The sequence below is a fragment of the Scardinius erythrophthalmus genome (genome assembly GCF_964197995.2).
Source record: "Scardinius erythrophthalmus genome assembly, chromosome: 25".
NCBI lineage: Eukaryota > Metazoa > Chordata > Actinopteri > Cypriniformes > Leuciscidae > Scardinius > Scardinius erythrophthalmus.
In genome coordinates, this window is record NC_138245.1 from 6,040,467 (window position 1) to 6,112,555 (window position 72,089).

General features: G+C 38.2%; 1 protein-coding gene across 2 annotated transcripts; it reads right to left on the bottom strand.

Moving 5' to 3' along the window:
- Window positions 1-11,379: 11,379 nt before the first annotated feature.
- Window positions 11,380-49,630, bottom strand: LOC308685856 (protein FAM107B). Of its 2 annotated transcripts, XM_081357913.1 has the most exons (5): window positions 49,223-49,630; window positions 33,117-33,174; window positions 23,939-24,170; window positions 13,732-13,888; window positions 11,380-13,568 (listed from the first exon to the last, which is right to left on the bottom strand). In XM_081357913.1, the coding sequence occupies exons 1-5, from the start codon at window positions 49,244-49,246 to the stop codon at window positions 13,452-13,454; spliced, it is 588 nt and encodes a 195-aa protein (XP_081214039.1). In that variant the 5' UTR covers window positions 49,247-49,630; the 3' UTR covers window positions 11,380-13,451. The 2 variants fall into 2 exon arrangements, with proteins under 2 accessions (XP_081214039.1, XP_081214040.1); XM_081357914.1 differs by lacking the exons at window positions 33,117-33,174; window positions 49,223-49,630 and adding an exon at window positions 31,090-31,307.
- Between the last annotated feature and the right edge of the window lie 22,459 nt (window positions 49,631-72,089).

Below are 72,089 nucleotides of genomic sequence, written 5' to 3' on the forward strand. Positions count from 1 at the left end.
CCTATGATGTCAAGGGACAGTCTGCTCACTATGTTTTGAGACAGCATCTTGAACTTTAAAGGAACATGTTGTGTAAGATGACCATCAGTGTTTTGACTGACTTTCTTGCATATTTAAATGAAATATTTGTGCTAAAAATGAAAAATTTAGCTTAAAGCCATAGGACAAAGAACAGTTTGTGGATAATCCACTGTTTACTCTTGTGTTAAAATGATAAAGTCCATCGTTTGTTCATGTTAAATCCAGTCTGTGCTGGCTTCAAAAGAGATTTAGATTCCTGAAGCTCAGATCTAACGCACAAAATAGACTCTCACACTGGACCAAGACACTGAGACTTTGATCAGCCAAACGGCTCCTTCATCGGATCTAGCTGCAGATATACACACTGCTGTGATGCTTTTATTTCTGGCTGAAGGCACAGTCTAATTCCAGGCTGGAGCGATCAATGTCATCTCACATTATGTGCACAAAATTTCAGCACATTTGTTTTCAGTTGCAAAGAGATCTAATTTAGAAAATGACTCATTGTAGGCTATCTACAGTGCACTACACAGTGTGAAATGATGTGTTTGTGTTTATCCTGAGCTTTACTGCCACCTGTAGGTGTGTCACCATTACACACACTTCTCTGAAATATCAAAGTGTAAATGAAGCAAACAATCGTGTAACACATGGTATATTTCATAAAAGCTTCTTTTTTTTTTTTTTTTTTACCAACTAAACGTCTGATTTATTAAATTGCATTTGTTCATCAAAATAGCATAGCTGCTGTGTTCGAACTGGAATTCTAGTATTCTGCGTACTTCATGCATACTGCACAATATACGGTTTACTAACTATTATTTAAGGAGGAAAGTTATTTGAAACATTATGCAACATGCCAAGATAAACATTTAAACGAGACCTATTCACTTTTACATGGTGTTTGAACATAAATGTGTGTCAGCAGTGTGTGTATGCAACCACCCTATAATGGTAAAAATCCACCCACTCGTCATGAGTGTTCATCAGAGGGGTCCAACTCCAAGATTCTAGGACTTTTCTTGCGCATAAACCACGAATACACAAAAAAATTGAATAGATTCGAGGAGTGTTGTGGTTGAAATTGAAAAAAGTAACAAATCCTTCCCTTGCGGGTCAATTTGACCCCCTTAGGAATGAATGGAATGCGAGGAATGCCTCAGTACACATAGAAAACCCACAAAATGCTCAAAATTCAAACTAAAAATGCTAAAACTTCACCCAAAAAATTTATTTTATAATGTCTTCATGTGTATCTGAATGCATTCTGAAGTAACTGACTTTAGGACCCAGGGGAACAGCTCATATGCTCCATATAGAGCTATAAGGCCATCTAGTGGCCAGAGTAATGAAATATCATGTTATATACAGTATTTTTTTCCGACAAGAGGTCAGCAAATAGCCTGGCAAGCCAGACCTCAAGATGTTGGGTCTGGCAACTCACCATAGACACGGCTCAATCCGAGGGGCGGGATAAACGGCTGTCTTTCAAAATCAGTCTGCACGCAATAGGACTGCGCTTCAACCAACCAGAGCGTTTTCCAAACAGTGCTAACGTTAGTTGATAGATTCAACTTTTGAATCTGGCCGGCAAAACTACGAACACATCTTCCTTTTTTAAGAATGACTTAAGTGCCGTTCTTTGTTCTTTTCTCAAAGAAAAACTCAACTCCAAGTCCTCCAGAGTCGCGGCCAAAGCCGATTCGAAAGACTGTTCGCCAGCAGCAGCATCCATTCTTTGTTTTCAAGTAGCAGGGAACCGTCGCAACTCTGTCGTCATTATGTTAAGCCCGCCCCGCCTACTCTAGAGCAAAAAAAATAAATTTTGCTGCCGCTAGGGTGCGTCTAGATTTCTAGACTAGTCGGCAAAGACACCCAATGTAAGATATTTTGAGCTGAATTAAAAGGGTTATGCATGAAATTTAGCCTAGAAATCTAGACGCACCCTAGCAGCAGCAAAATTTATTTTGCAGCCAGGGCAGTCTAGCAACTCTCCGTTGACTTTCGAGCTGTAAAAACCTAAATTGGGTCAGGCCAATCACATCGTGTAGAGTAGACGGGGCGGGCTTAACATAAAGACGACAGAGTTGCGACGGTTCCCTGCTACTTGAAAACAAAGAATGGCGGCTGCTGCTGGAGAACAGTCTTTCGAATCGGCTTTGGCCGCAACTCTGGAGGACTTGGAGTTGAGTTTTTCTTTGAGAAAAGAGCAAAGAACGACACTTAAGTCATTCTTAAAAAAGGAAGATGTGTTCGTAGTTTTGCCGGACAGATTCAAAATTTGAATCTATCAACTAACGTTAGCTCCGCTGTTGGGAAAACGCTCTGGTTGGTTGAAGCGCTGTCCTATTGCGTGCAGAGGGAATTTGAAAGACAGCCGTTTAAATAAAATAAAAAATTACAAAAAAAAAAAAAATGCATTAAAAAATATTATCAAAATTAAATAAAATAAGCTTACTGGACAAAAAAAAAAAAATATATATATATAATTTTAGGGCTTCGGGTCATTTTGTCCCGCGAGGGAAAGATGTGTTACAAAGTGCGAGGGAAGGATGAAGGTTAACCCCTGGAAATAATAAGCAGTGTCTCAGAACAAGCTGTTTGCTGATTGTAGCTTTTGTGACATCACAAATGCTTAGGCCCCGCCCACGACTGCTGACAGACTCCGCCCTATTAGCATAAACCCGCCCTAAGTGAGCAGTACAGTCTGTCATGTTTATCTTCTCGCCAGTGCATTTAACAGCAGCATTCAAATAAGAAATGTAGCCTATTCTTATTAAAGCTACTAGGTTATTCAATCAAGAGCAGTGAGTGATTTTTTTCTTTGTGTTTATGACATAACCTTGTGTGTATTTGATAGTCTAAGCTCAATAACACGTGAAAAATAACTTAGTTTAATACTCAGGGGATGCGCCGGCTGACATCCAGTTTTCTGTGAGCGTGCTTCGGATGTGTGCGCTCAGAAAACCACATATCAGAAGTTAAGACTGATATGGCTTTAAAACGCATGCAGACAATAAACTTTCATGATGATGCAGAACTGTAATTTCATGTGAGCGTGACCACAATAGAGATGATAATCCAAACCAAACAAATGTTTTGTTAGTTTTAGGCAGAGTATAGGAGGCAGTGTTGCCAGATTGGAAATGTCCAGTCCAAGTATCATACCAGAAGCCTAAAATTATAGTATTTGGAAGAAAATGATCGTACACAAGTCAAACGTACAGAATACAGCTATTTATCTAGACCAACAACTTTTTGACACGACCTGCAAACTACTTTATTGCTAAACTAGGATTGCTAAACTTGGAAACAACTGACCTTTAGATCAGTCATATCATAAACATGTAATTTCTGTATGATTTGCAGTGCTTATGAGCACTTCAAATCATACAGAAATTACATGTTTATGATATACAACTTTGTATACAATATACTAAAGGAACGTTAACTGCTCGTGAGAGTCATTCTCCACGATGATTGGCCAAGAACACATAACGTGAGTTGAGATGAGATGGAAGACATGCTTACCAAGTTCACTTTCTCCTCACAATCATGACGGTAGAGTAGAATCCACAGTTAGATCAATGAGCCCTATGATTACAACGACCATCATGTGAAGTGTCACAAAATTCTGAAATCATGGTAGATTATGGGATTTTTTTCATTATTGATCGTGCATCATACAGAGGTAAAAATTATCGTACAAATATGATAATTATCGCATGTCTGGCAACACTGATCGGAGGCATGAGCTATACAGGCTCCGCCCTCTTCTGGAAAGCGGGGCGGGGAGCAGCAGCTCATTTGCATTTAAAGAGACATGCACAGCATGTTTTTCCTTCCAATTAAAAAATGGGCAATAAAACAAATGATCTGTGGGGTATTTCCAGCTGAAACTTCACAGACACATTCCGGGGACATCTGAAACTTATATTACATCTTGTAAAAAGGAGCATAATAGGTCACCTTTCAAACAGTAGTGACTGCATTATTGTCTCATAACCTCACCTCATTGCATGTTTAATTTAGCAAGTGGTGTTATCGTTTCAAAAATGAATATGGTTGTTTCGTAATTGAAGTTTGTGTAAAATGTCTAAAATTTTACTGCATGTAGAATACCTTTTATATTTATAAGAGCAATTAACTAGATCAGGGACAAATGGTACAATGTGGTTGGTTGAAAAGAGAGTAGTGTAGAACTAGCCTGCTGGATTTACAAACATCTGTCAAGCATTTTAATATGTTTACAGCTATGTCTTGGAAAGCTATATTTTCATGGCACATTTACAGGAGCAAATCGCATCCAGGTGGATTATATTTTTATTTCGGCTTTTGCATTGTTTCTTATTTTAATGCTTATTTTAAAATGTCTGACTAATGCTTTTTTGTCTCATAAAACTACTCTTACAAACCATTTATATTTCTGTTTCTTCACATAAACCATGTGATGAATATATAACCATCTGTTATAGTAAATACTCGATTTCCCTTTTAGCCTGTCGCATTTCAGCATGTGTGTAATTTGGCAGAAGGCTAGTATACGGAATCTTCTCTGCAGAGTTTGTATTGCTCTTTTATTGTGGGGCGCCAGGGTGTTCCATTTCCTCCTGAAAGTTGTTCATATGGCCCCGGCTTGCCCTCCTGCCTTCTGGTTCCTCAAATCACTGAAGCATTCAGTCTCCCACGGTATAGCTGACACCTCACCATGTGTACATGTGTGGCATCGCCTAGCAACCTGCCACCAGGGACGCCACACACAGTCGCAAGAAGTGGTGTCAGGTGGGCTGAGGTTCTCTGGTGTTCCTGTGAAAAAAGCTTTACCTCTCAACATTCTTAAACATTCCTGCTCAGGTAGAAGAAAGTGTCCTTGTTTGTCCCATAGAGTAGGGTTAGATATCAAAACTGAAAGTATTGCTTTCCTCTACACGATTTTCTCTTTTTTCTCTGCATGTTGCACAACCTGTGGAATGCAAGTGGCACTCGCTGGATTTGCAGTGGTTCTGTGTGAATGACAGCCATGAGGTGGCAGCAGAAACACTTTAAAGACCATCTGAAGACAATCAAAACAGCCTAGCTGATGGTTAAAGCTACACTGTGTAGGATTTTCTCCCATCTAGCATCTAGGGCGTTTTAACTCCTACGGTGGCCGTATTATTTCAAATCTGCCAGCAGTCGCGAGTAATCTCCCCCTCGCATTCGTCACGGCGCCACTGAGTGTCAAAACGCGAAAGGCGAAGCTTGAATTTCCAGGTATGTCCCTCTTTGGCTAATGTATTTTCAAGATGGAGGCGCAACATGGCTGCCGCCATTCGAGCGACTCGCTCGTATGTATTCTAAATGGCAGATTCTATGCTTACGAGAATACTTGATTAGTTAGTAGAAGTAATTACACATTAATGAGCACATATCATTTTGAAAGAACAAAGTGTTTTTAGCTAAGAATCAACTTAACTTAACTCAACTTTAGTCTGCATAACCCATTTAACCATCTGAGGTCTGAGCTGTTTCTGGGCCTTGGAGGTGTTTTGACATGCCCTGACATTTGTGCTTATTTCTGTTTCTTATAACATATTAATGGATAGTCTGATTATGTATTCAGCATAAACTCTGCTGCAATAATATGCAAGCAATATGGATGTACATGTTTGCATTTTTTTTTTTTTTCATAAAATGAAGATTATGCATGGTTAGTAACTCTAGTTTATGTGGCCATAAAACACATACTGGATATTTGTTCACAAGACTTTTGAGAACTGGATCTTGCAGCCGAGGGTTTTTACTACAAAATGATGTGAAAATCACCCTGCCCACTCATTCAAATATATTGATTTTATATTGTTTTCTGAATGAAATGTTCCAGCAAGAATGCAGATAATGTCGTTTATTCATGTTAGAATGTCAGCAAGCTTTTGTAAGTTGCCAATATAGACATTAAAACCAGAATACAAAGCAGAAAAGGGAAATATGTAATATTTGTAAATCAGTTAGTCTAATAGCATTTGCACTGAGAAAAATCAATAGGATGCACTTTTAAGAAAAGACATTGGTAAAAATATAGTCAGCTCTGATGATGTTATGATCTACACTGTAAATGAAGTTACAGTATGGCTAATAATATAGATTGTATTGTATGTATTTTGACAAGTTGACATAAAAAGCAACACAGGCCTAAACATGATAGTGTTAGATGGCAATGCCCTGGTACTTTGACATATACCATGGTACTGAATGATTAGCATAATCATATACCATGGCATTTACATTTTATTGATATGCAGTCCAAAGAATTGGCCATTGGCCACCAAAAAAAAAAAAAAGTTGTAATCTAATATGTAACATGGTAACATTGAGTTTTTTTTAGTGTTAGATTAATTCATTATGTTTGTATAGTGTATAAATACTGTCCTCTAGAATGAATAATGTTAATTTAGCACCATGATATAGTGTAATAACAGGTTATACAGCAGCATTCTTTAAAAAGCACCAAAGTTGGCATCACCACATCTATGTTAGAATTACATGAGAAACGTATCCATCTCAGACTGAATCATTATATTCATGATTTTCTAACATCCAAAAACACTTTAGGAGTCTATTCTCATTTTTAAGACAATTCATTCTACGATATTATTATAGCATCTGACTTTGTTCCACATTGGAGCACCTGTGCTTGTATGGGATCATGAGTTTCCCCCGGTGAAGCCATGAGCCGCAGGGCTACATTCCTGATCCCTCTCCCTGTGGCTCACCGTCAGGCCTCTGAGAGAAAAGCAGGAGTTCAGAGAAGCCGCCAATGGATGGATTGAGTTACATTCCACTTTACATGTTAGTAAATGTCTATCTATCTCACTCTCTCTCTCTCTCTCTCTCTCTCTCTCTCTCTCTCTCTCTCTCTCTCTCTCTCTCTCTCTCTCTCTCTCTCTCTCTCTCTCTCTCCATCCATCCATCCATCCATCCATCCATCCATCCATCCATCCATCCATCCATCCATCCATCCATCCATCCATCCATCCATCCATCCATCCATCCATCCATCCATCCATCCATCCATCTATCCATCTTACCATGTGCACCCCTACTTGAGATCCACCATTGAAGAACATCTTTGAGTTGTCCTGCTCCTGATGAGTGAAAATAGATTAGCAGTTTTAATGAGGTACTTTTCAGTTTCAAAATCAACTAAACTGATCTTACATCACATAATGCATCTGTCAGTAAAACAGGGTTAAAACCTTTAAGATTGTCTCACTAAAACACCAATATTATACAAATAAAAGGTTTGGAATGGCCGATATTCATTGTGATATCTACATTTTAGTGGCTATAATGTAAAAAAAGAGCTGATGTTGGCTTCCATGCTTTTGTAGTCCACTCACGTAATCTGAGTTGGCCTCCAGTAGTTCTTCTGCCTCGCTGTCTTCAGAGCTACAGCCTCCATGTTGACATCTCACCGCACGCTTCTCTCTCCCAGACCTCAGAAAGTCCACCGCGGAAGACTTCCGGAGCAGTGCTGAAACAAACAACCCAATCACATCATCAGTTTATCGCAGGGAATCTTCCACACTGTACACATCTCTTTCATTTTCAAACCTTCCAAACGTTGAGATAACTTTTTAATTAAGTTTGTAAAAAAGAAGGTACTTTTGTTTTCATGTTGTATTTCAAAAGACATTTGCAGCTATTGAGCAGGGATACGGGTGAGGCTAGGGTCAGGTTTGGTGGTATTGGGAAGTTCAAGGATGGGTTAAGGGGCGAGTGAAGGGTCAACAGTGTAATTATAGATGTAAATAGAGAAATTAATTACAGCTGTAATCACATGCAGGGATTTTTCAAATATAAGTACATTGTAAAAACATGTATGTACACCATAATTGCACTGCATAAAATTATTAATTTAAATGTTAATACAAATATAAAAATACAATAGTATAAATAATAGTATAAAATATCATATATATATATATATATATATATATATATATATATATATATACCAGTCACAATTTTTGGATCGGTAAGATTTTTGATGTTTTTAAAATAAGTCTTTTCTGCTCACTAAGGCTGCATTTATTTAAAAAAATATATATATATTATTATTAATATTATTAATATTATTACAATTTTAAATAACAGTTTTCTATGTGAATATATTAAAATGTAATTTATTCCTGTGATCAAAGCTGAATTTTCAGCATCAATACTCCAGTCTTCAGTGTCACATGATCCTTCAGAAATCATTCTAATATGATGATTTGCTGCTCAAGAAATATTTCTCATTATTATCGATGTTGAAACCAGTTCTTTCAGGATTCTTTGATGAATAGAAAGTTCAAAAGAACAGCATTTATCTGAAATAGAAAGCTTTTGTTACATTAAACACTACCATTCAAAAGTTTGGAGTCAGTAAGAATATTTATTTAATTTTTGGGGGGAAATAAATGAAATAAATCAACACTTTTATTCATCAAGGATGAATTAACTTAAGCAAAAGTTACAGTAAAGACATTTATAATGTTACAAAAGATTCTATTTTTTTGTTGTTGTATTTAATCAAATAAATGCAGCCTTGGTGAGCAGAAGAGACTTCTTTTAAAAACATTACAAATATTACCAATCCAAAACTTTTGACTATATATATAAACTACCTTTATCAATGATAAAAACTGTAAATTCATTATCATAAAAAAGGAAGGAAAAGTTGGCACACCATAGCTCCAAAAATACAAATAAATCCATTTTTTTATTTCATGTTCTCACCACAGGTGACGTTTCAAGCCAAGTGGCTCTTCATCAGATAATGATAATTCACAAAAAAAAAAAAAAAGTTTCCCATACCTGCCTCACAGATGTAGGTCACAAGCATGAGGACGAGTAGCGTGGGTATGAGCTGTCCGTGTGGCTCCATGTCTCATCTCAGCTCTGAGTTCAGAATCCTGCTGCTTTTACCTCACCTGAGACTCAAGCCCATCCCACAGCAGAGGGGTGTGACCTTCAGCATCCGCCCGGACACATGGAACTGGCCCAAAACAGGAACGGACATTTGCATAAACCAGAGTGCAGTTTAGCCAACACTGGGCAAACTACTGCACATCTTCAGATGTTATCAGAACCTGTGTGAGGTAAACACTGGACACAGAGCAAGCCAGCTGCAAGAAACAGACAAGAAGCTGGAGTCTTCAGATGTGTCACTGAATGTCATGCTGCTTTCCGTCAATTTTAGATGTGGTTAATTGGGACACATATATATTATGATAACGTATCATATTTACTTAAATATAGGCTTAAAACGTCTCTGCCTGCTCGTTTTTAAATAGTCACATTTTTGTAATAGCCGCTGGGCAAAGTGATATTAAGGATTTTTTTTAATTAAATTGTGGGGTATGTCGTTATATGTGTTTTAGATGTTATAATTTTGTACAGTTCTTCAATTATTATATCCTTTGGTCAAAATGTGATTTTTGTATGCTAACTTTTAAATTTTCGGTGTTTCATAGATCATTTTGTGTTTCATAATTGTTGTATTGTGTATATTTTGCTGAAAAGTCTAATAAGCTGTTTAATAAAAGGATTCTTTATGACAACTTACTCCATATAGTGTGACTACACGCACCACTATATGTTCATTAAACTTTATCCTTTTCCTGGGCAATAATGTCATGGATTTTGGCTGTTTTTTACTGTTCACAGTCTATAAAACTATAATACAGATTTCAATTGTATAAAAAATTCAGAAAATTTGTGCTCACTGATTATTCTCCTGATAATTAAAATTGTATTTTTTCCATCCATACCGTTAATATAACAAATCATTAATACATCTATTGCAACCATCAGATTAAATTGCTGAATATTCTTTGAAAATGTACGTCAGTAAGATTATCTTTTTAGAAATTAATATTTTTATTCTGCAAGTGTGCATTAAATTGACCAAAAGTGACAGTAAAGACATTTATATGGTTACAAAAATATATATTTCAAATAAATGCTGTTCTTTTGAATTTTAAATTCATCAAATTCTAAAAAAAAAAAACACAGTTTTCAACATTGATAATAATAAATGTTTCTTGAGCATCAAATCATTATAGTAGAATGATTTCTGAAGGATCATGTGACACTGAAGACTGGAGTTATGAAGCTGAAAATTCAGTTTTGATCACAGGAATAAATGACATTTTAATATATATTAAAAACAGTTATTAGAAATTGTAATGATATTTACAGTATTCTTGCTCAAATAAATGCAGATTTGGAGCATAAGAGACTTTCAAAAGCATTCAAAAAATCTTACCAACCTCAAACTTTTGAATGGTAGTGTAACTTTAAGGTTTTGTGTGAACAAACTATCCTTCAAAATTAAAACTCTTTTAAAAGCTTCTGTCACTCCTTTTTTTACATTTAATGGCTAAATGTGCTTATCAATTGATTATCATTTCTGTAGCTTACATATTGGATTCAGATCAGTTATTAATTTGGTAGCAGATGCATTGTGTTGGTTTGCATTTGCACCTGTAGCGTCTCCCTAAAACACAGTGTCCATGTTCAGGCTGTTGTGTTGCATGTAGTTCAGGTGTGCCATCGTTCAGTTCAGGTTCACAACTGCCTCGCGTCAAACAATTTAGCCCTTGTTTACTAGAGCACAACAAATCGGATCCTGAAGATTCTTAGGGATTAAACAGATTAGAGGTGGATAGCGTGTTTTTGTGGACAAAGGGTCTTGTGATTCGGGATATAGTGTTACCTGTCCCTCTAATTAAGAAGCTATCGAGAAGCTGGATGGAGGGAAAGATGGAGAATTTCCATCAGTGAAAAAAAAAGAAAAGCTCCACCGAGGACCCATTAAAGTGAAACCGAGCATGATAACCCTGAACCGGGCCCTGTGACCTCCTGTAGCATCACTTCACTTTTAGAGCAGCTAGTTAAAATTCACAACACACACGCACACACACACACACTCTGGAAGCCTTGCCCTGTGGACAGGGAGCTGGCAGTGAACAGAGTTGAACTTGATAGCTTATTGTTAACTTGTTGGTGCATGTAGATGGTTTTCTTTGCAAGTGTGTGTTTTGCAAAAAGCTGATTTTTTGTTGTATTTGTTGGTATTTGTTTGAATAAAAGAATACCAACTAATTATTTAATGTCAGGAAATAAGGGGCACAAAATCAAAATGTACATTTATTATTACTATATATTTTTTTATTTTATTTATATGAAGCGTGTGTACCTTTTATTTGTCGTGTAAGTTCTCTTTTTATAACAATCAAAAGGTCATGGCTAAAGCTACAAAAAATATAGCCTACTCTTATATTTTCTTATGATTTTGACACAAGCAAATAAACACTGAATTGTACTCAAGGAACAAATTGATTGTTGTATTATCCAATGGCTTTAGGGGCCAGAAAAGGCAGCAATTACATATTATTTCAATTTTACTTTAAAACAATCTAATACAGAGAAAAAATGGAAACATGACTTATGTTAAAGCTGCAGTCCGTAGTTTTTCCTCTTTGTCGCCATCTCTGTTCGAAATCTGCAATTGCAGTTATTCGCGGAATTATCAACTTTACGTGGGTTGTGCCTCGGCGTGGCACAGCGCCGATGAATCCAGTGTTTTGAGGAGAATGTCAGTCACCGCGCCGGTGTGGATACTGTCATTCGGGATCACAGATTCTACTTTTTGGAAGTATGACCAACATAAGAATTTTCACCGGAAAATGTCGTCTGAACAAGTAGCATTCACTTTTGTTCTGACCAAGGGTAAAAAGCATTGTAAATCGCGCTGATTAAATCTAACGATTGCTTATCATATCACGCCAAACCGTGCAAATAATACTTTGTTCTCAAATTGTTAATGTTAACAACATCTATTGCGTGACTACATTTAATGCCCTTCCGATATTTATCCTTGTTTGCGCGTGGGCCCGGTTACAATGGGTGAATCTCCAGTTGTCACTGGTTATTGTCGTTTGAACCTATCTGGATCCGCCATCAAGTTAATAAGTTTAATTATATCGAGTGCTGTGAGAAAAGGCTATAAATCTCCACCTCCAACATCCTCACACGCAACATAGCCTACTAGCCGAGACAACTTCTTTATGTGTGCAGATGTGACGTAATGACGCAATACATACTCGAATTTCCTGGGGAAATCCACCAGTACCACTGGAATTAAAAACATTATTACAAGCTTACCGTTTTGCATCGCGCTAAGGCAAGCAGATAGTTTTGAACACTGGCTGGTTATGTACTTGCTCACAAATTTATTTGGGATAATTTTTAACGCAAAAAAGTTACGGACTGCAGCTTTAAATAAAAAGTCTGAGAGTGAACATATAGCACTTTTAACATGTTTCAGCCATTAATGCTTTGTGTTCTATTTTTCATTTGTAAATGTTTGTTTAAACAATGAAGCAGCAAATAATTTGAAAGAAACTTTACTTTTCCTGATACGCAGCCATATTATGGAACATTTCATAAAGATTCATAAAGACTATGAACAAAATTCTGTGCAACATACATTGAACCATGTCAGGCAGCCCATACTGTTGCATTACTTAAACAAAGGCACTGGAATAAGCACAAACCAGACAACTCTATTTTCACACAGGTTTAACTCTCTGACGTGTCAAATGAAATAGTTAGATTCTTGTAATGGTGCATCATCATTTTAGCCATCATTGTAGTAATGATCAATGTTATGTTCTTTTTATTTTTCATCTTAAAATCAAGGGTGATGAAGGCTGAAAACAATAGTAGTTGTTATATTTTCATTTAAAAGTGACAAGTGCTGATTGTTAAGTGTAAGAGACAATGTTTAAAATTAGGCAATGAACAAATATTTGGCGGTTTGGTAAGCAATAATTTGTCTATAATACTGATATGTTCGTCTAATTGTCGCCTTATAAATGTTCAGCCTTTCGGTTAGAGAGAAACAGAAATGTTTATTCACTCTGAAACTACTCCTTGTACCTTGTTTTCACTTTTTTTATCTAATGTGACAGAACTAGAACATAGTTGTCCATACACGCACGCACGCACGCACGCACACACACACACACACACACACACACACACACACACACACACACACACACACACACACACACACACACACACACACACACACACACACACACACAAGCAGCCTGGACAGTTAATCTTTAACCCATCGTGTCCAATCAAGAGCAGAAAGAACTACACACTCTTTCTCGTCGCAGTCTCTTTAAACCTCTTGAGCATCAAGCTCTTGATGAAGTGAAGATGTAGCAGAGGTTCTTTGGGTCCTGTCTTTATCTCGGTCCTCTCTGAACCTGCTCCAGAGAGCGCTGAAGGTGTTGTTGGTGTGAGACAGGCAGTAGAGAAGATCAGTGTTTAGGTCTCTATGTTACTGGCTGTGCACAAACACACACATCTGGATCCAGTCTGTGTCCCTACACCTCCTTCTCTCCAGAACTTGTAAAGGACGTTCGTCTCAGGTTCTCCTTAACTTTGATGAACTCCGGGGCGTTGCAGTTGCTGTCCTCCACACTTGCTTGCTCCTTCTCCAGCTAAAGCACAAAACACACACACAAATATATCTGTCAGATATTTAGCGCATATTTGGTTGGTGTTTTGCAGCTAAACAGGATACTCATCTGAAAGAGGGTTTAGTATGACAGATCTCTGATATACAAGAAGAGGATACTGAGCTTGAGATTGTGTGGTTTCTACCTCCTCTAGTTTCTGTTGTCTCTTGAGAAGCTCCTGTTCCAGTGGAGAGATTTTCCTCCTGGCTTCCTCCTCCTGCTTTCTCTGTTTTATCATCTGCTCTCTCTTCCTTTGCTCCAACACACGCTGCAGTTCTGGCTTGCTCTCCACACTAATACCTCTGAGGTGTATCAAATAAAATAGAAGAATACATTAGAAATCAGAGGAAATTAGATTAGATAAAATAAAATAATATTTAAAAATTAAAGTAAATCAAATTTAAAATAGAATAGAATAGAATTAGAAAATCTAAAGAATAGACAGTGCAATGTCAAAAACAAAGATTAGAATACAACAAACAGGAAAGGAATAGAATAGAATAGAATAGAATAGAATAGAATAGAATAGAATAGAATAGAATAGAAAACAATATGCCACATTAGAATGTAAAAAACAAAGATTAGAATACAACAGATAGAGGAAAGGAAAGGAAAGGAAAGGAAAGGAAAGGAAAGGAAAGGAAAGGAAAGGAAAGGAAAGGAAAGGAAAGGGATGGAATGGAATGGAATGGAATGGAATGGAATAGAATAGAATAGAATTGAAAGCAATAGACCACAGTAGAATGTAAAAAACAAAGATTAGAATACAACGAACAGGAAAGGAATAGAATAGAATAGAATAGAATAGAATAGAATAGAATAGAATAGAATAGAATAGAATAGAATAGAATAGAATAGAAAACAATATGCCACATTAGAATGTAAAAAACAAAGATTAGAATACAACAAATAGAAGAAAGGAAAGGAAAGGAAAGGAAAGGAAAGGAAAGGAAAGGAAAGGAAAGGAAAGGAAATGGATGGAATGGAATGGAATAGAATAGAATAGAATTGAAAGCAATAGACCACAGTAGAATGTAAAAAACAAAGATTAGAATACAACGAACAGGAAAGGAATAGAATAGAATAGAATAGAATAGAATAGAATAGAATAGAATAGAAAACAATATGCCACATTAGAATGTAAAAAACAGATTAGAATACAACAAATAGAAGAAAGGAAAGGAAAGGAAAGGAATGGAATGGAATGGAATGGAATGGAATGGAATGGAATAGAATAGAATAGAATTGAAATGAATAGACCACAGTAGAATGTAATAACAAAAATTTGTATACAACAAACAGGAAAGGAATAGAATAGAACAGAACAGAACAGAACAGAACAGAACAGAACAGAACAGAAAACAATATGCCACATTAGAATGTAAAAAAACAAAGATTATAATACAACAAATAGAGGAAAGGAAAGGAAAGGAAAGGAAAGGAAAGGAAAGGAAAGGAAAGGAAAGGAAAGGAAAGGAAAGGAAAGGAAAGGAAAGGAAAGGAAAGGAAAGGAATAGAATAGAATAGAATTGAAAGCAATAGACCACAGTAGAATGTAAAAACAAAGATTAGAATACAACAAACAGAGCAAAGGAAATGAAATGAATAGAATAGAAAGCAATAGACCACAGTAGAATGTAAATAAAGATTAGAATACAACGAACAGGAAAGGAAAGGAAAGGAAAGGAATAGAATAGAATAGAATAGAATAGAATAGAATAGAATAGAATAGAAAACAATATGCCACATCAGAATGTAAAAAACAAAGATTAGAATACAACAAATAGAGGAAAGGAAAGGAAAGGAAAGGAAAGGAAAGGAAAGGAAAGGAAAGGAAAGGAAAGGAAAGGAAAGGAAAGGAAAGGAATAGAATATAATAGAATTGAAAGCAATAGACCACAGTAGAATGTAAAAAACAAAGATTAGAATACAACGAACAGGAAAGGAATAGAATAGAATAGAATAGAATAGAATAGAATAGAATAGAATAGAATAGAAAACAATATGCCACATTAGAATGTAAAAAACAAAGATTAGAATACAACAAATAGAAGAAAGGAAAGGAAAGGAAAGGAAAGGAAAGGAAAGGAAAGGAAAGGAAATGGATGGAATGGAATGGAATAGAATAGAATAGAATTGAAAGCAATAGACCACAGTAGAATGTAAAAAACAAAGATTAGAATACAACGAACAGGAAAGGAATAGAATAGAATAGAATAGAATAGAATAGAATAGAATAGAAAACAATATGCCACATTAGAATGTAAAAAACAGATTAGAATACAACAAATAGAAGAAAGGAAAGGAAAGGAAAGGAAAGGAATGGAATGGAATGGAATGGAATGGAATGGAATAGAATAGAATAGAATTGAAATGAATAGACCACAGTAGAATGTAATAACAAAAATTTGTATACAACAAACAGGAAAGGAATAGAATAGAACAGAACAGAACAGAACAGAACAGAACAGAACAGAACAGAAAACAATATGCCACATTAGAATGTAAAAAAACAAAGATTAGAATACAACAAATAGAGGAAAGGAAAGGAAAGGAAAGGAAAGGAAAGGAAAGGAAAGGAAAGGAAAGGAAAGGAAAGGAAAGGAAAGGAAAGGAAAGGAATAGAATAGAATAGAATTGAAAGCAATAGACCACAGTAGAATGTAAAAACAAAGATTAGAATACAACAAACAGAGCAAAGGAAATGAAATGAATAGAATAGAAAGCAATAGACCACAGTAGAATGTAAATAAAGATTAGAATACAACGAACAGGAAAGGAAAGGAAAGGAAAGGAATAGAATAGAATAGAATAGAATAGAATAGAATAGAATAGAATAGAAAACAATATGCCACATCAGAATGTAAAAAACAAAGATTAGAATACAACAAATAGAGGAAAGGAAAGGAAAGGAAAGGAAAGGAAAGGAAAGGAAAGGAAAGGAAAGGAAAGGAAAGGAAAGGAAAGGAAAGGAAAGGAAAGGAAAGGAAAGGAATGGAATGGAATGGAATGGAATGGAATAGAATTGAATTGAAAGCAATAGACCACAGTAGAATGTAAATAACAAAGATTAGAATACAACAAATAGAGGAAAGGAAAGGAAAGGAATGGGATGGAATGGAATGGAATAGAATAGAATTGAATTGAAAGCAATAGACCACAGTAGAATGTAAATAACAAAGATTATAATACAACGAACAGAGCAAAAGAAAGGAAAGTAAATAAATAGAATAGAAAACAGCAACTAAAAATAAGAATTAAATATCACAATACAAACATAGCAAATACATGGTAAAAACAACAACAAAGAATAAAATAACAAACAGAATAAAGAAGAATAGAAAATAATGAAAAAATGAAAATAAATGAGAATGGAATAGAATAGAATAGAATCATCATCAGCTGATGCAGTCCATAAGTTCTCCAGCAGGTGTCAGTATTGTCATGTTAGTGTCACTAATCAGATATGTGTGCTTTGTAAAACTTGTTCGCTTTTTTTTTTATAACAGAAAAGGTGTGAATGTACAAAAATGTATTATGAAAATCTGTTATATTGTAGCCTGTGAAAATATGTAGAGCTGTTTGACTGTAAACGTGTCAGAATATCCATTAGTTTCCTGTTGTTTTTACCCTTCATGTTGCCAGTGTTGTGACTTTCCATCTTAGTCACAGTCAAGGCTAATACCATTTACAATGGGCTCACTTTGACAGACCCGACATCAGAATTGTGTGCTCGTTTGTAAGTGCAGCTTGGCTGAATATATATGAATCTTCCATCAATTCTGACCAATGCTGCGTAAGCTCTCACAAGCGTTTCTTCAAGGTGCCAAGCTGCTGTTAACACACGTGATAATTAATAACTTTAGTGCCAGGATAGACATATGCACACCCACACTCACACATACAGACATACTGATAATTAAATTAGCTTGTTCTCTCCACAGGGAGGTGGCGCCACAGGTGCTGAGAGGAGGGGAAGGAAGTGTGTGTGTGTGTGTGTGTGTGTGTGTGTGCGCGTGGGGAGTTCAGCAGATGTGGGAGTTCCAATAAGCATCCCTGTTAATTTAGATGGTGTCCTTCAAGCTGAAGAGACAGCCAGACAACAACAAATAAACACAAGGGACATTTAATGAAGATAACAAGAGAGACGTCAGGCCCCCGGACGGCTCCTGAAAGCTCCTCATAATAATAACACGCTGCTCTTTAGCCCTATCTCAGCTCTCGGCTATGAATACTCGCTTGCTGAACCTTTGCTCGGATCGTTGGCATCGACCTGTTCCTGAAATGATCCATAGATGGTGTCTTTTTTCCTATCATGGCTAACAGTGACATACGAGCCAAATGTGTCTCTCCCCTTTTAGTGCCTCCTTTTAGCATCACTTCTCCTGACTGATTTCTTTCAGTGTTTAGTTAAACTTATCGTAAAGAGCTCTGCTACATCACTGCCAAATAAAAAGGCTTATCTAGAGAAGGCTTGAGAAAAGAGGCGCTTTCCTCTGCCACCCTGTGCCACCTTTGATGCCCACTGTTATCTGTGTGGATGTGAGATCCCCATCCCTTTCTCTCTCTCTTTTAATGTCCTCTAGACTGTCTTCTGCAGGGTCTCTCAGCACCAAAGAGGCAAAAGTGCCAACAGTAACTAAAAGATACTTGCTTAATGGCCGACATGGCACTGTGCCAGAAAGCTCTCTGTGGTTTAAAGTGTTTGGTAGTGGAACAGAGTGCACACACTAATGAATGTACCCACACAAACAGTGACTTTTTCTCTGTAATGAAAGCCTCTAATAAATCGGCCCTCCATTCATGCTGTCTGCAACTCCATCGGTTCCTATTAGTCTCAGCACACGAGATAGCTGGATTAGTACTGGTGCTACATGTTGGTCAAAGTCACCGGTGTCCAATCCTGCTCCCAGAGGTCCACCTTCCTGAGAATTTTAGCTCCGGCAATTATTAAAGTGTTGGGGAAGCTATTTTAAAACGATAGCCTGAAAAGCTATGATTGAAAATAGCTTGATTAAACCTGCTGGACAGACTATGACTCTGAATGATATCAATCCACAATCTGACTTGGGATGAGGTTTGGAATCATAAATCACGCTGTGTTAATTTCATTTAATTTATTTCCAGATTCAATCATAGGCTCATTCTTACATACTAGAGCTCATGCGCACTCTTCAAAAACAATGCTTTAAATCTCTTAACAAACTAAAAGACCTAAATGACACTTGTATGTATTCGAAATAAAAGATATAGATTGTACTGAATGTCAGCTTGCTTATTTTGCCCAAGATAAGTATTTATTAAGTCCAGATGTCATGTAAAAAATGAATTATGCTTTTTGACTGTTTGACTGTAAACGTGTCAGAATATCCATTAGTTTCCTGTTGTTTTTACCCTTCATGTTGCCAGTGTTGTGACTTTCCATCTTAGTCACAATCAAGGCTAATACCATTTACAGTGGGCTCACTTTGACAGACCCGACATCAGAATTGTGTGCTCGTTTGTCTAGAGCTGTCGACAGGTCGAGAGCTGTCGTTCCAACCACACAACTTTGCGATGCTGTTTGCGAATGTTCGTTGGAACCACTGTATGGTTTCGGGAAACACAGACTCGTTGAACTATGCTGATAATGGCGGAACTTGCGACCATAGTTGGCTTACAATGCTTTCGGTAAACGCACCCCTGGATGATGCATAGGAACTCCCACCGACCACTGGTGAAGATGAGACAGAGGCTCTGTCCCAAATGGCACACTTCATGTGCACTTGCATCCTTGCATACAATGGCTGCAACATGTGTGTTAAGTCCACAAGACCGTAGGACAGGGCTAGAGGGCCATGACCTGGAGGGTTTAGTTTCAACACTAATTAAACACATCAGAAACAGCAAATCAACGTCTTCATTACAGTCAAGTGTATCTGGATTGAACTCTGCAGGCCGTGGCCCTTTAGAAACGGAACTGGAAAGCCCTGAAACCCCCCAGTTACCATTGTAGGTTTCAGAAGGGTGTTCACGAGTGTCCCCTTTGCAGTTGCTATCTGCCCTTAATCCATACGAGCTCCGCAGCAGACTTCTTCCCTACAGTCAAAGCAGCTTTATGTCACAAAAGTATAGACTCAGAAGAAGACCATGAGAGCTTAGGGTGCTGTTTGGGACAGGAACACTGTGATTTAGCTAATCTATGTGCATGGAAATGATTAGGAAGCCATGATGGATAGACCAGCACATTTTACCAGGAAGCAGATCAAAAAACAACCTACAAATTGACAGGATCCTGGTTTAAGCCAAAGGACAGTGCATTTTTTCCCGGTTTCACAGACAAGGCTTAAATCTAGTCATAGAACTAAAATGTATCAGTAATGCTTTTTTTAAGGCACATTTATAAAAGCTACTTAAATGTCCTAATTTATCTAAGGCCTAATCCTGGCTTAATTTAAACCCTGTCTGTGAAACCAGGCCATAGTACCCCCTTCACTACGAGGTCTCCCATCCATGAAATGACCAGGATGAATCCTGCTTAGCTTCAGTTGGAAACCAGCTGAGAACTGCATGAGGATACGCCACATTCAAGCCAACCTGGAAAGTTCTTACATATGATTTTTATAACTATGACATGGCAGGCATTCAGGTGATTTTGGTCAATTGATAAAATGGATTTGCTGGAGAATTTTATTTTCATATTTACTTCCTGACGTAAATAAGAACAAAAATATGGTTTTACTTTATTTTGATGGTCCCTTTAACACATTTTGTTGACTATAAGTAACGTTATATGTCTACTAACTCTCAGTAGAGTGTTAGTAGAGTATTAGTAGACTGGTAGGGTTAGAATGAGTTGACATGTAGTTACATGTATGTCTGTTAGGGACCATCACAATAATGAGTTAGCAGATATTAAGCAGACAGTCTGTTAATACTCTAAGATAGTTAGTTGGCATGTAGCAAAGTTAAGTAGCAAAATAAAGTGTAACCAAAAAGATTCATTAGATGTTTAATTAATGCGTTATATCTGTATTTTATCATTTTTGTGTTGTCATGGAGAATGATGGGAAATTTAATTCACTCAAATTTGTTTCCTCATAAACCAGCTGAATGAGCTCTTGCTAGCTATAACTGAGCTACAAACAAAATGGTCACATCAACATTATAATTAGAATACATTATGATAAGTCAAACAAATTGCTATTCATTGTTTGTTTTCATTGTTATCAACTTGCAAACGCAAACACTCTAACACGATTTGAATGCACCAATAGCAGCAAGCAAAAAAGTATTTAGCTACACTACAAGAATGCTAAAATGAATCAGAATGCCCATTTGCCCAATTCGGAATGTCATGTTTTATCGCAGTACAAATTAGCGATGCTACTTTTAGGCCACATACTGCCATGCACTTAACACTTGCATGGATAACCAAAATCTGTGTACAGAACAAGATTATGAAGAGAAGTGACAACAGTATGTAGCCACAATATGTACATGGACTTATTTAATTACTCTCCAACATTGTTGTGCACTACAGACCTGTTTCTGTCTAAAATCTCACAGCTGAAAATGACAACGCACTCAAGAGCACTCTAAGTTCTTGGGTTTGCTGTGTCACAGGATCTGCGGCATAAACAGCAAAGCTCTATCTTTGGCCACTTTAGATAAGTGCTCATTTCCCCTGTGTGAAAACACAATGCAGGAGCCGCGTGGGATCTGAACACTATGGGCCCTATCTTGCACCCAGCGCAATTGACTTTGTACACCGACGCATGTATCATTCCTATTTTGCACCTGCGCAAAGCGGACTTTTCCCTCCATAGAAGCACGTCGGTAAGTTAGGAAATACACTTGCGCTCCCCAGGGCGGTTCAGCGCAAAGAGGAGGCGTGTTCCAGCGCAAACGTTCCTTCATGCTATTTTGCAGGTTTAGAAAACAATTGCGCCACTAACCAGGAAAAAATTGTTTAAAGTCAGTGGCGCGTTGCGAATGTTATTCATATGCTATTTTAAGGGTGAATGCTTGGCCATAATCAATGTAGCGTGTGCACAACGTGCACTTTGATTCTCTCATCTACACAGAAGCAGCAGTTTTCATTTTTGCAAATCATACATTATTACAATAGATAGATAGATAGATAGATACATAGATACATAGATAGATAGATGCATAGATAGATAGATAGATAGATAGATAGATAGATAGATAGATAGATAGATAGATAGATAGATAGATAGATAGATAGATAGATAGATAGATAGATAGATAGATAGATAGATAGATAGATAGATAGATAGATAGATAGATAGACAGACAATCTAGCTTACACATTTACCCAAATTATCATACGCCTGTTTAACCGAAGTTAATTTGGGTGTGTTTCTCCATTTCAATGTAACTTCTCTCTTTTACGGCCGTGACGAGAGCGTTGCTCTCCTCGGCTGTGAACCGCTCCTGGCGCGGTTCAAAAATAGCAATAGCGCCCAAGACCTGCCCACAAAGTTACTTGCGCTTTGCGCTTGACACTTGCGTTTCAGATCGTTAAAATAGGGCCCTATATCTCTAATTGGCTGAGCCTTGCGTTCTTTAAATCTTAAACCTCCTAAAGTGTCTAGGAAAGAGAGGAATGGAAAAAGGGGGAAGGATAAAAGGGTTCTGTTGCCACTCCTCAGGGCTTTAGACCCCTCTGCTAAGACAGAGGGAGTGTGTTCACCTTTACCACATTTACTGGTATTATAGAAGTGGGGGGTGACATTACTAAGCAACTGTGCAATGCTAATCAAAGTGCTAGCACAGACAGCATGGAATCTGAGGGGAAAAAACTGAAGGCCCTCTGTTTCAGAACTTGGAGAATTTGGTTTATTTTTTGCTTACTGATTTATTGTTGCTGAAAACAACAAAAAGTAATGAAATGATTAAGTCGGTTTCACTTTATTTTGATGGTCCCTTTTACACATTTTGTTGACTATAAGTAACATTGCACCTACATGTCTACTAACTCTCATTAGTTGAGTATTAGTGGACTGGTAGGGTCAGGGTTAGAATAAGTTGACGTGTAGTTGCAAAGTTACTTATAGTCTTGTACTTATAGAATTGGGGGACCATCACAATAAAGAGTTAGCAAATATTAAGCAGACAGTCTATTAATACTCTAATGAGAGTTAGTTGACATGTAGTTGCAAAGTTATAGTCAACAGAATGTTTGAAAGGGACCATCAAAATAAAGTGTTACCATTAAGTCATATGCTCCATTGCAGAAAAAAAAATGATTTAGTAAGTTTAAAATTATACATTAAAGTTGTAAAAAAAATCATAAAAAAAAAAATCAAAATATCAACCAAAACCTGTCCAGATGTGCTGAGAAAGTAAGTAGCCAACTAGTGACCATCATTCCAGTACGTTTGTCCTGTCCAAAAACACAGTCCTAAGCATATCCTTAACTGCAAATTAACAAGCTGTAAAATCAGAGGGGAAAAAAGTTGATACTACTGTTGTTTAAACCCTATAGCATCTCTAAACCTAAACCTTAACCCTAAACTCTATGTCCTGATTGGTTGTTCCAGTATCAACATCTACTAATCTCCAACTCTGGTTGAACTTATGCGTTTACCTGTAAGTAGTCAATTAGCAGACACCTTTATCCAAAGCGACTTACAAAACATGAGACTGCCACCTAGAGTTAAATATATTGCTCAGGAGCTCAGAGATGATAGCTCATGTCTCGCATTTGGTTGAGATCAAACTAACAAACTTTAATCTCTGAGGGAGAGCGGGGCACAACTAATGGGGCTAGTTGTCACCAACATGGTTTAATAAAAGATTCCACACATGCTAGCGTGAAGTAACTTGTTTATTCACTTATTTACGTATTTACTAGTTGCCATATCAACACTAGAGTGAAAAAAAGAAAAGGAATTTTTGTAAGAGCACTGAACATTTATTTTACCATAGCAAAAGTACATTTCTTTCTGAAGTAAATTTGTCATCTTAGTTTTTAGTGTTAATTTAAAATGAGACAAATCTAAAATAAATCTCAAATTTTTGGATAATTGATTAGCCAGGTTTAAATCCTAGTTGTGCAGGTTCTGGATAAACACTACCTTACAACACGGCGCTATTAAAACTATGCCATTCCACGAATTAGCAATGTAACATGTAAGTCGTCGATGAGGGGCTGCCGCCTTACTTTCGTTTTGTTGTTATGTTGAATGATTATTAGTTTTTTACTTTTTTACATGGTAACGCAGACAGCAACATAGTGTCGGCCCAGATCCGGGCCACATCTGGTACACGTGGATTTAATGTGAGTACTACATGTCATTTAGCAGATGAGTGTGCATGTACTGTGCACTTGTGTATCCTCATACCGTTTTTGGTTCATAAGCAACTCCCGATGAAGCTCCTGATGGCTTTTAGAGGCTTTCACAGGATTAATCAGCTTTTTGGGCTTGATGAGATCATCATCCGCTGTCATGTAATCAGGCTGAGGAGCGTAACTGGCCAATGGGGGGATCTCGCGATGAGGGTAACCAAATGGATCCCTGTCCGGGGTTCTCGGCTGATGAGGCTGTTCCCATTGAATATCGGCATACGCTGAGGCTGAGAACAGAGAGAAAACAATGTGAGAGGAAGGATTTTATTGAAAGGAAGTAACGTTTCCCTTCCTGACTTCTTTTAACTGCGAGAAGAAAGGCAGAGATTGACGCAAAAGAAGAACATAATAAACAGCAGTAAGTGGGATGGTGGAGCATAAACAAGCCACATCAGAGAGCAAGCATCTACATACACTACAACATACACTACTTGTCTCTGCTCCAGTTTAAATGATTCCATGTGAGCCGAAGCAGGTTTCCTGAAAGTAGCAGGTGGACATTCAGAGTGTTTACGTTCCTCTGAGTTTGGGAGGAAATTCCTTACCTTCATTTCCTCCAACTTGGAGAATTTTTACACCACCAGACCTCTAACACACCATCACACACAGACGATGCACTGATGTGAATTATCTTTTCTGACCCCAAAGATAGTAAAACATTTTTGTTCTTGTTCCACTGAAATTGAATAAATACCACACTCTGGCATATTTCACCCTAAAAATCAAAAGAGAGAAAGAAATATTTTTCTTAAAGAAAATTCAGGGTAGTCCGTATGTTTAGAAAAGTAGGAGGTTATTAAATAGTATAGTATACTGGTTCAGACAAGTTTGTAATTCATCTCCACTAAAGAACAAACTTGTATCCAGATCCATAATGCAAGCCATGCAGCTGGACTGCATAAAGACACTCCTCTGAGGATAGGACAGATTAAAAGTGCAGTGATCCATGCTAAAGTGACAGCAGATCAGGTGTCATATGCATTGAAGCTTGCTCAGAACAATGCTATGCTTGGAGGAGGAACCAGAGACAGTCTCCACCATTCAATATTAAAAAAGCTGAGCTCAATTCTTAGCACTTCTCAATCAGAGTGCATGAGAAGAGGACAGGGGTGAAATGATGTTGATGATGACAGGCAAGATGATAAAGGGAATTCATGCATGTGAAAGTATTTGTAGCCCAGAGGTCAGCAAGTTTACACCAACCTTTTTTTTTTTCAAACAAATAAATAAAGCGTTCCCCCCTTTTTTAAAACCTATATTCTAAGTATTAAGTTATAAACTAAAGACTCTTGTGTCTCTTGCGTAATAAATCCTTCTTTATTATATTCTCAGTTTATTTTATCACTATTATTATTGCTCATACTCTCTGTAAGGGAACATTGTGTATTGTGGGTTACTGTACATGCTTATCATGCTTATCATTCAGTGCATTTGTTAGGGACAAACAACACATTTTCTTTCAGAAATTGAAAAAATCTAGTTTTAGATCTACAGAAGTTTTATATATTGCACAGTTGACAACTGCTCTCGAAATAGTTTTCACTTCCCCTATAACGGCAAAAGATGAACACAATTTTGCTCAAATTTGAAAATATGAAATTGTCATATGCATCAGGAAAAATAAAGCTAAAAGTAAATCTCTCACTGATTTTGTCCATACCGAATGCTGTTGATCCATTAAAAGAGATATTTCATGTTCATGAGGATTATGAATCCATAAGCACTGGTTGGTCAGAGAGCGTGTTGGCAGTATGTGGGCTTATGTAGCTATGGAATAATAAAAAAGTAATATGAAATATAAATATTTACATAATTATTACTAAAAAATATCGGTAACACTTTACAATAAGGTTTCATTAGTTAACATTAGTTAACATGAAGAATGAACAATACTTCTTCAGCATTTATTAATCTTAGTTAATATTACTTTTAACATTTATTAATACGTTATTAAAACCAAAGGTTGTGTTTGTTAACATTAGTTATTGAACGTTAGTTAGTGAAGTAACATGAACAAGCAATGAACAGATGTATTTTTATTAACTAACATTAACAAAGATTAATAAATACAGTAACAAATGTATTGCTCATTGTGAGTTCAAGTTAGTTAAAACATTAACTAATGTTAACTAATGAAGCTTATTGTAAAGTGATACCAAAATGTCTGTCTCTGTGAGACAGTTAAGTATATTTCAAGTGATCTTGTTCAGTGGACTCCTGAGTTAAAGCCTGTAACATTACCAGAATATGTTTCATTTTGTTTCCTTTCATGTTTGTGTGTGCAAATATTGCTTTTTTTGCAAATGAATGTGTTGCAATGTCTGCCTGCTGTTAACTGAGCAACGTGAGCATATGTGTGGCCCACTTCAATGTTATGTGCTGCGAGAATGTTGCGTCATGGTTATGAAATACAAATGATTTCTGTGTATTTATCCAGAGCTTACAGATAAAATTCAGTATGGGATAAAAGTACTTACACATACACATATGCACGCACAAGCGTTACAAAATGTTTTGTATTGCTCCATAATCTGGGTCTCTGGAAGCCTGTCCTTGATCTCATCGATTAGGGATCAGTAACATGGTGAAGAGCAACAGACGGTGGACTGTGTCTGCTCTGAAAGTGAATATCCCTCTATTATGGGCATAATGTATTTATCAACGTCCCCCACAAACCCTGGAGTCACACAGACAGGAAAGGCAAGGGCTTCTGCTGATCAGATCTGAGTCTATTTCCAAGAATTGCATGATACATTGTGGGATTAATTCGATTTTGTGTGGTGTCTGTTTGTGTGGCTACAGCAGATGTTTCCTTATATACCCAGCATAACCATAAGTGATTCAGTAGGACTACTAAAATTAAAAGTGTGCTAATATGCTAACCCTTTCAAGAAAGTACAGTACCATGGCACTTTGAAATACAATGGTCCTAAAAAAAGTATTTGGACACTTTTGATCATTTCAGAATTTCATTGCTTTAGATTACAAAACACCAGACGAAGTGGCAAATAAATGATGCTCTCAGAATTGCACTTTTCTTTGATATTTAGTGGATAAAAACATTCTGAAATATGCCTTAAAGGTCCCGTTCTTCGTGATCCCATGTTTCAAACTTTAGTTAGTGTGTAATGTTGTTGTTAGAGTATAAATAATATCTGTAAAATTATAAAGCTCAAAGTTCAATGCCAAGCGAAATATTTTATTTAAGTCGCCTACATCGAACGGCCCGTTTGGACTACATCCCTCTACTTCCTTCTTTAATGACGTCACTAGAACAGTTTTTTGACTAACCTCCGCCCACAGGAATGCTCCCTCAACTCTACCGAAATTCGTTTATGTACTTGCGCACTTCTTATAACTTACTGTGTTTACTCAGCTCTTAAGGGCCCTACACACCGGGACGAATATCGGCTCGCGTTATTCGCCAACGTTTTTCAACGCGTTTTTTGTGTTCACACACAAGCGATTTTCGCTGACGATGAGCCGAGTGAACATGCAAATTCATTCCCTGACATTAGATGGCGCTTAATGTAAAACAGAAACCACTCCATAACAGTTCTCTTTCATCAAGATGTTTGTAGTCGCTGTTGCGTTCGTCATATAGTTCTTTATGTTCCGACACCAACGAGACCAGCAGCTCTACATTCATCTTGCCTTGCATCTAGACGCTAGTGTAGTGCAGACGCTACTTGGTGTATATCTTCTTCGCCGTTACGTATGTGTGCTCGGCAAGACCGTTTTGTGTTTGAGCGCCCCCAAGTTGTGTTTTACTGTAACTTCAGAAGCTCCAGACACGTGAACAAAAGCGCCAATCTCATTGGTCGGATAGTTTTTGACGCGGTGCGTCAAACCAAAAAAACAAACCCGAGGCGTTTTTAAAAAAATTACGTTTTTACGCGTGGCGTTTTTCACGCCGGTGTGCACACTCACATTGGCGCCCTTTGTTTAGTCACGAGGCGTTAAACGTCGGCGAATGTCGCGCGCGAAATTGTGTGAACAGGCCTTTACGGTGATTTTCTGAAGTAAAAGTGACGCTTCATCTTTTGTGTGATGTACAATAAACTTTATTAAACTCATCAGTATGTTTGATCATCATTCGGACCTGGTCCGAAACAGCAGACTTGTAGGCTATTAATAAATAATGGATACATACAAGCAGATGACAAATGCGTTATAATAACCGTAATTAAACTACTAAACTATACCTGTTCCATCTCTATACAGCAATCTGACTCTGTGGGCATTATTGTCCGACTCGAAATGAACACCGTTACTGAGAGTTTCTGATATTATCATCATTCCGTGAGATGAAATTGTCCTGAGAGACTGAGCGCGAGCTCATGAAGCTCCGCCCCCTGGGCCGTGCAGCAGCAGCTTATTTGCATTTAAAGGGCACACACTAAAACAGCGCGTTTTTCTGAGCCCCCAAAAAATGACAATTTAAACATGCTGTAAAAAATTATCTTTTGGGTATTTTGAGCTGAAACTTAACATACACACTCTGGGGACATCAGAGACTTATTTTACAACTTGTGAAAAGGGGCATAATACGGGACCTTTAAGAATCTGAATTCATTTTGGATTTCATGAAAAAAAAAAAGGTGTTTCATCCTAGGCGATTAAGACATTCTTCTTTCAGCCAAACACAGTCAGAGTTATATTAAAAATATATCCAGGTTCTTCCCAGGCCTTCTGAAGCTAAGCGTTGCGTTTTTGTAAGAAAAATTTCCATATTTATAACTTTATAAACTATAATGACTGGCTTCTAGTAACAGTTGCACGCAAGTCTAGTTCTGGCAGAAGAGTGACCTCTGACCCGACCTGACGCAGAGGATAGAGAAAAACAAAACATCACTCACGAATTAGAAGTCTAAAACGAGAATTTTTTAAGAGAAATGTGGGAGGAGCTTGAGTTTGTTGCCCAGCCCTGTTTGTTTGAACCGCGAAAGGCATTTACTCTCACCTAAGCTTAGGCTACTCCTACATCCTACGTCATGCATGAGGTCAGACGTCACTCTTCCACCGGAACTAGACTCGCAGACGGCCGTTACAGGAAGCCAGAGATTATAAAGTTAGAAATATGGATATTTTTCTTACAACCCAGACAGATCCGGCTCACATCTGGGCCGTGTGGAATCCATGTGTACCAGATGTGGGCCAGATCTGGGCCGACACTATGTTGCTGTCTGGGAAAAAAGCATCGCTTCGCTTCAGAAGGCCTTTTTTTAACCCCCTGGAACCGATGGATTACTTTTAATATGGATAAATGCGTTTTTTGAGCTTCAAAAACTCAGTTACTATTCAGTTACATTATAAAGATGGGAAGAACAGGGATATTTTACAATTTAACTCAGATTGTGTTAATTTTTGTGTTCAAATTTAATTTTTTGAGCGAACTATCCCTTTAAGGCAATACTGGTAGCACATTTTAGATTCCTCAACATCACATAAAATGCAGTACATTGTCTTGTTGATCACCAGGCATTCAGTATTAAAAATACCATTTTTGTTTACACACACACACACACACACACACACACACACACACACACACAAATCCCCTGTTACATAAGAAGTTAGTTTGTTCCCACATTGGATTGTATACAAATAGAATGCTGACAGTTGTCATGGCGACGTCAGCATTCTCAGAGGATGCCCTGGGATCCCATTCTCCCATGGGTGTGTTTGTGTGGAAGTGCGGTGCCATTTCCCATAATCCCTGCTGAATACTAGTCCTTGGCAAGCCATAAAATTTAGGCACAGCTCTCAGACAGGGAATTAGCATTATAAAGGTGCCCAGCAAGAAACAACGCAGCAGTCTCTAAGCACAATAGCACAATTTAACCTATTTCAAGCATCTAAATCTGGACTGGAAGAGTAAATAAAAAGAGTTTCTATGACTAACTTGGATAATTCTCTTTTCCCCAAGCTATTCTATGTCAGTATACTTGCATAGAATAGAATAGAATAGAATAGAATAGAATAGAATAGAATAGAATAGAATAGAATAGAATAGAATGGGACAGTTCACTCAAAAATGAACATTCTGTCATTTTTTTTCACTCTTGTGTAGTTCCAAACCAGCATGCACTTCTTTATTCTGTAGAAAACAGAAAAATATATTTGGGAAAAAAACATACAATGAAAGTCAGTGGAGTGCAATGACCGACCAAAAGCAGTTAAACATTATTGAAAATATATTCTTTTGTGTTTCACACAAGAAAGAAAGTCATATGGATTTGGAACAACCTTATGGTGTGTAAAAGATGACATTCATTTTTGGGTGACTATCCCTTTGAGGTTTGATTGCTTAATAGACTTCCAAGATATGTTGGTGAAAGGCGTGTTTGTTTAAAAGCTGGGTATTCTGAGATGGATGATTTAAGATAACTGTTCAAATACACAAAGCCGGGTTTATTGGTGTCGATCATGGTCAGGCAGAAATACATTGTGGACCTTGCGCTTTTCGGCTTAAACAAACATAAAGTAAGATACTGCTGGTAAAACATTACAACAACAAAATTGTGAAAGATGATCCTTCTTGTCACTTAACCTATGTTACTGACACCTAAAAATTGCCACAAGTTTATCACCAGCTGACAAAAGTACAATTCAGAAAATGTCAAATGGTGCATTTCTAATGGCAATCGAAGAGTCTGTTGCCTCACAGTGCAGCAAAACTCCATGAGTAACAAGTTGCTCAGAGAAAACATGGCTCCCTGTTTCTCACCAAACTGATTTCTTCAAGTGTCATTCATGTCATTCTTTTGCCTTCTTAGTTTGTCTTTTATATTCTACACCAGCTTGTTCTTAAAAACATTATACATTTAACTCTAAAAACAGAGATTTTTAGTTTAAAGCAGGCAGAGATCATATTTTTATTTTTGTTGCAAAGCATAACAAATGCATCAGTGTGAATGTATCTTGATATAAAATATGAAACAGTTTATTCATCTGCAATTACTACATTGTAACTGAGTTGTTACATAGTAATAATACAATGAATTTCAATGAATACTTCAAATCTATTAATTATCTTATCATTGGTATTCAAATACAGACTCCTAGTAAAGTTTTCCTGCACAATACAGCATCATCGGTTCAGCATCCTGTAATCTCAGCCACAGTCTGTTGTATCTGTCTTACCTGACTTAACAAGTACATCTCTGGGTCTGCTGGGCTGGCCCTCAGGGGGATACAAACTGTATTCAACTCTCTGGTCCATCTTGCTGTTGCCTTTGTGTGTGTGTGTGTGTGTGTGTGAGATATCCTACATGTTTATGTGAGGGCCGTTTCTTTTGAGTTTCTGCTGTTCTTCACACACATGCCTCCTCTCTCACAGTGTCAACAGTCATGTGACCACTGGGCTTCAAAGATACGCCCCTCCTGCTCCTCCCAACTTTATTTTTTACACACACACACGCACACACTCTCTCTCTCAGGAGTCCGATGGGATTAGTGGAGGGCTTAATCTCTCCCTCTCTCGCGCTTCTGCTAAATCTCACATTAACCATTACACTACCAAAAAGCTTTCATCCTTCACAAACTCATACACTGGGCAATTAAAAAAAAAACACACACACATACAGAGTGAATCATCTTACGATCACGCAATGTTCATGTTAACATTCAAGATTACACAAAACAACATCTCTGGACATGACCATCAGGCTCGTCTTAACTTGATATTTTTTTCACACTGGAAATAGGGCTTCTGTGAGAGATTTGTTAGTTATATAAGAAAAAATTTTTGGATGATAGCTATAAAATTGCATATCATGGTATGAAGAATTTCATATCATTATAACAGTATATCACAATCTTTTTCTTTTTGTCAGAAAAAAAACAAACAGTTTTATATAGGCTATTAAATAGCCATGTGTGTTTGGTGCAAACCAAAAAAAAAATTAAGCAATCACAATATTTTCTATTTTGTGATTTAATTTTTTTAATTAAAAATAAAAGACTCGAAACTAATATTATAAAAATAGACACTGTAGTTCTGACTTTAAATTCTGATTGGATGAGCTTTGTACTTAGTTTTGTTGAGGCTTGTTTTTGTTGTGTTGTTAACTTGTGTTTGCTTTTTAAATTTCGTTGTGTTGTGCACTACTGGGCCACCGTAGGGCTAAGTCATTCAAAGCTGTTGCAAATCATCAGATACAATCATACCCGTGATCAGATTAATTAACAACTTTAAATTAATAAAGAATAACTACTCTCTACTAAGTATATCCAATCTTACCGTCATACATACAGTAAACTCACGTTAAGCGGTATGTAGCCTATACTATTTAGCAAGTCTCAACTGCTTGATTGTTATATCGTCGAAAAATGTAAACTATATTATTGTCAGGGATATATTAAAAGTTGTATATACATCCTACTTTATCTGCATAGAGTATACTCACATATAACAATATCTACTGTACTACTGTATATAGCAAATCTCGGCAGTGTGATTGTTTATATCGTCGCAGAAATGTAAACTGTATTATCGCAAAGCTCTATATATAAAGTTGGATATATCCAACTGTGTTCACATACATACAGTGCCCTAACGTAAAGCGATACAGGAAACCTTAACCACCTGAGTTTTTATTTCGGCGTAAAATATAACTATATTATCACCCAGCTCTTTATAAAAAGTTACACATAAGCTCTGCATACATACAACATATTCATGTATATATATATATATATATATATATATATATATATAAGATATTAAGATATTATAAACATTAACATCATGATTGTCTGTAAAGCTGCTTTGAAACAATTTGTATTGTGAAAAGCCCTATATAAATAAATTTGACTTGATTGCAATTCTATATTAATTGCACAAGTTTGACGTTTCTTGCCAAACAACTAAACTTCGCATTATGCCTGCGAATCTATTAAAAACAGGTACTTTCTTGTCTTCGCTCCTAGATCAAATGAAGAACTTTTCAAGGCCGGTGGCACATGATACATTTAAATGCCTTTATTATTATTTTACATAAAGAAGCATGGAACTTCTGAAGTCTTTTTGACTCGGCCGTGACGTGTCAAGAAACAAGGTCAAAGACATTTGCGTGGAACAGAATGAGTCGTAGCAACATTGCATTGTTCCTCTGCAGGGCTGTTGGGCGGCTTTCATTGTTCTCAAGGACGCGTGAGTGTAGACTTACCCACTCCATTCAGGTGTTTTCCGTTTTTCACACTCTGCTGCTCAATGTTGTATCCCTTCTGATGCGTGCGTCGTGCGAGAGAGAGACAGAGAAGAGAGAGAAAAAAGAGGCTTATCAGCTTACAAATATTCACATCGCTCTCATCAATCACAGCATTACTGACTCTCTGTCTGCTTGCTCCTTTCTCCAATTGATTTAGGATATATTATGGGAGAGTTCAGTTGTCATGGATCCAGGAAAGGTGGAAGCACATTAACTATGCTTCTGCTGTTGTAACATGAAACCGGCTGTTCCAGTCCTTTCTCTTGCCGTGCAATTCTAGCAAGGAGTAGCATTGCTATGCTCTAGAAAATAAAGGCAGAATCTTAGGGTCAGAAAAGAACCTTCTAAGAACAATTTTTCACAGGTTTTTGAGTTTAATACTGTACAATAGTTTTGGATCATTCTTGAATAGTTAATAGTTCATCCAAAAATCATTTACTTTACTACATTTATCATCCTCATGTCGATCCAAACGTTTATGTTTTTTCTTCCTTTCGTAGAACACAAAAATGAGATGTTTAGTTTAATGTTAATGCTGCACTTTGAAAAATGGACCAAAAACACCATAACAATACAATAAAAGAAATCTGCATGACTCATGAAATGGTTTTGTGTGAGGAAAACCACCAACATTTGACAGAAAACTTTCCTCTAATTCTCACATCTCATTAAAATTTGGCATCATTAGATGCACCAGAATTCAATGATGCCATTTGACATTATTGATGCCAAACCTATTTTCATTTAATGTAACACAGTTTTTGGAACGCCATGATTGCCAATGCCAACAAATTTTAAGTTTTAAAATTTAAAGTTTCTTTTTTTTTTTTTAGATCATCATATTGGTTTCTAAGTCTAAGACCTTTTCCTGTTGTCCAATTCCATAAAATGTATGTAACCCCTGTTCCCTGAGAAAGGAAGGAAGATGCTACGTCAGTTGCTGACGGTGTGGGAACGTGTCCTTGTGGAATCCAGTGCCTGAAGCATGTGTAAAATCACACCAATCATTGGTTGACGCATTGTGATGATGTCACAAGGTATGCCCCAGCAAATAAGAAGGGCGCCTGAAAACACGTCATCAGATTTGTATTGTCTGAAGAAATACATGCAGGCATACCTGAAGCATGGCAACGTGACGCAACGTCTCATTCCCTTTCTCAGGTAACCCCAAGACATTCCCTTTTTAGAGAACACTACACTGCGTCAGTTGCTGACACTATGGGGACGCCAATATCAACTACGCCATGCTGACCAAACCTCTTTTGGTTCGAACCAATCTAAAAACCTAGGCACTAAAACTCAAAGGCCTGAGCCCTGAGCCAATAATGTGTCAGGGGTACACACCTTGCACAACACTGCTCCCAGTAACTAATATGACCATGTTAGGAAAGGCCCTTAAGCTTCAATGCTGAAATGAGAATCTCAAGCTAGTCTGAGCCATGCCCCAAGAGAGTCTAGATCCCTTAGGGCAGAGCTACCAGTAAATCGACATAGACTTGGCTAAGTCCATGACTCACATCTAAGAGTCCAACTCTAGGCTGGACTAGTGAGAAGCAGCTTAGGCTAACCTTACTTTACGTAACAAAGAACCAGTGGCGGTTCTACACGGAGGCCTAGGGAGGCCCGTGCCTCTGTAGACATGTCCCTGGCTTTAAGAATTTATTATGATTTTACACATGAACTAATGCGACGCAACGTTCTACATGGGTAAATTAGAGCGGCGCACCCAAACACTGTAGCCTGCGGTGCTGCTCGGTGAATGAGAGCTCAGCAACTACTCTTGGAGAGAGGAGCTACGATTTCTCCAGTGATTTGTTGTTCTTGCACATACGCGTGTTAAATTTGTTCCTCACACTGATAATGAAATCAAGTTTGTAAATGTCTGGTCTCGATATGTTTAGAAAGTAGATCAAGTACCGCACCATCAGGTTTGTGATGAAGAAAGTTCTTACTATTTGCAAAGCAGTGCAATTATAATTTCATTGTAGGCATAGGGGAAAGTGGGGTGAGTGGGGTTTTTAGTGAGGTGAGTTTTAGTGAGTGACTTTAAAGTGAGGCCATGGCAGTAATGCCTTCAACTTAAGGATGTACCGGTACATATATTTCAGGATGTGGTGCATCCCTGAGAACAATAACTTTGGATCTGAAATAAATTGCTTCAGAAATATAGCTCTTGGGAAAAAAATGGTCTCATGGCACAACTTGCCCCTGGTGCGGGGGAAGTTGTGCCTTTGGGGGAATACATTGGGGGTAAATTGTGCCAGTGATTTCTGAAGTAAAACAGAACATTTTAATGTTATGAACCGTAATGCTATATGAAAGCAAGATAAATTCAATACAAAATTACTAATTTAAAGGTGCCCTAGAATGGATTATTTTATTATTTTATAATGTTTCCTGGGGTGCCCTTATAATGTTAGTATGTTTTTTAGATCAAAATTTGTTATAATTTGGAAATAAAAGGCATATTTCCTAGCCTGATTTCATCCCCTGAATTGAACACTCTGTTTGAAGGGGCGTGTCTGCTGAGAGACTTCAGTGTTGTTGCCCACTGCTATGATTGGCTGACATGCTTCCATATGAAATATCTAGCATTAAATGTAGAGCTATCTGGAAAACTTTCACTATTACAGCTTTGATATGTTTTTACTATTACAGCTATCGAGATTAACGAATCGTGAGAAGTTTTTTAAGTATTTAGATCTATTCCCATCACATAAAAGGTTGCAGTGATGAGCATTGAGCAGATGACAGCCTGTTGATCACGTGAATGAAGATCTTATCACTGCAACGCGATTTACTGATGCATAAACCGTGTTGAACGACTTTGAGAGAAAGATTATCTGTCTGAACTTGAACAATTACGCATCAGAAATTCACATCTCCAGAGGCTCGGATGAAGGAGCTAAAAAAATACTTTTGTGTTCATTTGTACATCCAAACACTGAGCAACTGCCATGCTTCGTTCGCTCGTCTGCAAGCCACGATGTCTCTCGAGGAAAAAACAATATCGCGCTGGATCTAGATAACACAGTGTAAATTATCGTTAATAAAATCACTACTTACCGCTTGCGGGAATATAACGTTAGTTGAAATTGCCCCCTTCGTCCGTTTGAGACGCCGAGAGAAGCCTGGCTGCTTGATATTGTTCCAGGTTAGAAAAACAGTCCGTGGTGAAATGGGCAGAGCAACTAACAACTTCGAATTAAACTGTAGCGCGGTATCCGATTATAGATAGATAGATTATAGATAGAACTGGCATTTTCCCTATGATCCTCGCTTGTTTCTTCACCTGCAGAACTTCCGATGATTCGGCTGTGCAGTTTCGCCTGGCACTGAGCATGGGCTGGCATATGCAAATTTTTGGAGGCATACATATTAATGATCCCAACTGTTGCGTCACAAATTCTTTCATATGGAAGTCCATTTGTATAATTTTTCATATATATGCAGTTTCATAGCTACATCTCTGACGTTTATAACAAACCAAACCGTTTGAAAATCGGTAGAAAATTGAGCAAGTTATGGTTATTTAAAAGCACATGCTCCATGTTACGAGTGAGCGAGCACCCTGTCGTAAGATGGCCGCCGTGTGCGGACGTCGACCTCCATTGGCCAGCAGCGCGGACGAGACATCTAGCCTTTATATGATATCTATGACCATAACTGCCAATAGGAAAATTCAACTGCAGTAGCCACTGTTCAACCTGAAGAGGGCAGCACTCAGACATTTTTACACCATATATTGTAGAATTAAAACACTTTAAACCCAAATGTCAAAAAAATGACTTGAATCAATGAACAGCATTAATAAAGCCCCAGTCTTACAGATCATTAACTAAAAAAAGTTGTTTTAGGGTTTAGTTACCCTATAAATAATGTAAAAAGGAATTTGTTCCTGTATGAGATTATGCTGTAACCACATTGGACCAGCAATTAGGAAAATGGATGGATGGATGATTGAGCTACAGGCGCCATATTCTAGCGGGACGTGGGAATTCATTTAACGCTCCCGTCACGGTGCATTATGGGCATTTTCTAGTCGTTGACCTTACATCGGTTGTACTCTCATTATTGCCGTGCATTGTGGGATTGAATGAGTGCACTCGATAACATCCACTATGGTTTCGGACACAACTACAAATGGCTGTCCACTCAAAAATTGTCCTATTTAAGGGTGATTTCGGACACAGGTCAACTTACAATGACAAGAAACACAGGCAAACAGAACCAAACCAAAACATATTCATATTCATATTCATATTCATATTCATATTCAGCCCCAGTATTTATACTCAATTAAACCACTTAGTCTCAGATGTAAAAGTTTTGTGATCCAGCAGTGGGAGCATGCAGTGGACCCAGCTTTTCTACAGCCCACAGTTACAAATTAATGCCTGAGTACTCTTTTCCGGCTCTTTCCTGAGCTATATTCAATGCAGAACCCTCTAGCTGAGTGAATGGATACTGTAGCTGCAGTTGCTAGGAGAAGCCTGCTCAGGCTTGGTGTCTTCACAAGGGCCTCACTGTCTTATCACTCACAGCAAGGACATGGAAATTGGGAAATAAAAGAGAGTGACATTCTGAGGAAAGAACAAATGTCTTTAATTTCAGGCTTACATAGGCCTCTTACAACCTAGAGGGAAAATTCAGTGCAATCATTTCTGTTTAGCTGTCCCTTACACACCCTTTGCAAACAAAACCAACAGAGGATTTTTATTCACCTGCACAAATATCAGTGAGTTTCCTCTGAGCGGGCTCTCAGGCCTGACATAAAAAGAGGGAAGCTTTATTGAGATGTAATTAATTTGCTTGTATTTAAAGGGGATTTGTGTCCTCTCATTGGGAGAGAGGCTTTACACAGTATTATAATCAACAAAGACTTGCTGAGAGGCTGAAAGATGCAAAGCCTCCTCAAGTAACAATGGAATCAGGTTGAAATAAGCTTATGCTCACTAAGAGTCAATCCATATTTGGAGCAGTGTACCGTGAATGGTAGAGTGGTGTTTAATAGTATGAATGAGATCTGAATTGGATTTATTCGGCACTGAATGCTGTCCTTTAATTATGGAATGCCCCTCAGTCCATTAAGTCTGGAATTGGGCTTCATATATCTTGATTCTCTGGTGAAATGGTTCTTAAGCCAGTCAATATGTGTCAGTATGACTGTGATAATTCAGACAACACAGGACAAATGAACCAATTAAACGTTAAACAATACAGGCCATCTCTAAAATTGTGAATGAATAAATAGCACACTGTAAAGTTCAGTATAGCATAGTACTGATAGATCAGTGCAGTGCAGACGTAAGTGAGAGACAGACCACTATTTAAAAAGTAAATGGTAGAAATCATAATGCTTTGCAATGGTAGGAACGGAAGCTTTCATCTAAAGGGCCAATCAACTTTTCGATAGGAACACTGCCGGATAGTTTACAGTCTAGAATTCACAATGTGTGTTTGCTTGACCAGTGACCAGAATGTTTCAATAGTTTTTGTCCATATAATTCAAGTTAATGGGGTCCAAAACAACATGGGACCCTGTTGACTTTTATGATCAAAATGCATTTTTTCTAAATATGCTCCACTGCAGAATGAAAGTCATACACTGCATTACACTATACTATACGAGAGTATGCCCTACTATGAATTTTTTATGCAGAAACAATATCTGGCACTTTGAAATCAAAGTTATAGCTGCAATGACAGCACTTCCATTGAAGGGTAAAATGAAAAAATAAAATATGAAAAACAATGTGTCACAATCGCTGGTTGCAGCACAAAAGAAAGTTGCCTGGATCTAGATGCGGCAGTTCCTTTTATTAAACAAACTCAAAACTTTACAAAAGACTAAATAATCTCTGGAACTTGGAACAGAACAACCAACATAGTAATAGAACTGACAATGATCTGAAAGAAACACAGGGCTTAAATAGACAGCAAACAAGAGGGGCCAATTAACTAAACACACCTGAACAGAAATAAACCGATCAGTAACCATGAAGATACGGAGGAAAACTGAACTAATTAACAAGCTATAGACCAACCTTGAAACACAGACATGAACAGACCAGGACAAAAACAAACTCTAAACATGAACAAATAAACTCAAAACGTGACACAATGGGAATGAACAAAACAATACATCACAGGACAGTATATAGTACAGTACAGTAAATTAGGCCTAGTTTCATCAAGTGCAGTATGATGTAGTAGCCTAAAGAACATCAGCCTCTCTGAAATCAAAGTTGTCCTCTCGTCTATCACAAGGGACAGAATATAGGCCACAGCCAAAGCAATCTGGCATCACTAAACCTTGAGGAGAGCCAAGCGTGACCTCCTCTAGAATGCACCATTGTCCTCCAAGATGGGCTGGATGCCACAGCGCCTCACCTGTAGTGTCCAGTTACCGGCCGAAGTGATCGCTTGACCTTTCTGCTTGTGGCCCGTTCTGATCTCTCATGTTTTATTTACGCTGTTCAGAACCTGTCTCTGTACCCATATACTGCAAAGTGATATTGCATCCTCACGCATAAGCCACAAACAAAAAGGGTGTTTTTAATAGATTTTGGCCCTGCTTTGCTGCTCTGGTTTCAAGCTGAGGGTTCTCAGGTTTCCTAGACAACACAAACAATTAGCGGAGGCCACGGAGGGGAGAGACAGCCTGCTAATTATCCACGGGACCTACTGGAGAACATGGGCACGGATCAACGCTCCAGTCTTCTGCTGGGACCCGCTGCGGCACACAGACAAACACCGATAAGGAATGATTTCATGTACGATAAAATATTGTTTATTCGTTTATCATTCTGTTTGTGACATGTGACACCGTTCTGCAGATTCCCACGGTCCTGATCTGCTCGCCTGGGCTTGAATATAAATAGGAATCTAAATGTTGCAATGAAACAGACATTAGAGACCCCTTAAGGCTTCTTTCCTTACACAGTTAAACATTTTCCACTCCCCTAATGGTCATTATGTGTTTTAATGGGAGCTAAGACCCGGTAAACTACACAAGATCAGAATCCATCTTCCCGTTTCCCGTTGAGATGAAAGTAAGTGGAAATGGTGATAAATCTTGGGCTGCTTGGAGCCACTCTATTAAACAGCTGTACATGTGTGTAGTCAAGTGCGTGCACTAGCATATACTAGCATACACTTTTCCTTGTGCAAACCAACCCGTAATGTCCCCAAGCAGGTATGTTTCAACAATCCAAATATATCTTTTATCTACTTGACTATGGAAAGACTCACATTTACATCACAAAAAAGTCAATCACTCACAAAAAAAAAAAAAAAAAAAAATGTTTTAGGCTAGTCCAGCTAATGCACATGCGTGTTCTACAGTAAACGGACAAGAGTTTGGGGTCTTTTAACTGTAATGTGAGACTTTTATTCATCCCAACTTCAAATGTGGCTCATCTAGACAAAATATCTGTACTGGAATAGCACTCCAACAACAGACTTTTTGAATTAGTGAGGTCAACTTCTTTTACAGTAATATTTTTTGACTGCCTAAAAATGGGTGAATTTAGAGATGTTGGACTAATGGTTTGATCTACGTATATTATACAGGGCTTCCTTAAGATAGGCAATTCTTCTAGACAACTCTGCAATCAACTACACTTTCAGACAATTCACAAACTAAACGCATTTCTCTCACTTGATCCTAAGGCGTGTTAATATCCTGGTCATATATTTGTAAAATTAGCACCAGTGATGTTTGACATCATGCTGTAGGAGACAGAGCCTAAATTTACTGTATGCTGTCTGCAGGGGTTTTAAATAATCATATAACTCAGCCTGGAAATTCCCAAATTTCTATGAACAGTATAATGATAAATGTAAAACAAATCTACTAAAAAAGTTTTTTTGTTGTTGTTGTAAGATATTTGCCTTATGTTGTTACACAAAATTGTTTTATAGTAAATCACAGTTTTTAAATGTCATATGCTGATACGGAATTCTTAAAGGCATTTTAACATTTGGAGCGATTGTGCCACCTGGTGGGGAATATAGTAGGCTACTAGATAGTAGGCTACATAATATCCACACAGTCTACGTCATGCCCCAAACCGATACATTCAATGCTATACATGTAAATGCAGTTAAAAAGGTTATAAATAAAACGTCAATCAAACGTCATTAAATATTTTTGTACAACACATATATTTAGTTTCATATGCCAAAGGGCAAATCAGCCATATGCAGCTGTGATTTTTTTAAGCCCTCAATGAATCACAACGTGTCAGTTACAAAGCTCTGAGGATTTCAGTAACGACAACGAATGAGTTTCAGATTTACTTGCAATGCATGCAAGCATGGATTTTGATCAGCAGTTGATCAGCTGCACAGGGTCAAATGTATGATTCCCATAGTATAAGTGGTTCTTTTCCAGCGAATGAGAAAAACCCTCCTTCAAAAAACAATATTTGAAACCCAATTTGTTGGCTACAATAGCTTTGTGTTGGAGGAAACTTTGTGAGAGGAAAACATTAGTATTCATATTTAAGGTCAAACCGAAATAATGAAAGAGAAAATTGATTTGTAGGCTGGAATTATTAACTTGCAGACTAACATGCTCTTTATCAGTACAGATTTAGATGGTCAAATCAGGTTTTAGGATTTAGCAAATATATCTTTCTAGAATTTTTGATCACAATAACAAGTCATAAAAATCATATGCACAGTTATATTCATAACACCATGTGCATAGACCATACATTGCTGTAGACATTCTAGAATATTTGCCACACTATTCATAAGTTGATTACATTGTTTTCTTTTTTTATGAGTGGTGAACCTTTTCCCCTCACTTCACTTTTGTATAAATTCCATCATTTGACCGAATTAAATGGATATGTTGACATGCTTGATCATTCATTCTGTCTTTTACATCATTTTCAAGAGCATATACAGCAAAATGAAGGTATTTAAAAAGATTTTAACTGTACATAAATTAAAACCAAGGACAATTAAGTATAATTTAGTGAAACAAATATCGAATGTAAAGTAAAACACCCAAGCAGTCACTTCAAACTTCAACATTCCAGAGTCTCAGATTAACCTCTATCTCTGCCTGCAACCCACAATTTAGCCTTCAAATTGAAGTGTTGTTTCTTATTTCAGAGTTTTTTTTTTCTCTTAATGGAGTGAAATGAGACCTGTGCTAAAGCTGAAAGAGAGAGACAGTTAGAGAGAAAGGGATTTCTGCTTTAAGAGTCCCGTGTAAGAGACTCATTTGTTGAAGGGCTGAAGTGCACCACGGACAGGTTCAGTTACTCGTCTCCAGGGTTCTTATACATTCTGGTGTCTGGACCCATCTTACTTTGAATCTGACCCACTTTTTCTACACATTCACTGTCTGACATCAGCCAACCGGAAGCTGCTAAACTCCAGAATTCAGCAGTTATTTACAGTTATTTAATAACAAAATCAATACATTTGTTCAAACAACTGTGAAAACACACATGTGATCCAATTAACATTACATTAAAACAAAAAGCTACTGTAATGTTAATGCTTTCCTTTATTAATAAAAGCTCATATTTGGTGTACAGCAGAAAAATAACACAACAAATAAAACTATATAGCTAATTATAACTAGTTCATTATAAAATCAACCTGGTGTAACTTAAAGATGCACTATGAGAAACAAAGACCAGTCATATCAGTAGCCAATAAAGCGGGTCGCCTCATCATGGTGGCTGTTATGTTGAAATCACATGACCAGCCTCACTTTTAATTGTGGAATGAATGAATCATGGGTGACAAAAACAGTACGACCGTCATCGTATTACGATGGCAATGGTAACTGAAAACTTGCTTTTGCGTGATGCTTCATCCACACCACTAGATGTCAGAAGTCCAACATCACTGATGACTCAGTGAGTGGAAGACAAACAGGCAAATAAACACCTTGTGCACCTTTACAAAAGCTACTTTAGTCCATTTATTAAAAAACAAAAACGTGACTAAACTTTTGAACGTATTAGACATTTGACAACTTTTACATAACACATAAACACCTGTACTTTCAGAGTTAAATTCCATCCCAGAGCGTGTAATTATTTTTAGCTTGACTGTTGGATCATTTAGAAAGGATTTGTCTGATTGGTCTAATCTTCCTCAGTAGGTCTCTGGCACAGGAAGCATTAGCACAACTTGACATCCCATTTAGCAGTAGGGAAATCACATGCAAGTGCTCTGCTCAGGAGTTGGCTGAAGTAGCCGTATTAATCCTGATCCTAGACCAGCTTTGTTGTTACTCATTATAATTTAGGAGCAGAGATGCACATCCAAGATCAGCCTGAGCTTTATTGTTCCTAAATAGTTTCCACCCAAAGCACGTAAAATGTCAAAACAGAGGCTATGTTTGGAATGGAACCGAGTGTGCTGTTTACTGCATAATGCTCAGTAATTCTCAACTTCATGTTTAAAATGTTGATTTTTTCAATGAAACTTACCCAAATTCCAGTGTTGATAAAAAAGAATGCATGAAGCTATAAGTTTTTTTTTTTAATGGAAAGAGTTAAAGTACAGTTAAAGGTATATTTCAAGTATAAAATAATATTAATACCTATAGATTTTTTTTATAATATATAAATAATAAACTTTAAGTATGATGTTATGTTCACTTAAATTAAATTTACAAGTATACTTGTACTTTCATAAACCAAAAAATGTATTTGACTAGTAAACTATCAGTATACCTATAAGTTCACTAGTTGCAGTACAAACGAAAATACTTAAAGGAACACTCCACCGTTTTTTGAAATATGGCTTATTCACCTTCTTTCCTACATTTAGATAGGTGGGCAAATGCATTTTTGTCTCAGTGCATGCATTGTTTTAGTTTGACAGGGTCGGCGCTAGCTTAGCTTAGCATAATGAATGGAATCCCTTGTTGCCAGCTAGCATGTCCTGAGCAAAAGTAATATATATATAAAAAAACAACAACACCTAATTACTTCTTGTGGCCTGCGTATTCACAACGAGTACAAATAGCGATGCAGATTAACACTAGGCGATTTCCTATGCAGATATTGACTTGGGACTATATTGGGGGAAGCACAGGCGAAGCACTGCAACTTGGGCGCAGAGATATCATGCCCAAGTAGCAGTGCTTCGCCTGTGCTTCCCCCTAATATAGTCCTTAATATATACAGTGCTATGCATAAGTTTAGACACCCATGCTAAAGTTGACTAAAAAGAGGAATAAAAAATCATCTTTTGGAAATTGAAGTTAATGCCTTAATTAAAAAAACAGGAAAAATCCAACCTTTAAGGACACCAATTTTTTTGTGAATGAATAATGTATCGTAAATAAATAAATGTTCTTCCTTAAAATACAGGGTGCATAAGTCTGGACACCCCTATGTTAAATTCCCATAGAGGCAGGTAGATTTTTATTTTTAAAGGCCAGTTACTTCATGGATCCAGGATACTATGCATCCTGATAAAGTTCCCTTGGCCTTTGGAATTAAAATAGCCCCACATCATCACATAGCCTTCACCATACCTAGATATTGGCATGGTTTTATTTCAGTTAGCTTAATAGCTGGTTTGATTTGCATTGAGAGATGATCTTATGGAAAGTACTCCATGCCAATCTCTAGGTATGGTGAAGGCTATGTGATGATGTGGGGCTATTTTAATTCCAAAGGCCAAGGGAACTTTATCAGGATGCATAGTATCCTGGATCCATGAAGTAACTGGCCTTTAAAAATAAAAATCTGCCTGCCTCTATGGGAATTTAACATAGGAGTGTCCAGACTTATGCACCCTGTATTTTAAGGAAGAACATTTATTTATTTACGATACATTATTCATTCACAAAGAAAATTGGTGTCCTTAAAGGTTGGATTTTTCCAATTTTTTTTAATTAAGGCATTAAGTTCAATTTCCAAAAGCTGATTTTTTATTCCTCTTTTTAGTCAACTTTAGCATGGGTGTCTAAACTTATGCATAGCACTGTAAGTCAATATCTGCCTAGGAAATCGCCTAGTGTTAATCGGCATCGCTATTTGTACTCGTTGTGAATACGCAGGCCACAAGAAGTAATTAGGTGGGTTTTTTTTATTTAATTTTTTTATTACTTTTACTCAGGACATGCTAGCTGGCAACAAAGGATTCCATTCATTATGCTAAGCTAAGCTAGCACCGACCCTGTCAAACTAAAACAATGCATGCACTGAGACAAAAATGCATTTGCCCACCTATCTAAATGTAGGAAAGAAGGTGAATAAGCCCTATTTAAAAAAACGGTGGAGTGTTCCTTTAAAAGTATACCTTTATACTCCAAAAAAGTATAGGCCTACATATTTTTCGCAAGATTTCATTTGCTTGGATTACAACCAGTTTCCCCATCACTCCATATTCACTCGTGATTGAGTGAGCTTTGAGCAGGTGCGTCTCATCTCACCCATGCATGAAATGCCACAGTGGAGACACACGCTCCAGTGGAATAAAGCTTGTAACAGGATGAACTCAGAACAAAGTTTTAACGAAATCAATTGTGTTTACTAGACCCAACAAAACAGAGCATGTTTCTGCATTAGGTTATATTAAAGTCCCCCTGTGGTGAAAATCAAGCTTTTGAAGTTGTTTTTATGACTATGTGGTGTTTTTAATGTGCTTAAAAAAAAAAAAAAACATGCAAATTCATAAGTCAACACCGTTGCTGAGTATTTTGTCCATAAAACTGCAGTGAACCAAAGACAGTCTCAAAAACGCGCTTTGAAATCGTTGGTGTTTCTGACAAACTACCTTGTAACCAATCAGGTCAACGTGTGATCGTCAACGAGTGGAGGCGGGGCTCATTTGCATATTCATAGAACCACGTATACTAAATGAGGCAAGGGTGTAGAGTTACATTCAAGCTACTTCAAGGCATGACAAAAACAAAACGAAAAAAAAAGTTTAAATATGTCATTTTGGTGATTAAAGGTGAGTTTTAAAGGGGTCATTTAATGGTACATGCACTTTTACAAGTTGATTGTACTGAAATGTGTGTTGACAGTGCCTGTACACAACCATCATAAAACGATAAAAATCCATCCAGTGTTTTTTTTTTTTAATCTTCTTATATGTTTCCTCCTGTCTCAAATCAAGCTGTTCGATATTGTGACGTCACAAAATCGACGCCCCTCCCACGATGGCTGATTGACAGCAGCGTTTCAAACACAGACCCGCCCTCGCGCCCTCGTGAGCGAGCTGTCAATCATAGCATGCGCCGACAGGCGCGTTCATTGTTGATAGCTGGAGTGCTGAGTAGAATGGCGTCTAACGATTGTGGTATTCTGTTCTTGAGTGTAATAAGGAACACAGCAGTCATGTTGATGTCCCTAAATCCGAACCGCTGAAGACGCAGTGGCTGAGTTTGTTTTTCGAAGGGAATATTCCCCACGATCAACGTCAATGCTGTCATGTTTGCGCGAATCATTTCACCAGACTGCTTTACAAACGAGGATCAGTAAAAAGCTGGTTATTTGTTAAGAAGCTGCTCCTGAAAAAAGGGTCGGTACCAACTATTCGTGTTCCTGCTGAACCTCCAGAAGAACAAGTGAGTGTAACGTTTTATTGACCTTTATATTAATCTTTATATTAATCTTTGCAAATAGCTTGCACGCTTCACGATGAATGTGGCTATTTTTACACTCAGGGTACATTACGGCATTGTTTTCTATGTATGACGTTCTCAATATAATTCATAATCCCACGTTTTTAATGAACGACACGTTATGGTTATTGTGTTATTGTGTTATTACAAACGGTGTACGCACAGAACAGAGGGGCGGGGTGAGCAAAGCGCATTATCATTTAAAGACACATGCACTCAAACGGCGTGCTGAAAACAGAGCTGTTTTTGACCAGGTAAAATGAGTGTTTTCTTACAATACTAATGAGAATTTTTAATTAAAGTATATTACAAACTTTTAATTTAGACCCTAAAGAATCATATTAGCTTGTACAAAAATGACATTATATGACCCCTTTAAGGGATAAAATGATTGACTACAGGGGGACTTTAACAATCACAAATGATCTCTCTTCAAGTTAGGCCTCAGTTCAACAGCCTATTTGAAAAAGGGAAAGAGGGGTCTTGTAATGTGAGGGTCTATAACTGCGAGGTCCTGTCTAGGTATTCAGCTCATGCCAAGAGTCCCGGAAGCTGGCAGAGAGGGTGAAATTACAGCTCTGACAAGCTGACATTTTCATCTCTCACTGAGCACTGGTTTCTCTGCTGCACCTTAGACATTACTGAAGAACTCACATTCCAATAACTGCTGGACTATCAAAACAACAATCTGCTCACCGGGGGCCACCATTCTTGCTTTACTTCAGATATACTGTAAGTTTTGAAGGACAGGCTGCATGATCCGCCATGCTGGTTGAACGGAATGAGACGGCTGTGAACCTTAAGTCGATATTCCGTCTGATTACGGGATACTGAATTGGTCTGGCTCCAGTCTGCATGTGGGACATGGAGAGGAATTCGCAAGGTCATTGCTAGAGTATTATTGGCTGCTTTTTGATAGCGTGTCTTGAAAGTAAATCAGCATAAATCCATGACCTCTGCCCCGCTGCTAGAATGAAGGGAAAAATATTGGGACACACTTTTTCTTTTTGTCAAATACACACTTTTTCTTTTTGTCAGTTTGTTATTATTATTATTATGAAAGTTATAAAAAATAAGAAAAAGCCCCACCCCATGATATGGTTAACTTCATAGCTAGCATTTTTATGCATCCTAAATACACAAAATTACACATTAACTTCAAAGCTAGCTAGCTAGTAAATGCACCAAAATTTCACATTATTTTCACACGTTTTGCCTAATGTGGCTGAATTACCTTATATTTGACTTTAATTACTTTAAATATTCTGCCTGCAAGTGAATTTTATTTGGTCTTTTTACACGGGCAAAGACAAGTCTATACATAAAAGGCATATGAAAAGTAGCACAAATAAATGATCAAGATCATGATAAAGTTACTTTTAATGTGATTCTCATATAGCAAAAAGAAAAAAGTGGGGGCAATACATTAATTTTAGTAAAAATCAACTCCTGGTCACATAAAAGTGCCCAATGAAACATCCACAGACACAATACGCCTAGTAATGTTTTCACAATTAGACAACTATTGTCTAGGGCTCAAAAGCATTGTAAGACTAACTAGATCGTAGAACCATTGCCACCAACATTCTCTAATATGATCAACTTGGCTCACAATGCTTTTAAGTAACAGCCCTTTTCTGGATGAAGATTGGTCAATAACCTGCTAATTCACAGAACATGTAACTGCATGCCTATACAGAACAGCTCCTTATCCGTGATATGGATCAAGATGTATTTAATTCTGACTGTGTCTCCTCACCCTAATAAACCTGACGCTTGATTGTACAGTCAAATGGCTCACACATAGGTAATCAGAAGAGGCTCTTGTATCCTATAATCCTCTAGTAACCCTCTCTACAGCAGCTGTCAGCTGTCACTAGCAGCACTGAGCAATGAGTCAACTTCAGTCACCACCACACCTTCCCAGCATGCACCCCGCCCCATAGCTCAAATATTTGTCAGTGTTACTACTCCAATACTTCACTTGAAATGGCCTAAACATTCAAAACACCAACAATGGGCTCTTGGGTTAATCCCAAACTCATGGAAATGAGAGCAATTCCGCTTCATATTGCGCCAACCGTAAACAGCATTTACCGTCCTGGACTCAAATGCTCTTTTAGACTTTTTAAACAAGTGTTAATTTGAAAGTATCAAAGCGTTATCATGAATGTTGACTATAACAAAGAAAATAACGTTAAAATCAGCACTCATTCACACATTAAATGGTTACATTGAAAAAAGTTTGATGTTTCAATTGGTCAATCTTAACAATCAAAGACAAAATAGCAGTGCCTTGAATGCTAATGATTCGGATGTAAACAAACCATAAGACTCTCTTAAGACAAGTCAAGTGCTAAAAAACAAGCCATGGCCTGTGTCTTCCACTCACCAGTACCTCAGTTACCCAAACTGCTTAACAAAAATGACTAAGCATACTTACTTTTTTGCCATAGGACGCCCCCATGCTGAGACTTTGGGGTGGGATGAGGTTGCTGTATGTCCGCTAGGCCCAGATTTCAGAGATTTCCTTGTGAGTTCAAAATCTACTCTTCTCCTCGACTTGATCCGTGTCCACTTGGGCTCCACCAGGGAGGGAAGGAGGAAGGGAGGGGGTGAAGACAGAAAAACCCTCTCGCTCTCCCTGGCAGATCAGACGTGGGATAGTCTGGCAAAAGTGACTAGTTGGGTTAGATTAAAATGACTAAGTCTCTCTGACATTCTTTGGCTTGACGAAAAGGACCAGGTTGTAAACTTGAGGTAGCTGTTTTGTCATCTTGGGTTTCTTAGCTTTAAACAAACTGGAATCAAACTGAGTCAGAGTAAACCAGACCATCCGTGGCACCTGTTACTCTGCTTTCCTTACAGGATTTATCCACTGCCTCAAGATTATGCTAATTGGCGGTGACAGAGAAGGAAGTCTTGGGAAAGGCTCATGGTGGGATGGACTCAGAATAACTGTCAGAATTCAGGGAATGGGGTCTGATTTTTGCCGCGATTATCAAGACATGGGTGGTCTGCTTTGTTTTTACATATGGAGAAATGTGGGAATCTAGCCATGGCCCAGGAAAGTGAGCCGGTCTAATCACATTCTAATCACATTAATGTCAGGTGATAATTGCATTGTATATGAGCAATGTTATTTTCATTTTCTGTAAAGTGTATTAATTAGTATAATCCGGCATGTGCCGTAATACTTTTTAAAAAGGCTGATTTGTTTGCTTTTTTATGCAAAACACATTAAAAAATACCAAATTAACCACTTAATTTTATAATTTAACTATTTAATTTTAGACACAAGACTGACACTTGCAAGTGTGATAATAATTTTAAACAACAGTTTAATTAACAAGTCTATCTATCTATCTATCTATCTATCTATCTATCTATCTATCTATCTATCTATCTATCTATCTATCTATCTATCTATCTATCTATCTATCTATCTATCTATCTATCTATCTATCTATCTATCTATCTATCTATCTATCTATCTATCTATCTATCTATCTATCTATCTATCTATCTATCTATCTATCTATCTATCTATCTATCATACTAAGACAAACAGAGCAGTACTGCCATCTGCTGGGGATGCTCAGATTTTTCTTTGATGAACACTTGCTTCTGGAGATCAAACCTGTGAGTTTGCACACCTTAATCAAACACCAAATATGGTTCTGTTTGTACTTAAAATTAAGGGTAGAATATATATAAAAAATTATTCTCAATATGTTGATTTATCAGGTTTTGAAACACAAAATAAGCACAAGTTATTAAGAAATAATAACTTAACTAACTGTCAATTTATTACAGTTTTTCTCAGTCGCTTTGGTGCATTTCTCAGAACACTATTTACATTTGCACAACAGTTAATGCAGTTCTCAAAACAATTACAGTTTTTTACAATCACTATGACAGTTTTTTCAATACATTTAACAAGTTTCCTAAACTCTTAACACAGTTAGCACTACATCCGCCTGTGTAAGCTATACTATTAACACATTTATTGCTGCTTTAACACAAAATGCATACAATTAACACAAATTTAAAATGCTTGAACTTCTTTTACACACAAGCTCAAACAAGAACAAAACAATGGATTTCTACTGCCAAATTTACCAGTGCTTTAACACTGTATGTCAGAACAGATAACACCATGTTCTAAACCTAACCTTACAGGATAAAGTCAAGGTAAACAGCTGCTTATATTGTGAACTGAAACACATATATCCCCTGTATTTTATTCTATTCTTACTGAGAAACAGCTGATTGAATTATGCAAATAATTAGAAGATGACTCTTTTTTTTATTCTGGTGCTTTTTCTGTTCGTATATTTTGTATTTTCACATTATTCCATTGCTAGTGAGAAACAGCTGATTGAAGTTATGCAAATATGGGACAATGTGGCATTCCACCATTCCCGTCTAGTCACAGCCTGGTGTGACGCCCATCAGAGGATGATGTCCATTTCCCTTGTCCCTTACTTCCCTTTCCTCAACCCCTTTGAGGAGTTTTCTCAGCCTGGAGATGAAAGGTTTTTGACCATAGTCCACAGGACCAAATGTCCCTCCTGTATGCAAAAGATGCTGCATACCAAGACATCACAGCTGAACACTGCCAGGGGTGGATAAGGCATGTTACTGTAAAAGATTCTTCCCAAGATGCCTTGCCAGGGAAGATATCAGGTGTGATGTGGATGAGAACGTGGACAAATGCAGAAGACCGGGCAGATTAGAAGATGGCCTTTTCTGTTTGTATATTTTGTATTTTCACATACAGTAATACTGTAAATGGCAGCTATATTGCATATTTTTGTTATCTTTGTTATCTGTCCTTTTGCAAATAAAGCCGTTACTGCAGCAATTCTGTCTCTGTCATCTTTTTTTCATAAACCATACATTCCATAAAGCTACTCTAAGAAAGGTCATTTATTTTGTTGTATTGAATTTCTGCTGCAAAAAAACAACAACAAAAAGGCATTTACATTACAAACAAAACAAAAATGTAGAGAGACTTCAAAAGAAACTGCAGTGCAAAACACAATCTATGATCAATACATTATCTATAGATATAATAGATATAGTATAATATATCTATAGAATAATATGTCTGTTGTATAAGGGCAGACCTGACACATATAAAATAATGCAGTTTCTGTAATTCCATCTGATGTTAGTGTTTTTTATGACATTGTGCTATGATTGACTAAATGTTCCTGGTGTAAGAGAACATGTGTTAATGTTTTGGTAGACATGGTGTATTGTGTTAGTGTAATATTGCATTTTGAAAATTAGTTTTGTAGTTTAGTTTATAATGTGTGATTTTGAGCATGAAATTAACCGTTTTGCCAATTGTGTCTTTTAGGTGTGTTGGTGCGTTAAGAGTTTAGGAAACTTGTTAAATGTATTGAAAAATCTGTCATAGCGATTGTAAAAAACTGTATTTTGTTGTATTGAATTTCTGCTGCAAAAAAACAACAAATTGCATTTACATTACAAACAAAACAAAAATGTAGAGACTTCAAAAGAAACTGCAGTGCAAAACACAATCTATGATTGATTATCTATAGATATAATAGATATAGTATAATATACCTATAGAATAATATGTCTGTTGTATAAGGGCAGACCTGACACATATAAAATAATGCAGTTACTGTAATTCCATCTGATGTTAGTGTTTTTTATGACATTGTGCTATGATTGACTAAATGTTCCTGGTGGAAGAGAACATGTGTTAATGTTTTGGTAGACATGGTGTATTGTGTTAGTGTATTATTGTATTTTGAAAATTAGTTTTGCAGTTTAGTTTATAATGTGTGATTTTGAGCATGAAATGAACCGTTTTGCCAATTGTGTGTTTTAGGTGTGTTGGTGCGTTAAGAGTTTAGGAAACTTGTTAAATGTATTGAAAAATCTGTCATAGCGATTGTAAAAAACTGTAGTACAAACTGCAAAACCTAGTTGATAACCTGCAAAAGCGTGTCACTTGCTCAAAATGGATAGCCCATTCCTCAAAAGCAAGTATTTATGTCAATGAAAGTGTCAGTGTCATCAAAATAAAAAGTCCTGACACCATCGTTTATGAACAAGATAGTCAAATGGCTTAGTCGTGTTTTCATTATGACAGTTTACTCTGTAAATGTTTTCCAATGATAAAAGTCAGATCTTGGTGACACTACCTGAAAATGCTCAATACAGCACTATATACTATTTGCACAGCCATTTGAAAAAATACAGTAAAGTTACTCATTACTGTATTTAGTGAGGTAACTGAGTACAAGACACTGAATATATGTATGTTTCACATTTTTACTGCATATGCTCTTTGCAATTCTAATTTGTTCACAGCATTGTGCAAAAGAAAAAATACACCCTTATTTACAACAAACATAAACTCCCTTTGGGTAGAGCTGTGCACAACTGTACACAATATTGCAGAACATATTGGAACTGAACATACAACATACATAGTACTGTAATCATTCATGCACATCCAGACGTTCCTCTTTGTCTGGTCACATAATTTACAGTAATCTACATCACAGCGAATATCATCTCTTGCTCAATTGCAAATTGTTCAATTTAGGAGACTTTTTCAGGATTTTTTTTTATTTTTTTTTATGACAAATTTTGACAGCTAGTTCAACATATTTGTATGTAATGACTCAAGCAATGAAATGAGGACTATTAGTTTTATATGGAATGACTATTCAGCATTCACAAGTATAGTTAATTTTGACTGACATGACATAAGCAAATGATAATGTTATAAAACAGCAGAGAGTTGTATGAAAGCAATTGATGCATGTCCAAAAGCATTTGCAATTTGTTGGAAGGAATGAGAAACTGCTACTATGATGTGCACAAACGACTAAATGTTGTGGAGGTTGAACTAACTGTTGTGCAAATGTATATAGTGATGTGAGAAATGCACCAAAGCGACTGAGAAAAACTGTAATGTCAGAGTGGAAAGTTGTTGTTTCCAAAACTGATGACAGGTAAAACTTTGGGACATGTTTTGTCAAGATCAGTTGCAGGTTTAGGCCTATTAGAGCACCCTGGCTTTTAATAGATGTTAAGTCACCTTTTTTCTCCTCTGTTCTCGCATCCCTTCTGCTTCTCGGATGCATTTACAAAGCGACACAGTCCATAATTGACTTTAACATGCATTTGCATCACTGATGAGGACAAAAATCCTGTTCTTGCCTTTGCTTTGCCACTTGTGCTTGTGTTAGGAGACCTCTTCTGTTTTGTCCTTAGGGGAAGTCAGATTTATGAACACACAATTTTTTTTTTTTTTTTTTTTTTTTTTTTACTAAACTAAAGTACTTTTTTAATTGCATCATGGAAAAAAGCAAAGCAAATGTAAACGCATTGAATCTTTGTATCTTTGCCAGTGAAAATGACACAAATGTAATTTTTTCTCTTCCTTTGCAACATACTGCAGTTATTCATACAAGCTGCTTTTGGGATGGAAATCAAGCTAATTTATCACTCAGGGAAAAGCACAAGAATATGAAATGCACTAAGAACATGAACATTTTAAAAAATGTAAAGGCCACGTGGAACATCATTCATTAATCTGTAATAAATGTGAATCCTTCAGCCGTATTACGCAGTCTGTCTCTCAGTTTAAACACATGTTGGCACATCTCACCATAATAAAGATAGTTCATATCATTTTGTTTTGCACTGAAAGTCAATACAGACGTTGATTTTGTCTGACATCGGAAATGCCGTGACATTCCTCTGACATTCCTGTTGCTTTCTCTTTAAGAAGAAATATATACAAAATTTGACTGCTCATTACAAGTAAACTCTGTTCACTCCTGGTCTGAGATTTATTTGATGTTCCTTGTCCTTGAACTAGCAGACGGACAAGAAACTCTCATTACTTATATGTTTCAGCAGCCATCAACATATAGGGCCCTATTTTAACGATCTGAAACGCAAGTGTCAAAGCGCAAAGTGCAAGTAACTTTGTGGGCGGGTCTTGGCGCTGTTGCTATTTTCCCGGCGGGATAAATGACTCTTGCGCCAGGCGCAAATCTAAAATGGGTTGGTCTGAAGTAGCTTCATTATTCATAGGTGTGGTTTGGGCGTAACGTGAAATAAACCAATCAGAGAGTCATCTCACATTCCCTTTAAGAGCAGACGCGCTTTTTCTAAAGCGGATTCCTATTGTAACGGCGGATTTGCCAGGCGCGCGCCAGGAGCGGTTCACAGCCGAGGAGAGCAACGCTCTCGTCAGGGACATTGGGGATGGAGAAACCCACCCACATTAACTTCGGTTAAAAAGGCGTATGATAATTTGGGTAAATGTGTAAGCTAGATGTATGCTTTTATAATAAATTGTCTGTCTATCTATCTATCTATCTATCTATCTATCTATCTATCTATCTATCTATCTATCTATCTGTCTATCTGTCTGTCTGTCTGTCTGTCTGTCTGTCTGTCTGTCTGTCTGTCTGTCTGTCTGTCTGTCTGTCTGTCTATCTATCTATCTATCTATCATAATAATGTATGATTTGCAAAAATGAAAACTGCTGCTTCTGTGTAGATGAGAGAATCAAAGTGTGTGTATGCGCGTTGTGAACACGCTACATTGATAATGTCCAAGCATGCGCCCTTAAAATAGCATATGCATAACATGCGCAACGCGCCACTGACTTTAAACAATTTTTTTCCTGGTTAGTTGCGCAATTGTTTTCTAAACCTGCAAAATAGCATGAAGGAACGTTTGCGCCTGAACACGCCTCCTTTTTTGCGCTGAACCGCCCAGGGAGCGCAAGTTCATTCCCTAGTTTAGCGACGTGCTTCTGTGGAGGGAAAAGCGCGCTTTGCGCGGGTGCAAAATAGGAATGATACATGCGTCGGTGTACAAAGTCAATTGCGCTGGGTGCAAGATAGGGCCCATAGACTACACTGAAAAGTGAAACATTGGGAAGTACATATATCTCATCATATCCAAGTACATTAGCAATTCAGTCTAACTGTCTTTTTGAATTTGCCTGAGAATATCTGCAGGGAAACCCTTTTCTTTGTTGAGTTGCTGAAATAATCAGTTCCCGTGATACCGGTGTCAGACTCACCTGCCCCTCCGAGACCATCTTAAAACTTCTACCACTAGCAAGGCTATATTTAACCCACTAGATAAATTCTCCTTCAGGGCTACAAAGAATACCTTGTACACTCAGTAGCCGAACAATTCAATAAAACATACATTTTTAGTCAGACAAGTGAGCACATGCACTCTAATGCAGAATATTGAATGAGCATGAGTTTGTGTACACTTAAAAATTAATGTTATTGCATTAGATAAAATATAGCCTATATATATAAAAAAATCCCAAGAACAATTTTCAAGCAAAATATTTCACAAAAAGATGTTTGTTAGGTTTAAGATTCCAGGTACAATATGGCTACTACTCAAAAGTATATTTTGCTATAGAATTTTTTTTAAATAAAAGGGATAGTTCACCCAAAATTGAAAATTAGCCCATGATTTACTCACCCTCAAGTCATCATAGGTGTATATGGCATTCTTCTTTCAGGCGAATACAATCAGAGTTATATTAAAAAATGTCGGCCATTCACTGCCATTATAAAGCTTGGAAGAACCAGGACATTTTTTTAAAATATAACTCTGATTGTCTTCGTCTGAAAGAAGAATGCCATATACACCTAGGATGGCTTGAGGGTGAGTAAATCATGGGCTAATTTTCATTTTTGGGTGAACTTTAACAGTAAACATTTAATGGCATTCAAAAATCATTTTATTTCTGTAATGTCACATTTTCAATGAAAAAGAACAAAATCATAGGGGAGGACTAGATTTTATCCATCAGGAATTGATTGGATGGTCAAAAATGGAGCCACGATAAATGTGAATTTGTTACAGTGGCAGATTATGACATTAATGGAAAATCATTTTAAAAGTCAAGCAAGTTATAATATATTGATAAAAGTTTTTTTTTTTGTTTATTCTGATGAATCATGCACAATAAGACCAGGAACATGCATCAAGACTGTGATTTTTGATACATTTTTAGAGTATGTTCAGTGATTTCAAAAGCAGAGGTAAAGAAATCAGGTTTTTGTGAAAAGCATCCAAATATGACTTTTTAATATAACACAGCAGTCGTAAACATCCACTTGTCACGACACACACACAGGGAATTAAAGATCCAAAAGCAGTTGATTTATTGGGGAATCCGTACTCACAAACAGTCCATGCAGGGGTCAAAACCAGAGAAGCAATCCAAAAACAAGAACAATACCAGACAGGCAGGAAGGCAGTACTCAAAAGTGGTGTGATCTAAGACAAGGACTCCGTAACACATACAAAAACAGACAGGATTTTATACACAGGGAACTAACAATGAAACAGGGAACAGCTGAAACAATGATGACGGAGAGCTGAGTGTAATTAACAGTGATTGGTACAGACAAGGATTGTGGGGAATGTAGTTCAATATGTGGATGACACCGTGAGGAAGGAGGACATCTAGTGGTGACCCAAGGAACATAAACCAGACACTGTGACATAACCCCCCCTCTACGGAGCGGCTACCAGACGCTCCAAGACATAACAAAAAACAAAACCCAACAAAAGTCCAGGAGGAAGGTGAAACGGTGGAGGATCAGGGGGAGGGATGGAGGGCCAGGACCATGGAGGGAAACGGGGACAGGGAGTGACAGTTCATCTGGCGGCCAGGGCGGAGCAGACAGTCCACCGGGCGGCCAGGGCGGAGCAGACAGTCCACCGGGCGGCCAGGGCGGAGCAGACAGTCCACCGGGCGGCCAGGGCGGAGCAGACAGTCCATCGGGCGGCCAGGGCGGAGCAGACAGTCCATCGGGCGGCCAGGGCGGAGACTTTGCCTCGGGCGGCCAGGGTGGAGACTCTCCCTCGGGCGGCCAGGGCGGAGACTGTCCCTCGGGCGGCCAGGGCGGAGACTGTCCCCCGGGCGGCCAGGGCGGAGACTGTCCCCCGGGCGGCCAGGGCGGAGACTGTCCCTCGGGCGGCCAGGGCGGAGACTGTCCCTCGGGCGGCCAGGGCGGAGACTGTCCCTCGGGCGGCCAGGGCGGAGACTGTCCCTCGGGCGGCCAGGGCGGAGACTGTCCCTCGGGCGGCCAGGGCGGAGACTGTCCCTCGGGCGGCCAGGGCGAAGACTGTCCCTCGGGCGGCCACGGCGGTGAAGACCCCTCGGGCGGCCAGGTTGGTGAAGACCCCTCGGTCGGCCACGGCGCAGGAACTGGAACAGACACCAATGGCTCAGGAACTGGAACTACTGGAACTGGCACCACCGGCTCAGGCACTGGAACTACTGGAACTGGCACCACCGGCTCAGGCACTGGAACTACTGGAACTGGCACCACCGGCTCAGGCACTGGAACTACTGGAACTGGCACCACCGGCTCAGGCACTGGAACTACTGGAACTGGCACCACCGGCTCAGGCACTGGAACTGGCACCACCGGCTCAGGTTCAGACACAGACACAAACACAGACACAGACACAGACACAGGCTCAGGAACAGACACAGACACAGACCAAGACACAGACACAGACACAGACACAGACACAGGCTCAGGAACAGACACAGACACAGACACAGACACAGACACAGACACAGACACAGGCTCAGGCACAGACACAGGCTCAGGCACAGACACAGGCTCAGGCACAGACACAGGCTCAGGCACAGACACAGGCTCAGGAACAGACACAGGCTCAGGAACAGACACAGGCTCAGGAACAGACACAGGCTCAGGAACAGACACTGGCTCAGGAACAGACACTGGCTCCGGCTCAGGAACAGGCACAGGAACAGACGCTGGCTCCGGCTCAGGAACAGGCACAGGAACAGACGCTGGCTCCGGCTCAGGAACAGGCACAGGAACAGACGCTGGCTCCGGCTCAGGAACAGACGCTGGCTCCGGCTCAGGAACAGACGCTGGCTCCGGCTCAGGAACAGACGCTGGCTCCGGCTCAGGAACAGACGCTGGCTCCGGCTCAGGAACAGACGCTGGCTCCGGCTCAGGAACAGACGCTGGCTCCGGCTCAGGAACAGACGCTGGCTCCGGCTCAGGAACAGACGCTGGCTCCGGCTCAGGAACAGACGCTGGCTCCGGCTCAGGAACAGACGCTGGCTCCGGCTCAGGAACAGACACCACTGGCTCCGGCTCAGGAACAGGAACAGACACCACTGGCTCCGGCTCAGGAACAGGAACAGACACCACCGGCTCAGGAACAGAAACAGACACCACCGGCTCAGGAACAGAAACAGACACCACCGGCTCAGGAACAGAAACAGAAACCACCGGCTCAGGAACAGACACCACCGGCTCAGGAACAGACACAGGCTCGACAGCGGCCATCTTGTCAGGGGACACAGGCTCGGCAGGTGTGACGTGAACAGGCTCGGCGACGGCCATCTTGTCCGAAGACACAGGCTCGGCAGGTGTGACGTGAACAGGCTCGGCGGCGGCCATCTTGTCCGAAGACACAGGCCCGGCAGATGTGACGTGAACAGTCTCTGGCTGGGCAGATGTGACATGAACAGTCTCTGGCTGGGCAGACGTGACGGATCGCTGGGGTGGTGCAGGCAGTGCGAGCAGCTCGGGCGGGGCCAGTAGAGCATGACGTCTGGGTGGTGCGGGCAGAGCAAGACGCCTGGGCGGTACGTCAGGGACGGTAGTCACCTCCGGGATGGTCTCCGTGTTAGGAGCCACCGGACTCGGGATCACTGGAACAGGGACCACCGGAACAGGGACCACCGGAAATGGGATCACCGGAACAGTTACGGAGAGAGCCTTTCTCCTCCTCCTGTGTTTTGGTGCCACTTGACTCTGGACCACCGGAACTGGGACCACCGGTACTGGGACCTCCGGCACTGGGACCACCGGCACTGGGACCACCGAAGTCGGGACCACCGGAATCGGGACCACCGGACTCGGGACCACCGGACTCGGGACCACCGGACTCGGGACCACCGGAAGCAGGACTGGAGTATCCCACTGGCTCCGATGCTGAAGATAGCTGGTAAATCCCCAAAAATCCAGGATCTCCAGCCCCTTCATCTCCCACCCAGGCAATGGGTCATCCAAACAGACATTGAAGAATTCCTTCAATGCCGAGTCGTTGTACTCCAACCCTCTAGAGAGGGTCCAAAACCTTTGGGCCAGACATCCCACCGGCTGGCCCTGCTGGCGTAGGTCCATTAAGTTTTGGACCCGTCCCCTCCTCTCCTTCTCCGTCTTGGGGGGAAGGATACGAAACCCCATACTGCTGGATCTATGTTTGTGACGGAGTCCTTCTGTCACGACACACACACAGGGAATTAAAGATCCAAAAGCAGTTGATTTATTGGGGAATCCGTACTCACAAACAGTCCACGCAGGGGTCAAAACCAGAGAAGCAATCCAAAAACAAGAACAATACCAGACAGGCAGGAAGGCAGTACTCAAAAGTGGTGTGATCTAAGACAAGGACTCCGTAACACATACAAAAACAGACAGGATTTTATACACAGGGAACTAACAATGAAACAGGGAACAGCTGAAACAATGATGACGGAGAGCTGAGTGTAATTAACAGTGATTGGTACAGACAAGGATTGTGGGGAATGTAGTTCAATATGTGGATGACACCGTGAGGAAGGAGGACATCTAGTGGTGACCCAAGGAACATAAACCAGACACTGTGACACCACTACTTTGATTCATGTTTGGAAGATCTCTAGAGATCTGCATTGCTTTCACAACTAGTTTAACATTGTATACTGCAGATCAGGCCAGTGCCTCAGGTCCATCACGGCACACAGAGTGAGTCAGATGATCTCAGTAAAATTTCATTTACTTTGCAAGTTGGTGCGTTCTTAGAAATAGCTCCTAGTCTCACTGTAAAGAACAATCTCTGTTGTTTTCCCTCTCAGTCTCAGTGGTGCCTTGCTTTGAACAAAGAAAAGAGTCTGATAAAACAACTAGTACATTCATGTTGGTCTTTCAGTACAGACATCAAAAAGTAAATTAGTCAGTTCATCCAAAATGTTTAATTATTTTATTATTTACTCACACTTATGTCATTCTGAACCATGTAAGACTTTCTTTCTTCCGTAAAAAAGAAAAGATATTTTAAAGAATGTCTGGAGTGAATGGGGACCGGAGATGTCAAGCGCCAAAAATGTATTATCAAATATCAAATATAACTATTGTACTTTATTTCAGGTCTTCTGAAGCCATACAATAGTTTTGTATAAGGAAAAAAAATGAAACATTTACATTTATTTTCAATTCTCATTCATGTTTGCGTGTAATTGAATATGGTGCATCAAGATGCATTACAAGATTTGACGTCATACTGTAGATCATTCAAAGATGTTTGATGTCAAACCTGCTGTGATGCTTTATGATATTACACAAATACAAGTGAGAAAGTCAGGTTTGTTACAGTGGGTAAGTAGCTACTGTAGATGACATCAATGGGAAGAGAAAGTTGTTTCAAAAGTGGGGCAAGATATTATGTTTTATTAAAATATTACAAAAATATTTTTTTTCTGTGGTATAATGTATGTTGAAGAATCATGCACAATATGACCAGCAATGAAGCTGAGTATATATATATATATATATATATATATATATATATATATATATATATATATATATATATATATATATATAGCCTATATATAAAGCTTATAATAATTTTAAATGGTAAAAGACTAACAATGCTATGAAAAAAACAAACCCTGTTATAAATTAGTAATTACCTCAGCTTGTGGAAAAGCCATTTGTGATGAACTTTGATTCATTATGTGGTTTTCTTATTACCACCTGTGGTTTTTAGTGGTTGCTAGTGTATTATAATGATACAAAACAGATTTTAGTACTTTAGTAGCTTTTTAACATTTTAACATAATATCAGTTAAACAAATTTAAACTGTAAATTTAAACTTCCCCTATTATACTTTTTCAGATTTTACCTTTGATGCAGTTTGCAATATAGCTGTTTGTGAATGTAAAAGGTCTGCAAATGTTTAAAGATAAAAGTGTTAAAGGCTGATGGTGAGGAATTACAATTGAATGGGTCACAAGTCACTGGCAAGTCATACAAACGTTTGATGATTTCACTGAATTTATATATTAAAATAAGTTAAAACTACAGAAGTTGTGGACGATGGTTTTATTTGCAACATTTTTTTTTAAAATATGCATTTCCACATACAGCTGAGTGGTTACTACAATAAACATAAAAAAAATAAAAAATAAATAAAATTTCAAACTACATAGCCTAAAATGTAAATGTAACTGAAATTAGGCCAACATTAAATCATGAAAAAATAAATATGCCTCAAACATTGCAGAAGACCATTAAAAGGTATTATTAAACAATTCCCGATTCAAGTATAATGGTTCCTATGCCACCAAATGGTATTCTTCAAACTGGCATCCCCTTTATATAAGTTATATATTTTTAAATATGAAGTTAATTCCGCCTAGGCTAATTATAAAAATAACTCATACTAGGGCAATTTTTCCACCACATTTTGAATTTTAGGTGCATATTAATTCTGCTGGCATTTTGCCCCCGACCCCCTGATAACATTTAACCCCGATGTTGTTTTTTGTCATTGGAAAGGACGACATATTTGGCTTTAAAGCATGATTGGAAATAAATGTGTCATATGTTATACAAAACATATATGCCATCATTAATTATCATTTGAATATTGACAACTTTAAGCTACATTTGAAAAAATAATTGTGTATAAAGAGGCATGCTGTTTTGACCAATATTCTCTCTAGATTTAAAAATTTAGTTTTAAAGAAAGTCAAATTAACAAACAGGTTAAACAAGCCATAGCTTACTTTTAGACGTGGTGAATGAAGTTCGACTGTTCGAGGTTGTGATGGTCGTCCGATATCCCTTGCCAGCTATTATGCGTACAGCAAATCTTCTTTTATGAATATGGTCAATTTTAGTCTTTATATCCAAAAAGAAACGATGCTGGGAGATGTTTTTGTATTTAGCGCGCTGCCGCGCTCACCGCGATGTGTTTCCGTTGCTTTCATTTTGTTCATCAATTGATGTTGCGATGATTTATATAAAAATGTAGGCCTATATCAAGTCATTCTCGAGTCATACAGTTCAAGTCAAGTCAAGTCTCGAGTCATTGGATCTCAAGTCAAAGTCAAGTCGAGTCATTTTCTTAATTTAGTCAAGCAAGTCTCAAGTCCTTAAATTTGCGACTCGAGTCTGACTCGAGTCAAGTCATGTGACTCGAGTCCCCCATCTCTGCATAACGTACCTCAAAATGATCTCTGCGTATCACAGAGAAACGTCTTGCTCGAGTCGTCCTTGCGATGGAGGTTCGGGTTGAATAACTAGTTCTTCCAATGTTTCATCATCACACTCACGCTCAGATTGAAACGGTAAAATCAACGTCATCGTTTTTGTCTTCACAGTGTGTATAATCGCTGAGGACCGAGGAAGCCTACGGAGCTGAAGTTCAGGCATTACGTTTCCGACACGTGCTGTAAGCGTTAGACCAATCACAACAGACTGGGCCATCTGACCAATCAGAAGTCTGAATCTTCGGACTATAGACATTTGAGAATCTTTGAAAAATATGGTGATGTGCAATGTATATTATAAGAAAATGAAAGTGTTTTTTGAGCTTAGATGCTTGATGGATGTAGGAGACCTCCTAAACAAAATTAGGAACCTTTAAAATAGCATAATAGGGGCACTTTAAGTTAAATCTGTAAAACCTAAAATGTTGCCATATTTTGTAAGGTAAAGGTCTGGCAACCACAGCTGCTGTTTTTGTTTTTCCGTTTTTTTACAGTGTACTCTCAACTGGCAACCCTATTAGCTTTTCCCCTTTGCTCACTACAACTTCAACTCTGGACCCTCAATACACCCCATCAAATCCAATCAGTTAAAGTGAAAAGCTGGGATTATTGACAGGAGAATAGGATAGGGGAAGTTTCAGAGTACAACAAGCCATTAATAGCCTGACAGACAGGAAGGTTTTGATGGATGCTCTCCAGATGTAATGGAAAACATCCAATCTAGAGAGGAAATAAAGCAATGAGAAACACTGTGATATGTAATTCAACTAACAAAGGCCCTTTTCCACAGCTAGTGTGAGAGACAGACATGACACACACGAGAACAATGTGATCGCACAGTTGTCTAGCAATGCAGAGAATCTAAAGGAAGGAGAAATCAGGTGAGGGTGACTGGGTTCAATGTGAAACCCAATGAAAATGTAAACGGATCATTTAAGGGCACTAACCTGCCCTGCCAAGCATTGTGTGCTGAATGACTTATCAGCTGGCTTGAATGTTTGACTGATAATGGTCCTCAGTATTTTTGCACAGAGCTGGACACGGGCCCAATTTAATCTAGTGTACCCACAGTAATTATGTGAAGATCCTCTTAGGACTCATGCGTGTGTGTGTGTGTGTGCTGCGTATAATGGATGGACCCTCATCATCACACAGGCGGTGTGGGTAAATTAGACCGTTCCCCTCACACTCTCTTTCTCTTCACAGAGAGAGAGAGAGAGAAAAAAAAAACTAAAACCAGTATAGTTCCTAGAACAGGAACATTGTGACCACCACTTTGCTGTGCAAATCTCACTGAATCAATACGCAAGGTCCAGAAGCATCCTGATATTAACCTAAAGTGACAGGAAACTGATATGAGGACAGCAGGCTCCCAAGGTCATTACTTTACCACTTCCTTCTTCAGGGAGAGGACATATGTTTGGAGGTCAGCCTCTCAGAAACTGAGAACTGATGCACTCTCACTTGATTTGACATGAATAGAGAACGTCTAACATTTTTTTTTTTTTTTTTTTGAATGGCTACCAGTAAGATATTCCAATAAAGAAAGAGCAGTAAAAATGACCCAGGAGACAGAATATCACAACAATGAGATTGGATGATGGCACTGCAAGAACGAACACAGCCCTAGCCACTTTTTCATCACACGCATGCATCAAATATTTTAAAATGTAATGTATTCCTGTGATGGCAAAGCCATTATTTCAGTTTTCAGTGTCACAAGATCCTTCAGAAATCATTGTAATATGCTGATTTGGTGCTCATTTCTTATAATTATAGATGATGACAAAAGTTGTTCTGCTTAATATTTCAGGATTCTTTAATGCATAGAAACAAATACATAGCCTACCTACAGATGAATATAGTATTTTAAATATATGCTGCTACTTGCAAAATGATTTGATAGAAATAAATGAATTTTGAATGGCAAAGACAGAGAATGATCCAACTGCAAACCTTGATTCTTTCTTTAATAAAAATGATCGCACACCTTTAGCAACCATGACATACTATTCAGCATTGAATGGATTCAATCTATTAAAAATGTGTTTGTTGCGCATTGAAAAAAAAAAAAAAAAAAAACAAGAACTATTTGTAAAGTTTTATCTGTTGCATTGGAGAAGTTTAGTCCTACCTTCAGATGATGAATAAGTATAGAGTGAGGTATAAATTAATAAATGAAATATGAAAAGATATGGTGTAGAGACAGACTGTCCCATTTTTCCTGTGTTTTTGTATTATGGCCCTATCTGTCGTCGCTGAAAGACTGTTTTAGCGGGTTACGTGTGAAAAAAAAGAACGAAATGACTTAGCCTCTCACACTAGTTGAATCTTTAGATAGACCTTCAGATAAATACAGAAAGAACTAACCTTTTGTTTTCAAAAGCACATTGTGTGGGAAGCTTGGCACATGGTCTGTGTAATTGCACCGATTTGAGTTTTCTGAAGCTGGCTGAAGTTCACTTGCTTTCAGAGATAGTGATTATTAGATATTTCTCGTGTTTCTGGAGCTCAGAGCGGTGGCTCCCAGCAATATCCTCTTTGCTTTGATGTGAAGGTTGTTCTTTCTCCATCTCCTCAGTATGCATTTCAGTCCCTGTTTCCAACATCTGAAAACATGTTGAATACGTGCATGCCTATGGGCTTTACAAATCGCTCGGAAATGGGCCAACGATTTGAATGATCCAAATGGAAATCGCTTAGATTAGTCTCGCAATTGTGATCAAATGTGTAATTAAAAGATAAAACTAATAAGATAAATATAGAATCTCATTTCTCACCTCCTTTTGTATTTTTGGAGATGTAATTACACAAGTTGCAATTTTGAATCAGCAATTTGGTTCTGTGCATTAAACTGAGGGAGTGCTAGCACGTTTGATATGCCTCAGCATTTTCTAATAGATCTCTTGCTTGAAAGGCAAACACATTTCTCCTGGCAAACATCGCTTTGATGATGTGTAATCTCTCACTGTCTCCTTCCCATCATGCACTCTGTCAAAGAGAATCATTCACACAGTCAGATAGTGATAATCCTCATAGGGAAACTCACATCACACAAATGAAGGTCTGACTCGTCGTTTAAAATGAACTGGGGCGCTGTAAAGGGGGGGGTAAACGATGACGATTCTCGGGGCCTATGACTAAGAGGGGGCCCAGAGAAGCCCCCAATAAAATTGTGGTGCTAAAAAAAATATTTGATAGTAAAAAAAAATAACTTTAAATTATTCTATTTGCTGTTTCCTGGTGTCAAAAAAATGTATTTGTTTAGGAAACACAAACGACCGTGGGCCCCTCTCCCCCTCTCGATTATCAAAAAATGGTTCAGTCCGCCCAAATTGTATCCAGGCAACACAAACAGCTTGACTTCACTTATAGCGCCGGTGTGATTAAGTATCATAGAACCGAACGTTCGTTGGACCATTTTTCCTGCTGACAAAAATTTCATTATTTCAAATATAGGCGCGTTGCTCGTGGCAAGCGCGCTCATAATGTAGAGGCGCCGGCGCGACCACAACATTGTCCAACATCAAATGTGCAAACGTAATGTAAGCGGAACGAAACTGGGCTACTCGTTATTGTGTGGTTGAAGGACCGCTTATCAGTTTGGACCAGTTGAATGAGTTTTTTTTATAATAAATGTATTTTTAATTAAAACATTTGTTAGTAATAGTCATTATTGGGATTTGATCTGGTGTTTTACGACTGCATAATGGGTGCGATGTAGGTCTTAATTTTCATTAAAGTGGTCTTAAAAAGGTCTTAAAAAAGTCTTAAATTTGGGGTGATCAAACCTGGGGAAACCCTGGAAAGAGGCAAAGGATCGACAGTATGTTACCCAATATTTCACAAGAAAAGGTGGGTTTGTAAGTAGGCCTAAATTGTTAGTGGACCGCCTGTGACAATGATCGTAGCCTTCGGCACTTTTCTGTGCGTACGCACGCTTTTTAACGGCCCATAAAATTTGTACATCGGCGACCCAATCGTTTTGTTTTGTTTTGCTTAATTGGCGGTGCTGGGTTTGTGCCGGTGTAATGCATCGGTCAGAAAAAGTCAGCGTTAGGTTTTTTTTTTTCTTCTTCTGACAGACCAGTCCATGAAACACGTAGATCATCGGCCCATTGGTTCTTTTCTTGAATGACACTGGGCTGGCCCAATCACAACTTTAAACGAGTGAGCGAGCGTGCAGCAGTGTCAGTGTGTATCTGTCAAAATAGTCAGCGAGATGGAAACACAAGGAATGTGCAGAAAAACAGCTTGAAAAAATAAAAACAGGCCCTTGAAGCAGATACTGTAAAATGTGTCAAAATATACACTACCGTTCAAAAGTTTGGGGTCAGTAAGATTTTTTAATGTTTTTAAAAGAAGTAGCCTTTCTGCTCACCAAAGGCTGAATTATTTGATAAAAAACAAACAGTAATATTGTGGAATATTATGACAATTTAAAATGACTGTTTTCTATTTTAATTTTAAATTGTAATTTATTCCTGTGATCAAAGCTGAATTTTCAGCATCATTACTCCAGTCTTCAGTGTCACATGATCCTTCAAAATCATTCTAATATGATGATTTGATGCTCAAGAAACATTCATTATTATTAATGTTGACATTTCGTTTCGTTACACAACAGTCGTGTACAATTTTTTTTTCAAAATTATTTGATGAATAGAAAGTTCAGAAGAACAGCATTACTGTATATTCAAATAGAAAACAGCTGTTTTAAATTGGAATAATATTTCAGAATATTACTGTTTTTGTTTGCATTTTTAATCAAATAAATGCAGCCTTGGTGAGCAGAAGATCTTTCTTTTAAAAACAATAAAAATCTTTCTGACCCCAAACTTTTGAATGGTAGTGTATGTTTTCTGCCCTTCATCAGCTCCTGTGATGATGATGATAGTAAGGAGGATCAGGAGAGTGTAGAGCCTGCGGTAAGCAGAACTACTTTCAAAACACTTCGGCTATGTCATGAGTGTAGGAACCCATAACCCAGTTACAGATCATTTCCACATCTGCATATTTGACGATTACCGCAATTCACTAGAAATTTAATGTAAACCATGTTTTTCGCCAAAATAAAAGCTTGATGCAGTTTCCGTCAAAATAAAAGAGCATGTGCTTATCTCTTTTCAAGTATAGAAACTAATTATGAAAGTTTCCTTTATTGTTTTACAAAATATGGCTATTACTGTCATTTGATTAATATTATAACTATTATTATGTAGTAGGTTTAATGTAAATAGACACTGTAACTAAAAGAGGTTTGAATTTTTCTTTGTTTAATTTGCACACTGAATATGGGTTGGAGCTTTTAATTTTGAACTCTCAAAGTGCACCAGATTGATGAATTTAACATTAAAATGCACAAAATTGTCTTACATGGGGGGCATGTCCCCGAACCCCCCTAGAAGGACCGAGGTCCACCCACCACAGTTTTACCAAAAATCCTGTGAGAAACACTGGTATTGATATGCCAGTGCAGCTTACAGCTGGTTTTAGGATTCATCACTGTATTAATAAATGTCAAATTTTTACTATTTCATCTGTTAACTCTCACTCGTTCATATACTCACTCATTACATGGGATTAGTGGTTTTAAGGAATAGGAGTTGGAATGCATATATTTAAGGGCGTGCAAAGATGGGTGCTGTTTATGATCATATAGTGGGCCAGTCTGGGCCAAAATGCCAGGGCCGATTTTTTTTTTTTTTTGCCCCAGTCCAGCCCTGTGTACAACATATCCACGTTCTAGAATTAGCTGCTTGTCTAATCAAATTATTGTACTCTCGATCAGATCTAATACAAATAACTAAATTTTATGTTGTTGGCACACTTTGTAGTGTGCTAACCCCCCCAAAAAAACTAAATAGTGCCCCTTTTTTGGTATGGGCCACTGCCCCTTAAAATGTCTGTGCACGGCCCTGGTCTGATAAGTGTCATCAATTTAATGTGTCTTTGCTAAATAAAAGTATTTATTTTCTTCTTCTTTTTTAAATCTTAACCCACATTTTTGAATGGCAGTGTATCATGATTAAAAAAACAAACATGTTTTTAACATTGATAATAATAAGAAATGATCTTGGAATGATTTCTGAAGGATCATTTGACACTGAAGACTGGAGTAATGATGCTGAAAATTCAGCTTTGATCACAGGAATAAATTACATTTTAATATATATTACAACAGAAACCAGTTAATTTAAATTGTAATAATATTACATAATATTACATATACTGTATTTTTGATCAAATAAATGCAGCCTTGTAATAATTTGATAATACTATATACAGTATATACACAATACAAAGACTTGATAGATGTATAGTGCCTTGGAGAGCAAACTTATCTGCCTGTACATCTCTATCCATTCAGCAGGGGGAACCAGTGAGCCTTAATTCTCAACGCACAGCTGGAACGAGAACAAGCTTCGGCACAATGCAAAATTATGCTTTTTGTTTCAGTCGCACCGCTGTGCTGCTCTATCCGGTCATATATTGAAAGCAAGGACATTAAGATGCAAAGAGTGCTTTCACAACTCGACGGCCCTTGTGGAGACACCCACACTCCTGTTCCTATGCACAAACACTATGCTAAACAACAATAGGCTGAAGAGAGGGAGAATGAATAGCAATGAGAGAAACGAATTCAGAGCGTTTGTGTTTTTTTTTTCAGGCCTATTCTCTGCGACAAGTTTATTAAACAAGGTAGCAGTAAATGGAAGTGTTAGTGTGAGTTTACAGTGATCCACGTCTCAGGTAGCTCCAGAGGAGGGTTTCTCTCAGCATTAGGTATCGTGAGGAGATAACAGAGATCCTGCCACAGCATTTTGGGGACATTGAACCCTTACATATCAGCCAGAGGCAGATTCTGGCTGACTGAAAGGACCTGACTCTGAAAGAGAATTGTTTTTGCTTTGTAGACACAAGTACAGGTAGGCTCCTCAAAGCTGCAAATGGGGTATTTTTATCACGTAGCAACTCTGAAGCCTCCAGTGAAGCGCTGAAAGAGGCAGGTATTGGGTTTGTCATGGTAGACTAAAATGGAAGCAAAGCAGACGTCTGATGATAAAATGAGCTGAAATGTTCCCTATGCAGGCTAAAACATCATATAATTTGTAAAGCGTTATGCCATTTTGAAATGTTCTTTGAATAGTTGAGCATAAAAATAAATAAATATGTTTCTTATTTAGTTAGTCATGATGATGAATTAGGCTGAAGGAAATTTGTCACATTTTGTCATTTTGGTTCGTTCCACATTGCTGTGGAGTTTATTTAGGACTACAGTGATTTGATGTTCCGGCGACACAAACTTGGCATATTTTATCAGCCTGTGGCATGAATATTAATTAGGTGAGGGAATGCTTCACTAATGTTAATCTGTCAACCAAAATTAAAACTCTTAAGATATTTTTATTAAATAGATAATATAATTTATATTTAAATATTCTGTGTGATATAAAGTATTTTTTTTTTGTAGTTAAAACAAAATCACAGCTCTGTCAGTTGGAAAATTATTATTGTTTAAATCACACAGAATCTCTAACCCAACAAAATGATGACACATGGACACACGGACTATTTAACATTTGTTTTTTGTTTTTTTACAATTTAAAAATGGAAAATCTTTGTTTGAATTTTTTTCATTTCCTTTTATTTCTCAGATTGACTGTAGCGTCCCACCGCTCTATCAAAATTGATGCATATTATAATGGCATGATACAATTGTTGCTACCCTGTTTGGTTCTAAAAATGTTTAGGTTACTGCTATTTATTGCAGTACTGCAGTTTTGCACGAATTAATACGACCTGACTCGTACGAATTTGTATGATGTTTGCTAAATTGTTCATATTTTATGAGATGCCCAATTCGTATGAATTCATATGCAGGAGCTACCCCTGACCCTGCCCCTAAACCTACCTATCACTGGGGTTTAGCCACCTCGTACTCACTCGGTCATATAGCGTTGGAAATACCCCTGCCATTCAGTATCGCTTAAAAAAAATACTGTCCGTGAGCGCCACCAAGTTGTAGGTTTATGTAACAGCAGCAGCTCTGGCCATGTGACCAAACATGTGAATCTGATTGTCGTTATCCTCCACAGCCTCAGCCTATCATTGATTGATACTGGTTTAGGTTGTATTTACTGTACATAATGGATTTTAATTGTGTTTGTTTCTCCCTTCAGAAAGATTGTCACTGCTGCTTTGCCTCCTGTAAATTTAATCACTCCTTTAAGAGTGATGAAGCTGTTTCGTGGGGCAGGTCGCCGGATTTGAGTCCTCCTCTTTGCGCATTGCACACAGTATTTGTAGTGGTAACGTGCACCTCACTATTTGCAATGATCACTCTTTGTAGGAACTGTGCCTATGAGTGTGTGTGTGTGTGTGTGTGTGTGTATGTCTGTGTGAATAGGCAACAGAACCAGCAGCACGGGTGGTGTGTCGGTCTCACTCCTCTTCCAGGACAGGTAACCTCTCTCGAACAGCTGATCTATTGAAACCATTATTTGTTTGTATTTTGATATTTCTGGTGGCAGCCACTACCCCCCTCTGGCTGGCCTATGGGGCCTAATCTGTATCGCCTCACAGTATTCTGAGAAACAAACTCCAGACTGCTTTTTACTGAATTATTTGTTTATAAATATTGTCATACTTTTATACTGAAATACCACGTCTCTGTCATTACTTCAGTATCTGTGTGTGAGAGCCCTCTTGTTTAAATCAAGGTGCTGGAGGTCTAGTTAAAGTACATCTTGGTGTGAAAGGCCCCAGGTGGCGTAGTCAAGCACCCTAGAGTCAATACCTTTGTCATATGACACCCGTAGGTCACAATCTGGCGTAGTCGGCAGGGTCGTATACAGAGACGTGTATTTCATTTTTTTTTTTTGTTTTTGTTTTTGTTTTGTTTTTTCCCCCATATGTTTATTTGTTGTTGTAATAGAGCCAAA

Excerpts from the sequence above, each read along its gene's own strand:
- LOC308685856 (XM_081357913.1), bottom strand. The coding sequence starts at position 49,246 with ATGGGGGCGTCCTATGGCAAAAAA. Across the intron at positions 24,171-33,116 it reads AAAACACCTGAATGGAGTGG|CCTCAGCGTATGCCGATATT; the intron begins GTAAGTCTACAC and ends CTCTGTTCTCAG. Across the intron at positions 13,889-23,938 it reads TTGCTTATGAACCAAAAACG|AGGTATTAGTGTGGAGAGCA; the intron begins GTATGAGGATAC and ends GATACACCTCAG.